General features: G+C 32.5%; 4 protein-coding genes across 8 annotated transcripts; 2 read left to right on the plus strand and 2 right to left on the minus strand.

Moving 5' to 3' along the window:
- The first annotated feature begins 13,585 nt into the window (after positions 1–13,585).
- LOC123224675 (ETHYLENE INSENSITIVE 3-like 3 protein) lies at positions 13,586–16,447 on the plus strand. The gene is made up of 3 exons (XM_044648345.1): positions 13,586–13,910; positions 14,308–16,110; positions 16,191–16,447. The coding sequence occupies exons 1-2, from the start codon at positions 13,876–13,878 to the stop codon at positions 16,076–16,078; spliced, it is 1,806 nt and encodes a 601-aa protein (XP_044504280.1). The 5' UTR covers positions 13,586–13,875; the 3' UTR covers positions 16,079–16,110; positions 16,191–16,447.
- Positions 16,448–39,023: 22,576 nt separating this feature from the next.
- Positions 39,024–43,830, plus strand: LOC123225021 (lysine-specific demethylase JMJ30-like). 5 transcript variants are annotated; one of them, XR_006504093.1, is made up of 8 exons: positions 39,024–39,540; positions 40,107–40,316; positions 40,494–40,628; positions 40,724–40,867; positions 42,088–42,180; positions 42,434–42,514; positions 42,639–42,718; positions 42,929–43,069. XR_006504093.1 is itself a non-coding variant. In XM_044648861.1 (6 exons), the coding sequence occupies exons 1-6, from the start codon at positions 39,082–39,084 to the stop codon at positions 43,732–43,734; spliced, it is 1,077 nt and encodes a 358-aa protein (XP_044504796.1). In that variant the 5' UTR covers positions 39,024–39,081; the 3' UTR covers positions 43,735–43,830. The 5 variants fall into 5 exon arrangements, 3 of the variants coding, with proteins under 3 accessions (XP_044504796.1, XP_044504795.1, XP_044504794.1); XR_006504092.1 differs by lacking the exon at positions 42,639–42,718 and having other exon boundaries at positions 42,929–43,065; XM_044648861.1 differs by lacking the exons at positions 42,434–42,514; positions 42,639–42,718; positions 42,929–43,069 and adding an exon at positions 43,699–43,830.
- Positions 43,831–43,959: 129 nt separating this feature from the next.
- On the minus strand, positions 43,960–46,015 carry LOC123225020 (UDP-glycosyltransferase 92A1-like). The gene has a single exon (XM_044648858.1). The coding sequence runs from the start codon at positions 45,936–45,938 to the stop codon at positions 44,277–44,279; it is 1,662 nt and encodes a 553-aa protein (XP_044504793.1). The 5' UTR covers positions 45,939–46,015; the 3' UTR covers positions 43,960–44,276.
- Positions 46,016–52,480: 6,465 nt separating this feature from the next.
- On the minus strand, positions 52,481–54,167 carry LOC123226220 (UDP-glycosyltransferase 92A1-like). The gene has a single exon (XM_044650755.1). It carries the CDS (start codon positions 54,128–54,130, stop codon positions 52,646–52,648), a length of 1,485 nt encoding a protein of 494 aa, XP_044506690.1. The 5' UTR covers positions 54,131–54,167; the 3' UTR covers positions 52,481–52,645.
- Between the last annotated feature and the right edge of the window lie 6,781 nt (positions 54,168–60,948).

A 60,948-nucleotide genomic window follows, 5' to 3' on the forward strand; every position in this document is an offset into this window, starting at 1 on the left:
TTTAGGAAATTCAATAAAAGTGTTTTTACATCAACTCAATATAACAGTGCATCACTAACATAATAATAAAATAAAATAAAATAAAATGATGAAATCTAAGAACACAATAGTGACTCTGTTAGGACTAATGTTTATGTCTCTCTTAGGGAAAGAAAAAAAAAAAGAGGGGAGGGCAGTTGGCAGCAAACAGGAAGAGAGGAGGGTCTCAACTATACTAACAAATCAACAATAAGAGAAAGAGATACGTGACATGTCATTAGAGGAAGAGAAGAAGAGATTAGTTGAGGAAAGAAAGAAAAAAGGAGTAGGTGGAAATACAAAGGCAGAAGGAAAAATTTCAGGAATGTGGGTGGGAGAGAGCCAGCCTCTCGGAAGCTGAGCAAGAAAAAAGTTGGTGCACTGCATTTTGTGTTTTTGTGGATTTTGGGGAATCAAGTCTATTTGTTCTAAGCTGGTTTTATTGAGTGTAATCTATTTTGGTATTGTATTTTGATAACTATCTATGTATTAGCTGAGAAATAATCTTTGCATTGATGAGAGAATATTGTAATTAAATTAAAAAATCAATCAATACAATTAGTATTTTCTGCATCCATTTACAAATACAAGTTCTGTTTCGGGCTGTAAGTGTTTGCTTCTACGTTACTTCTATATTGGTGATTGAGTTGTGAGGTGTGGTTCTACTTGGAATTACTCTGGTTCTGAAGCATTGCTCAGGTATGCATCAATTGGTATCGAAGCGTCAATTCTGAGGATGGAAAATGTGGACATCGTAAAAAATGGTGGTCGATGGTGGATGGTCCGACAACTAACTTAGTGGGAAATCTGACAACTGACAGCGAACAGAACTTGTCCTCGCTGTGAAGGCAAAGAGGACCTGAACCATGATTGTAAGCACAAATCATGGGCCATTCTTGTGGTGGAAGAAGGTGATCTGGATGATGAAAGCGTCCTAATTGTATTTGACAGTGAAAAAAAGAGGAAAGAAGCTGAGATTGAGAATTTTGGCGAGAAAATAGTCGATTTGGGTGACTAGGAGAAGAAATCGACAATATACAATGAAAAAGTGGACGATGCCAACGAGATCCAGTTGTCGAAGTTCACTCTCTCACTTGTTTGTAGTGTTCCTGAGATGAAGATGGTGAATTTTGGAGAAGGAGGCGTCCATGAAGAAAGAAATTGAGGAGGAAGAAGGGTTTATAACCCTACCTAGCCCAATAACCCGTTTACCCAACCCAAACCCAACTCATTAAACCAAAATCCATCACTATTAAACCTAGCCCAATACCTAATCACACCCACACTAATTGATTCCGGCCCAAAATATTTTTTACTCAACTCAAAATCAAGTCTAACTACTAAGCCCAATCCAAAACCAAACTGGAATAACCTAAGAGCTCACAACCCAAACCCATTACAATTAAAACCAAATCCATTACAACCCAATTCTCAAACACTCAATCCAACCCTAACTCAACTCAACCTATACATTATATATTATAGCCCAAAAACCCTTACACCAATAAATTCAAACCACCATACTCAGTTAATAATACCTAATAAAAATCCAAACCTAAGACCAGACCCGAAACCCAATTGGCCCACACCAAACATAAGCCCATTTTTACCTTAACCCAAACTCAGTTTTTTAACCCATTTAACCAAAACTAAAATTAGTCTACTTGCACAATCCAACCACACAAATTCAAATTTAGATAATGCTTCTTCTTTTGCTTCATCTGGCAATGCATCCACTCAAACCGATCGTGTGCCTGGCATACCAACTACTCCATCATCAATTGCTGAAGCATAGGTTTTTGAGTCAATGGATAAAGGTTACTATGTTGCTCATCAAACTGATAAGAACTTGTCACAAGTTTCTTCCCAATTTTGTGATGTCTTGAGACTAGAGAGCATTGAACAGAATAGTTCCAAGGGGCAACATGATGTGAATTTAATTGATAATGGACTACACAAGAAAGTTGTAAAAGCAAAAGAGCAAAGTTATGCAATAAGTGCTCTCACCTTAAGGGCAAAGTGCCTTTTGAAGGGGGGGGGGGGGGGGGGGGAATGTTAGGAGTAATGTTTATGTCGCTCTTAGGGAAAGAAAAAAATAAAGAGGGGAGGGCAATTGGCAGCAAACAGGAAGAGATGAGGGTCTAAACTATACTAACAAATCAGCAACAGGAGAAAGAGATACATGGCATGTCATTAGAGGAAGAGAAGAAGAGATTAGTTGAGGAAAGGAAGAAAAAGGGAGCAGGTGGAAATGTAGAGGCAGAAGGAAAAATTTCAAGAATGTGGGTGGGAGAGAGCCAGCCTCTCGAAAGCTGAGCAAGAAAGAAGCCGGTGTACTGTATTTTGTGTTTCTGTGGATTTTGGGGAATCAAGTCTGTTTGTTCTAAGCTGGTGTTATTGAGTGTAATCTGTTTCGGTGCTGTATTTTGATAACTATCTCTGTATTAGCTGGGAAATAGTCTTTGTATTGATGAGAGAATATTGTAATTAAATTAAAAATTTAATCAATACAATTAGTATTTTTTGCATCCATTTACAACTACATGTTCTGTTTCAGGCTGTAAGTGCTTGCTTCTGCATTACTTCCATATTGGTGATTGAGTTGTGAGGTGTGGTTCTGCCTGGAATTGCTCAAGTACGCATCAGACTCTTCTTACAGCTTTCCAAAGACTGGAGCTCTCTTTCCTTTAATCTTTCCCAAATTTCCTTACTACTTCTTTCTCCCCTTCTTCCTTTTCATCTTTTTCCTTCCTATAACCATTCCTCCACTCTTGGTTTGCCACATTAATAGAGGATCTCTTTGTGGTACTTCTATTTTGTTGCTTGTCTAGAATGTGGTGTTACATACCCGTTGCATACTCTTTTTTGGATGTATGATATGTGTAGCTCCTATAATCTTACCACCTGTGCTCAAGTCACATTTCCTTCTCCCCTTTTTCACATATACACAACTTCTAACATTACCCTGCCCATCAAAAGGCACCTTGCCCTCAAGGGGCAATTGTGGAAAGAGTTGTCAAAGATTTTTATATAGCTTATAGGAATTGTCATAATCTGATAGTCTTTTCCACTTTGTGAGTAGCTCCAATTCACCTTGAGGAGAATATCTATAGTTTAATATTTTTTCTTGTTGCATCTCCAACTCCATTTCCTTACTTAGGCAATCTAATAGTGGTTGGCTCGATTTCTCAGGCCCAATTCATTTCTTTAATTGTGAAACATGAAAAACTGGGTGTATCCTTGCTTATTTGAGTAATTTCAACTACTATCTTATACAAGCCATAGAAATGGAGGCTTAATCTTTCATTTGGATAGAATGCCAAGGAACGAAAATGATATGGTTGTACCTTCATGAAGACATGATCACCCACCATTTCTTTTCTATTTTTGTTAGTTATTTTCTTCATCCTTTCTTGAGCCTTATAAAGGTTCTCTTTAACTCTATCTAAAATTAAATTTCTCTCCTTAATTATCGCATTTACCTCTTGTACTAGCCTTATCCTTCTATAGATTTCCTTAAAAGGTGTCATCCCTGCAGAGCTGTGAAAAGTAGTGTTGTACCAATATTTCACCCAAGACAACCACTTTAGCCAATTTTTTTGGCTACCTAAAACAAAAACATTTAAGGTAGGTTTTGAAGCTTCTATTCATAATCTTAGTTTTATGCATCAGTTTACAAGTGGTAAGCTAAACTAAACTTTAAAAACATACTCGTTGCTTTGAATAATTACATCCAAAAACTGCTTATGAAAACCCAATCTTTATCCATTACAACTGTTTGTGGGAACCTATGGAGCCTTACCATTTCTTTAATGAAAATTCCAACCGCCTCCTTTACTGTAAAAGGATGTCAAATCACCATGAAATGACTATATTTTGTCAGCCTATCTGCCACCACTAATATGGTATCGATCTGTTTTACTTTTGATAACCCTAACACAAATTCATGGATATATCTACCACCCTAAGTATAATCCCTAGATTAGAGATGACAATTTCGATCTAAATTTAGAGTTTCTAACCCTAATCAACCCTAATGAAAAAGGGATTTCTCAATAAAAATGAGGATAAAAAATATTCTTATAATCAAAGATAGACTGGAGACAGGGATACATGTGTCTCCTCTCTTTGTTCTTGTCATTGTCCCCACCCCTTTATAATAATATATTTGCTAAAAATATTAATATGTCATTATAATTTAGATTATTTATGTTTTTGTTATGTATAATAAGGTGGTTAATATATAATATTTGTGACAATTAAAATAATGGATTCATTTTAATTTTGGTTAATTTTGTTATTTAATATATTTATATAATGTTAATTTTGTTATTTAAAAATATTCATGCAATTGAAGACAGACCGGGGATGGAGATACATGTGTCCCCTCCCCCCATTCTTGTCATTATCCATGTCCTTTATATTAATATATTTACTTAAAATACTAACATATTATTATAGTTTAGATTATTTATATTTTTGTTGTATATAATAAAGGTGATTAATATATAATATTTGTAACAACTGAAATAGTGGATTGATTTTAATTTTAGTTAATTTTATTATTTAATATATTTATATGATAGTGAAATGATACGAGAAAAAGATTTTTTCCTATGGGAACAAGGATAAGGAGATTCTTTTTTTTCATAAAGGATGAAAATTCGTTATCATACTTGTAATGGGGATAGGGATTGAAATCCTTTACGATGACAGGGACGAGGATTGATATTCCCTTTTGGCCCTTCCTCGTTGTCATCCTTACCTTAAACCCAAACTTGAAGCATCAATATAAACCAAAGATAATATGTCACTGTATACATGTAATATAAACTGGAGATAACCTACTCCAGCTGGATCTACCTACGCTGACCTGACCTTACCTCGCAGCTACCTCGATCACTTGTACCTACAATCATGAAAGAAAAGAAAGTGAGAGATAAGAACACTCAGTAAGGGGAAATAATTAAGTAAACTATCTCCTTTCCTATTCTAACTCACTCTCGGGACTCAACCTTATTCATAACCTCCATAAGAAATCGAAGGGATAATCTAGTTCATTATTTACTATTTGGGTCATACTTTGTCCCATCTGGTGTCTATTTGATACTTTTTGGAAGCTGACTATAGGGATTTGACACCTTTCTAAGCTCGAGCTCTCTTCCTTTCTCTTACTACACCATTTTGAATCTGAATTAAACTCTACTACGAACATGTTTTACTGCGAGCAGACCTTACTAGGGGTCTATGTTCTATTACGGACGTGCCCTACTGTAGGCAGTGTAATGTAAAGTGCCCCCTCATAGTTCATAGCATGCATGCGTGCCTTATATCTTACTAATCTTGTTTTCATCTTCCATCTAAATCTATTCATAACTCACCATACCATACTCTTGGGATGACGCCTGAATCTTGAGCCTCAAATTCCTTTTCTTGCTTTTTCTTTCTTTTCTTCTTCTTTTCTTTTTCTCTCCTTTCTATCCTTTCCTTTCCTTTCTTTTATTTCTTTCTTTCTTTCTTTCCAAAAACTGCGAAATACTGTTCACAGAACAATCATTTAACAGGGCAACCTTCTTTTTCATACAATTTGACAGCCCAAATGGTTTCTAATTCATACAAGCTATATATCGTTGAAAAGAGGATTCAAAGAGCTTTCCAACAAGCTATAATAGCACTCATAATTCATTAGATAAGACAGTCAAAACGTGGGATATAATTAGTAGCAAAAACTGTCTTCATTATTTATTTGGTAAAATAGTCCTTTTGGTTCATACAATATTTAACAGTCCAAATGATCTCTAATTCATATAAAATATATATAATTTGAAATAGGATTCAAAGAGCTTTCCAACAAACTATAATGGCACTTATGATTCATCAGATAAGATAGCCAAAATGTGGGATGAAATTAGTGGCAAAAAACTGTCTTCACTGTTTATTTGGTAAAACAGTTTTTTTGTTCAAGCAATTTAATAGTCCAAACAGTCTCTAATTCATACAAGCTATATATCATTGAAAAGAGGATTAAAAGAGATTTCCAACAAGATATAATAGCACCCATGATTCATCAGATAAGGTAGTCAAAACATGAGACGAAATCAGTGATAAAACTATAAATATTATCCAATTCTCTGCCATCAACAAAATCACACACACATAGACACCCCAAATGGCAAAACAACATTTTTCAACTTCAAAATCATCATTTATAACATATATCCAAGGAACCAAAAGCCTAAAACATGCAACGTATCAAAGATGATACCCATTACCTTGTTTCAAGCCAATATTTGCAAGTTGGCTTTCTCTTCCTTGTATTGCTTCCTTTATCACCAAAATCATCTTAAATCAATACCAAAACACACTAATATATTCATATAACATGTATCAAATATATATATGCATAGGTAAAGGGAAAGGAAGAAGATCTTTTGGTTACCAAAAACTTCCAAAGTGCTTCTTTTTTTTCTCTTCTTATTTTATCTTCCAAAATCCTTTCATTTCCTTCCTTTGGCTTCACAAAACAAAAGAAAACAACATGAAGGAGGCTAGCTGCTGGAGTTTTACAGGAGAAGATGATAGAAAACACTTGAAGCTTCCTTTTATTGTTTTTGTCTTTTCTCTTTTTTATTTACACCTTTATCTCTTTTTCTTTTTGTATTTATATATCTATATAGTTATTTATAAAAACACATATATACATGTGAAAATATATATATACTTAAAATGAAAAATATCTCAAAACATAGTCAAAAGACATAATTACCCTTGAACATACATAAGGGTATTACAAAATTCTTCCAGTAAGACAACTACTTTCGAGGTCATTTCTCCGATTTCCAATTCTTTCACAATTCCTTCCTTTTCCATTTCTACCCAAAACCCTTTACCTCATTTGCAAACAAACTTCACTAATGTTATAAAGGATGACTCTAGTTGGGGTTAGAGACAAGTCTCCTCTCAACTCCACTCACTTTTTTCCCAAATAAACCGCATTGTTTGATTCTTCCAATTTGTCTTCATATCTCCAAGTTAGCTCAATCAATCAATTCAAGAATAACATCAACTCCCTCTAGCCTAAATGGAAAAAAAAAAATTATGCACCATAGTTATCCCTTGGAACATCGACTCAATTCATTTGCACTTACTGACTTCTTTTACTTTCTCATCACTCCCAAAATTATTGCGAACTTAAGGAGCCTCACAAGGATTCCTAACTTAGTAACTAATATGTCTGAAATTAAATTGTATTGTACTGCTATCAAACAATACCACCACTTTCCTCCCTTTCATATTTCCGACGAATTATGATTTTCAGAGAATTGATTCCCACCACAAAACTAGAATTCAACCTCACCTCTATCTCCTTTGCTTTAGTTGGGGTTTCTTCTTTCATTGTATCCCTCATATTTTTCTCCTCCTCTTCACAATCAATCATCACTCGGAGTCACCAAAACTACCAACTGTGCCTTGAGGTATATTTTTCATCATACCAAAAACACAACTCTTCCTCAAACAACCTCCAAAAATTTCCATCCCTTTTCATTAATTGAACAACGACAACTTTAATTGATGGCATTAGAAGTCTTATTAGTTTCTACCTAGGTGCTCTTCTTCTTATCCTTTGTCATCGGTCATTTCATTTTCATCACCCACCTCTTCTTTTTGGTTAGTGGGGGTGGAAGGGTTTCCCTTATAAGTGGAGAATATAAGGACGATGGATTATAGTCCACCAACGTCTTACCCTTCTCATTACCAGGCTTTTCTAAGTTCTTGTAGGTATCTTTTCATAGTCTCCATGTTGGTTTCTACATTTTCTATCTTATTATTCATCTCCCCCATTTTTGAGTTCATTTCTCTATTCATCTCCCCCAACTGGTTACCCATTTCCTCTAATTTTACTTTAACCGATTACCATGCCAGTCTCAATTCTATCTACCCTAGCTTCCATTCCCATTATGCTAAAAAATCAAGTTGTTATAGACCTGGAAGTCTCCTGAAAATACTTTGTTTCAAACCTAGAATAGAGTTTTTATAGTTACAAGGAATATTTGTTGTCTGAAAATTTATTGGTAGATGAAGTTATGTTTAATAATAAAAATTTGTATTGTACTCAACAACTCAATGTAATTGAAAAGAATAATTATATTTATTGGAATTCAAAAATTTTTACATTAGCTCAATAAAAAAGTACATTACTAACATAACAAAATAATAATAATAATAATAACATGGTGAAATCCAAGAACACAACAATGGCTTTTCTTCCAACTTTTGAGAGGTTGAAGGTCTCCCATTTCCCTCACTCTTTTCAAATTTTTTTGGTTGCTTTTCTCTTCCTTCCTTTTCTTCTTTTTCTTTCCCATAATCGTTCCTCCACTCTTGGCTTGCCATATCAACAAATGATCTCCTTGTGGTCCTTCCATTTGCTGCTTGTCCAGAATGTGTTGTTGCATACCTGTTGCCTACTCTTTTTCTAGATGCATGACATTTGTAGCTCATATGGTCTTGCCATGTATGCAGTTTTACTGAGATAATTTTGCAACTCTTCTTGCTTATGTACATTGTAATCAAATGTTTCAGTAAAATATAACAAATATTTTGTGAACAAGGGCATATAATAATTATTTTCAAGATGAAGTAAATAAATTTTGTTTTCCAAGTGAGTTTGCACAAATTGTTAAATTGCATTAGTATTATATAATTGAAATGCATCTAGTTTACTTTGGTGTTACTATAGATTCAAGCCACGAACTTAAGTTACAAACTTAAGCCATTAACTCGAGTTAAAAACTCGGGCTAAAAATTTGAGCCACAAACTCAAATTATAAACTCCAACTATGAAAAAAAAAAAAGGGATTAACAAAACTGATTGAATATTAAAATTTCTAGGAAAAAGTCTCGGGTTCAAGCTTTTACCACGTTTTTGAAACTCTCTAATTAAGTACTTACAAATAAAAAACTATAAACTTGATCGAAAAATTCGAGTCATAAATTCAAACTTCAAATTTTTCTCTTGAGTCAAACTCAAACCTTCCATTAGATTAGCTCAATGAACTTATGCAGAACTCGAGCCACCTTTACTTAAGTTAGCCCATATATAACTCGATTCGATTTGAATCCACCCGTATACAAAAGCTTCTAGGACATCAAAATGAGGTCTTTGATTTTATGTCAGATTGATATGATAAGGTGGTTATATAGTTAAAAGCAATACTATATGTATCTATTTTTTAGTATATGAGTACACACATGATGTATTATCATGTGATTGAGTATTGTTTAATCTTTAATTTAAAATTATCAAATCATTTAATGATATATATCAAATATGTACTAATTTATATACTTAAAATAGATATACATAGTTTTATTATATTTTAAACTTGTCCTGAACACTTTTCTAGTCTTTTTAATCTTCTGAGATACCTCTATCCAATGTCACTACTTTCAAATAATTTGATCTTCTATTTGTTGTTTTGAATCATCTTTTAAAATAAGGAGAAAATTTACTAGCTATTGTTAGGCTACAACTCAATTTGTGCCAATGTTCTTGGTAAACCAATTTGGGTTATGGTAGAAAATTATCAATTTAAACATGCTTTTTTCAAGGTATATGTTTATGACATATGATTAGACACGTCAATTGGGCCGGGTCGAATGGAGGCCTGGCTCGAAGCACGAAAAAAAGTCCGGGCACGACAAAGCCCGGCCTGGTACTGTAGTGTGTCGGGCCGGGCCTATGGGCTTATCGGTTCGGGCCTTAGGCTTTAATATTAAACCCATGGGCTGGCCCGACCCGGCCCGACACTGTTCATATATATATATATAATTTTTTTTTTAATTTTTTCTTCTGCCAAATGGTAGAAGCTAATTCTGTCTAGCAGAAGCAAGCTTCTCCCAGGGAAAAGCCCAGGCAGAACGGCTTCTGCCTTGGCAGAAGCCATTGGCTAGCTTCTGCCACAAGGCAGAGGCAGAAGCCGTTGGCAACGGGTACTGGCACCAGTAGCCGTTGCCAAACTTTGTTTTAAATTTTTTTTTAATTAATTGATTTTTTCCTATAAAAACCTATTCAATTTTTCATTTTCACTTTCAATTACAATTACAAATTTCTCAACCTCTCAAACTCCCAATCTCTCAAACTCTCAATCTCAACTATTTATTATATTTTTAATTTCATTTTATTTTAATTTTATCATTACAAAATATTACAAATGGATCCAATGTCAAATGAATTCAATCCATTTGAATATTATCATGCTGACGCTGATGATATTATTGATGATGCACAAGGTGGGATAGGTAGAGCACCAACAGGTGAAAGTGGTACGGGTACAGGTTCGCATTGTTCGACAGAGAGAAAAAGAAAACAAACGTCAATGGTATGGGAACACTTTGATAGAATAGAGGAAACAATAGAGGGGAAATTAATTCGTCGAGCAGTATGCAAACATTGCGGTTCTTGTTTAACATGTGCAAGTACAAGTGGGATGAGACATCTTCGCCGACATGTTACTGATTACTGTAAAAAAATTTCACATGAACTTAGAGGACAAAAACAAATTGCATTCACCAGATCGCGATCTGTTGGTCCAGGTGCCACTTCAACAGGAGGTCCGAGCGGTTCTGGACATATAGGAGAAATGTCAACTTTTACGTACGATCAAATGAAGGTGCGAGATTACATGGCCAGGTATGTCGTTGCTTTTGATCAACCTTTTAGTTATGCAGAAGATGAAATTTTAGAATGGATGATGCAAAATAGTATTCAACCAACATTTAGAAGAATTCATAGGTCAACTCTTAGGTCAGATATATTGAGAAATTATGAACTAATGAAAATAAAAATTATTGGAGAATTAAGTAATTTTAATGGTGTTATTTCAATAACTTCTGATTTATGGACTGCTACAAATCAACGTATAGGGTAGCTTTGTGCAACTACTCATTATATTAATTTTGATTGGCAATTATGCAAAAAAGTTATTGCATTTAGAAATTTAGAATATCCACATAATGGTCTTGCAATTTATCGTTCATTAGCAAATATTTTTGATGAATATAAAATTAATAATTCTATTTTTTCAATTACTTTAGATAATGCTAAAAATAATAATAAAGTTATTGAATATATGAATAATCATTTATCTCCTCCATTTAATGGAAAATTATTTCATGTTAGGTGTGCATGTCATATTATTAATTTAATCGCTCAAGATGGCTTGAGTTTGGCAAAAAAACATTTAGAAGTAATTAGACATGCCATTGCATATATTTCATCATCCCCATCACGGGTACAAACATATCATCAATTATGTAGATCAATGGGGTTAAGAAGAAAAAAATTAAAAATAGATATTAGCACTAGGTGGAATTCAACATATCTCATGTTGAAAGCATGCGAAGGGTATGAAGTTCCTATAACACGATACTTCAATACCCAACCAATGGATTCACAAGATCCTATTTTTTTGACAGATCAAGATTGGGAATATAGCTATGGCTTTAATGAGCTTGTTAGAGCCATTGAAAACAGCCACAGATCATTGCTCAGGTGTGTATTATCCAACAACTTGTTCTATAATATATAGTATGATAGAAATAAGTGATATTTTTAAAAAACATAGGTATCGTCACTCTCATAATGCTTTTCAAAATATATGTATACAAATGGAACAAAAATTTTAAAAATATTGGAGTGAAATTCCTTTACTTTATTCTACAGTTACTATTTTAGATCCTAGGGCAAAAACTAATGGATTACAAAATTTATTTGATGTTATTAATGAAAATTTGTCAATTAATAGCAATGTAAATTCTGTTGAATATGTTCAAGAATTTTTATTTGATATGTATAGTATTTATGAACAAAAATATGGAAAAACTTGACAAAGTTCTGTACCAGAGGTAAGTTCTGATAGTTCAGGTAAAAAAAAGTCACGCATATGGTCTTTATTGCGCAAAGGTAAACAAACTGTTAGTCAAAGTACAAATTATAGTCAATTTTACAATTATATAAATATTGACCATTATCTTGAAATTGTTCAAAGATATAATGTTGAAAAACTAGATGTTTTGGCATGATGGAAAGACAAGGCAGAAACATTTCCTGTGCTTGCAGCCATGACTCGAGATTTACTAACACCTCCGGTGTCAACTGTAGCATCGGAATCCGCTTTTAGTGCAGTGGGATGTGTGATGGATGATAGACGATCCAATTTACATCCAAATATGGTCGAAGCGATAATGTGCATGAAAGATTGGATCAAAGCTGATTTTAAATTACAGAATCGTGTGACAGAAGATGTCTTTGAAGAATTCAAAGATTTGGACGTAGAAGATGAATAGATAAATATTATATAGTAGATAAATTTTATTTATGTTTTGTAATTTATACAATATGTAAATTAATTTATTTGTATTTTATTAACAATTTATAATATTTTTTATCATGTAACCACAGTATTCCTCCGCCATAAGTGAGGGATTATAAATAAAATATGTGGGGTACTGTCCTCGATTTTAATAATTGAAAAATAATTTGTGTTTAAAAATTTTAATTAAATTTTTTTTTAAATATTTATGGAGGCCCGACCCAGCCCATTTAATAAGGCCCAGCCCAGCCCATTTAAAGCCCGTTAATATATGGGCCGGGCTTTGGACTTTTATATTTTAAAGGGCCAGCCCGGCCCGAAGGCCCATTATTGTTTGGGCCTCGGGCCTGGCCCGGCCCATTAGCCCAACGGGCCGAGCTGGAGTCGGCCTGGCCTATTGACATCTCTGCATATGATATAATTTTGTTCGCAATTTGCTAGATGTTGATTATTTCTTCGCAGGCCAAGAAACTAATGCCAAAGATTCTTTTGATTGTTCAATCATCTTTCGTTATTGTTTGGACATCAATATAATGTATTAATTAGAAATCATATATGACATTGTATCATATTGTATATTATCACTTTTGTGGATGAAGAGGTCAATAATGTGTTGTTTTAGTGTACAATTTTTTTTCTTATTTTTTATATGATAATATGATCTTTCAATATATATCATTATTTTTATTTAGTTTAATATTAATTTATGTCAAGAACATATCTGAATTAATAAAACTATATGCATAATTTTATGTACAAATAATAATGTGTTATTATATGATTAAGTGTTATTTTATCTTTTATTCTCAACTATTCAATCACATGATGTATAAAATTGTATATATAATATTAATCTATTTAAATACTATTAGGTTCCTTAGCAAGACATTTATGTAGATGCCATGGCTTCAAAATTATTATAAATTTATTCTTTTTTTTTTTAAATTATAATTTTAAGGTTTATTTCAATAAATATAGAAAGGTAATATCAAAATATTCTAAATATTAAATATTATTTATTTAACTTTAATCTAAAATACTCTCAAACAATAATTAATTAATCTCCTTTTAAGTATCACCACATTTTGTGGTGCGCACTTTGTCATAAAGGCCCACGTTAAATGGCCCAAAAAGGTTGACCATCCATGATTTATACTGGACATGCCCACACTGGATCACATCCCTTCTAAGTGGCAAAATCTCAGCTGTACTTTTCTGGCCGCCTCTCTCAGATTGCCTGTCTCTGTTTTCGTATTAAATTCACAGAATCATTTTGTATATCCAAATCGATATTTCGGCTCCGGGTTCCTTTTTCGGACCGATTTGATTCATTTCTACCCTTAACTTGACTTGCTCTATCGTTTTGTAATTTTCTGTGAAAAACCACAACCAAGTCGAAGAGAAAAGAGGGACTGAAAAGCGAAACCCCAAATTTTCTAAGGTTGAAGAGGTTCATTCTTTTGTTTTGTGGGTGGAATTCTACATGGGTGTTTATGAAGATATCGGAGCTGAGATTTGGTAAGAAACAATAGTTGATCATTTCCATATCAGTGTTATATTCAATTTTGTCATTGATTGTTGATGGGATTCTTTTTAATTAAAATTGTGCTTTTTGTTACTGTTTGAGATTGTTAATTGTATGGTTTTTTATTGAATAGCGTTAGATGTTGCTTTGTTTTGTTTGGTTTCTGAGAATATGTGGGAGAAGAGAAGGAAATTAAGTTTTGAGTTAGGTCAAGAAACTAATGTGGGGTTTTTAAATATTATATATAAGTACTATTATTTATAAGGTGTAAAACAAGGATCAGTTTCCCTACTATTATGTTAGTGTATAATAGAACATAAATAGAGAGCTGTTATTTTAATTTTAGTTTAGTGGGCATTTTCTGATGGTTGTGGACACTTTGGGTGACAGCTCGGATATTGAAGTTGATGATATAAGGTGTGAAAATATAGCAGAGAATGATGTCAGCGATGAGGAGATTGAAGCAGAAGAATTGGAACGGCGGATGTGGAAAGACCATATCAAACTTAAAAGGATGAAGGAAAAAGAAAAGCTTGCGGCAATACAAGCTGCAGAGAAGCAAAAGCCCAAGCAGACAACTGATCAGGCTCGGAGGAAGAAAATGTCTAGAGCACAGGATGGAATTCTTAAGTATATGTTGAAGTTAATGGAAGTGTGCAAAGCACGTGGATTTGTATATGGGATCATTCCTGAGAAGGGTAAGCCAGTCAGTGGTTCGTCTGATAATATTAGAGCTTGGTGGAAAGAAAAGGTAAAGTTTGATAAGAATGGTCCCGCTGCCATAGCAAAGTATGAAGCAGAATGTTTAGCCATGGGTGAGGCTGAGAATAATCAAAATGGGAACTCACAAAGCACTCTTCAAGATCTGCAAGATGCAACTCTTGGTTCTCTCTTGTCTTCATTGATGCAACATTGTGATCCTCCACAGAGGAAGTACCCATTGGAGAAGGGAGTTCCACCACCTTGGTGGCCCACTGGGAATGAAGATTGGTGGGTAAAATTAGGGCTACCCTATGGTCAGAGTCTTCCATACAAAAAGCCACATGATCTGAAAAAGATGTGGAAAGTAGGGGTTTTAACATCAGTAATAAAGCATATGTCTCCTAATATTGCAAAGATCAAGAGGCATGTTCGTCAGTCAAAGTGTTTACAGGATAAGATGACCGCAAAGGAAATTGCAATCTGGTTGGCGGTTTTGAACCGGGAAGAATCTTCCATCCGGCAACCTAGTAGTGATAATGGAACCTCTGGGATAACTGAAATGCAGGTGGGTGGCAATGGTAATAAGAAGCGACCTACCATTAGTGATGATAGTAACTATGATGTTGATGGTGTTGATGATGGTGTGGGTTCTGTGTCATCCAAAGACAACAGGGAAAATGAACCGACTGTTGTAGAGCCAGCAAATGGTCTTGGCAAATTTACACCCCATTCTGGCCAAGAAAATAAACATCCAAAAAAGCCCAGGACAGGTGGACACTATGGGAAACCAAGGCCTGCTAATCAAGTGCCCAGAACATCTCCTGATGAGTGCCAACATGATGAGCCAAAAAGAACTTTGCCTGACATAAATGATACTGATACACCCCTTATTGACTATAATACACATGATAATCGACAGGAAAACATTGCAGTGACATCATTGAGGGACCCAAACATAGGTTTTGAGGGCTCAGCACAAATGGCAACATCTGCATTTGACAATTTGCCCCATGTTCCTTCTGCCGGTCTTATTTCTATGCAGAGCATGTATATGGATGAAACATCTATGCTATATCCGATGGGGCCCAATGCTGAGTTACAAAATGGTGCTACTTACAATGTCTATAATCCATCATTTGAAGTAGGACCTGGTCATGATTTGACCCATGATCAGATGGGAATGAATGTATCACAAATTAGGCCAAGGGATGATGGAGGCTATGTACAAGCATTAGATAGAAATGAAACTGGCATTAGCACTAGTGAATTAGACCCTTATATTAAGGACACTTTTCCGAGTGAACCAAATAGGCCTGTTGATATTACATATGGAACTTCAATTGATAGCCCATTGATTGATTTTGGTAGACTCAGCAGTCCATATTATCCTGGAATTGAAGGCACAAGTATTGACGATCTCTTCTCTGATAATGACTACCTAGAGTACTTTGGGGCATAATTTGCAAATGATGATACTTCTGAGATTGTAATGTGAGTGAAGTTTCCACTGACCTTGTTAGTCTTGTTTATTGATCTTATAAAACTTCTTTTGATGTTTTCTTATTGTTCAGGGCTGGAAAAACGTGGTACTCATTGCTGACCTCATTGAAGGACCTTCCCTTATCCATTGGTTTGTAGGCACAAGTCAAGACTGTAAGTTATAAACATGATTTAATTTCTCTTATACAACTCATTGTTTTAGGAACAAATGGAGGCATTATGGCGTCTTGTAGATGAGTGTTAGACTGGCCAAATGGTAAAATTAGAATAATTTCTTATTACTCTGCACAAGTTGAATTCCTAATAAATAAGCTCATCTTGTGTTCTACCTTGTATCATGTAGGTAGATTTCTATATTCTGTTTACTTCCTTTGGTGACTATTCTACCTTCAGTAACTTATATTGAAAACTGTGATTCTTGTCTTCTTGTGCAAAATGAGGCTTCTTTGTTATTACCCTAATTCATCAATGCAGGAGTTCTGATATCATTTGTGTATCCTGTAATATCACATTAAGGCCACCCTTCATACTGCAAACACAGGCAGTTTATTAGGAAAGAGTGATAAAGGAGTTGTATACATTGATCCTAGGGAAAATGAACTATTTTAGAAGTCTGGATATTGTTCAGAAATCTGATGAAAGAGGAATTATGAATCTTGGACGGTAGAGCAAATGAAATCACAACTGGATATGCAGGTTCTTGAAGTGTATTTGCAAGTTGATTACCAGTTGTGTATGTAGGCCCTTGATTAATATTTTATCCAGAGAGTTTTTTGAGGATTTGAGCTACAATAATGAATGGTACTGAGTTGTGGGATTCTGGTGGATTGCTTACCCCTCCTGACAGCCAAAGTCCCTAAAACAAACACATTTGAGAGGTTGATATTACTAGACTGACTACTTTCTTCCTCATTTACTTTCATTTGAACTGATGACAAAGAGGAAGAATATTTTGACTCTTCTTTGATTAATTTTTATATCCAAATTGTTTCAAACATTTGAGTTTCCATTTACAGTGTTGATAAAATGTTAAAAGACCAACTTTTCTAACTAATTTCCAAAGCACTTCCAATCAACCCACGTGGCTTTTCCCTAATCATTTGGTATTCTCATACAAATTCTTAGTTAAGGCCATAATTGCTCCTTTATTTACTCCCTTGGTGGTTGCTCCGCTGCCCCAAATGCCAGCTTAATCATTTTCTTATGTTGGGATCCATGAAAAATCGAGTGGCTCTTTGCCTTAAAAGAAAATGGCAAGTCTGTATCTGAATGACTCATAATAACGAGGACTCAAATTCTCAATCGGGCGGTAGGCTTGTGAACGGAAGCGGTATGTTTGTATTTACAAAAACACCTGTCCCCCCACTGCAAAAACTACTTGCCGCCCTATGTCTGCAAACTTCTTCAGTAAAAGCACAAGAAAGATTAGCCTTAAGCTCATCCAAGCTGACATTTCGCTCTCGAATTTGCACATTAACTTCCTCATCGGAGAATTCTCTTCCACTAATCAGAGAAACGTAGTGGGTCCCTTTCATAGATGGTCAAAACGAAATCAAACTTTATGCTACCTTCGTATGATATCAACATTTAACTGAAGCTAACCATTTCAGTCATTGTTTCAGTGTACCACTACAAAAACACCTAAAATGTGTTCCCAAACTTTGATTAACCATCTCTATCTGTTCATCCATCTGAGGATGGTAAGCTAAAGTGGTGTCAGATTTAGAGAGCTTTGTCCAAAATTAGCTCACAAACACCAATCTCATATGAGACAATCGACCTCGGGTAACCATGTAGTCGCACCACCAAAACAATATTGCTACATCCTTGATTGTGTATGGTTGTTTGCGAGGCAGAAAATGTTTGTATTTTGTAAGATAGTCAACCACCATGGCATTGTATTGATATCGTAAGCCTTACGTAAACCCCCACAAAATCAAGAGAAATGTCTTTCCAAACTCGAGAAGGAATCAATATAAGCTGGGGTAGCTCAACTTGACTCATGGGTTGGCTCTTGTTTCTTTGGCATACCTCATAACTAGCTACATGGTTTATCACATTAGCTTTCATTCCTTCCAAAAACAACACAAACATCACCGGCTTTTAAGTCCTCAAAAATCCTGATCGTCCCCCAATGGGTGTTGAGTAGAATTTTTGTAAGAAACATGAGGTGCATGTAGAAATTGGGTAGAGCTATCCCGCCCTTATACCTAAGGCTTCAGTCCATAACCCGGGTGACTATTAGGATCCAAGAGCAAATCCCAAAGAATAACGTGTTAACTTGTCATCTCGACAAACTTTTTCATTTATTGTGTCTATTCCCACCATTCCAACCATGGAAATAGACTTCATTTCAGTGGTGGTGGTTGTCTGCAGTAAAGAATATTAGTTGCCTAATTCTCTCACTTTGGTTTATATTAAATCTCAAAATCAAATCCCAACAATTTCACTAACTATTTCTATTGTTCGACTCCATTTAACCTTTGATCCAGAGGAAGCAAATGTTGTTGATTTATTCGCACCTTAAAATGTCTCTCTAACAAAAAACAAAGCCACTTTTAAAAAGCTATTACAATGGTCATCAATTACCCCTCATAAACCGATTTTAGTTGCCTTTTAGTTGAAAGTGCATGATTCTTGCAGGTAATGGGTCTCCCTCTTTGTATCAACACTACATCCAACTTGGTAATCGACACATCGATCTTTACAATGAATTCTTTGCTAAAATCCGAAAGGTCAACATTGGGACCATCGTCATAGCTTCATTCAAGGTAAGGAAAGCTTTTGATACCAATGTTACAGCCAACACACAAACACAACATACTGCGGTTTTCTAAAAATTGAAATAGATATTAAACTAGGAATTGGAATAACTTTCTACTGTATTTATGTATTCACAAGAGAACCATAATATTTACATCAATTCTCATATAGCTTGCATAAAGTAAAACAACAAGATTTTAAAAATGAATTATTGATAATCCGAGAAGTCGTAGCCTCCCTTAGCCAATGGCTATGCAAAGCATTTCCACAAGGGATATTGAATTTTTCACCCAAATTTGGGTCTACTTAACTTTTATACCACATTTTTTATACTCTAAATATGTTTACTACTTTATATGTTGAAATATCTAAAGTACCATTATCTTCAACCTTGAGAAATCAGATAAGACAACACTATTCTCTTTATTCATTACATAGAAAATATGTGTAAATATTTAATATCAATATTTGAAAAAAGGTTTACATATGTGTTAGATAAAATCAAGTGAATTTAAAAATTTTTGAGTTAAAATTTTTTAGATTAAATTTAAAAACTTTTAAACTCACTTAATCTTATCTCCCTAAATTTTGGTTGGTTTTAATCTAATATTAAAGTAGCACATGGAAAATAATCCAATAAGCCACTCATGAAGGCCATGCAGTCTGAATGAGGGTTTTGGCATAAGACGTATAAAAAATATAAAATATGCAAATAAGCAAAGAAGCTAAGAAGCAAAGAGTATATTCTTTGCATAGAATACTGCAGAGAATATATTCTTAAGGAATATACAGAATACATCATGCATGCTTGTTTGCTTCCATGTGTTCATTCACATGAATGTACAAATCTACATGCTTTTGCAAAAGCATATTTGCTTGTTTTCCCATGAAGATCATATAATGTAGGGAAAAGGACTATTTCCCACCCAACTTTTAGCTCAATCTCAAACCCATACCTACAGAAGATGAAAAGCTCAAACTCTCACCTATGACCAAACTTTTGTTAATTTTTTCTGTTAAAGGGAGGGGTAAAATAGTTATTTTACTGTTCATATTAAAAGTTATAGAATTTATTACTTTTCGCTCTCCCAAAGTTTTAAAAACTAATATTTCACCTTTACCTAAAGTTTTTAAACTTTGAAAAGTAACATTTCCACCCCCAAACCTAAGGTTTCCAAAATTTTTTAAAATTTAGTCGCCCCCCCCATAACTTTCAAAAGCAGCAGTTTCAACCTCACTCTTCAATTTTATCTTTCGGCATCGTCTCTGACCTCCTCCTTCTCCTAGTGTGACGAAGAGACAAAGATCTCTTTGTCGCACGGTGGTGCGATGAAGGGATCTCTCTTCGTCGCATAACCTAGATGACGAAGAACGATGTTTTGTCATCCTTCGTAGCTCATCGCGTCATCCAAACACGACAACAAAGGACGACGAAACATCATCCTTCGTCTGTTCTTCTAGACCTGGATGACGAAGGTTCATCCTTCGTCGTCTTTTGTAGTCGGACAAGGGAGATCGGTGGAAAGCGTCGGTCGTCGGTGATGGCCAGAGAAGGAAACAAACCCTAGGGGTAAAATCTAAATTTTTTAAACTTGGAGGATGAGTTAAAGTGTTAGTTTTTAAAACCTAGAGGGGGAAAATGATAAAATTTTGAAGTTTTAAAGTTATAGGTAAAATAACGATTTTACCCCTGTCTCTAACTGTAAATTTGAATGACAGTTTGGTCATGGGTGGGAGTTTGGGTTTTTCATCTCCCGTGAGTGATTTTGAAATTGGGCTAAAATTTGGGTGGGAAATAGTCATTTTCCTTATAATATAACATAAGAGTATTAGACATATATAACATAAGAGATCATTGGATTGTTTCTTCGTGCATAAAGAAAATTCAATGAACAGCTTCATCAATCATCGATTAATAACAAAACATCTTGGATTGACAACAACAACGTAATGATATGACAACAAGTGAGGTTTCCTTATAAAAATGGAAACAAAGGGAAATGGAAGAACAGGTTGGCAGCGCCATTAACCTTTTCTGTCGCTAACTCTTTCTGCCACCCATTTTTATAAAATTATCCATTTTTTTACATCTCACCTATATCCATCTTTTTATAAAATGATACCCAAGCTAGTTAGTTGAGTCGAATTTATCTGATGTATGCTGGTGATTGAAAATTATCAAGTATAGGTGATTGAGTTTAAATTTTTTAAAATTATCAAGTATAAAATTATTCAATCTCTCATCCATCCTTGAGTTGAGAGATTGAAAATTATCAAATATACTGGTAATTAAGTTTAATTTTTTTAGATTAGCATTGGTGAAGTGGCATTTAAACTCAAATATGTTAATATAAAACTAGGGCTATAATTAATTTATCTGAAAATATTAGAAACACTTATTAGGAAGATAAATGAAGTAAATAAAGAAAAAAAGTAATCTCACATTAAATTTAACCGTTTTCATGTATAATTTATATACCATGAAAAAATTCATTTGAAAATATAACTTTAAGGTCATTATTAATTTTAAAAAACAGAAGAGTCAATTGAATTAGTTGACGCCGACCATATTTATTTAATGATAATCCAGTTTATTTAATTAATCTTTTATTAATATAATAAACAAATTAATATATTTTTCAGATATTTGTAGTTAACTACCAGGAGAGGGCGTACAAATTCATGAGACATATGGATTCTGAGTGCACATGTTTCAAACAAAGATGGACATCATGACTATAATTAGGAACAAACTAATGCTTACTCAGAGAGCTATTTTTCGAACAACTTGTTTCAGACACTTATTAGATTTTGTGGAGCCAAGGTTTAGTGTTGTTTTGATGCATGTGATGTTACTTTGTATGATTAACCGCAGATACCCAGTGAGGGAAATGTGGTTCAGATTAAATGGTCTTGAGTTTTGATTCAACCTTGTTAAGTTTGTATTAGTCACTAGTCTGATATTCGGGGAGGACACAGAGGTATCTAACTATGTTTATTGTACATGGACGTCTCGATTGAGAAAGGAATACTTTCTTAATATTAATAGGTTGTTATCTCATGAGAAGATCACGCACGTAGTTGGCAATTAAATTTGAGGAGACAAGGACGAGGACGTTATGAAATTTGCAATATTGTTTTTGCGTTTGCAGGACTATTAAGGGTGGACAACAAAACAAAAATACCCAATCATTTTTGCATTTAACAGAAAATTTAGATGCATTTAGTTGGTACCTATGAGGGACGGTGACATGAAATAGAACAATTAATTCAATGCGGAAGGATATATATAGCAAATATCAGTATTGTGTACAATACTACCTGCTCTACATGAGTCCACTCTCATTGCTTAGCTACAATGTTTTGGGATACCAAATTACTTTTCAAATAAGTATCACATAATAGATGAAGTTAACATTTATACCGACAACTGTAAATACTAACTATAAATATTGTACTTTGTATAATATTGAATTTATGAGACGATTTACAATCTATCTTCTTATATCCATCTAGAAGCAAATAATTAGATCCTCTATATGCTGAAGTGGAAGACAATTGTAATGCCGATCTGAGATGACATATTAATACTTTGGGATGCTCCTTCAGTAAATTGCTCATTGGTAGATTTATATTTTATCTTACATCTTTCATTTCATTAATTTTTATAAATTTCCTTAATGTTTCAAAAGGGGATTACAACTACATTGTGTCCAATTGAGATTAAGCGCGACTCCAAGTAGTACATATAGGTTTTGGAGTTTATGGGAGAACAAACACCACATACATCATCAGATAATGAGTCTATAGATTCAGATGATGATGATGATACACTATCAATTCGTCTTACTACCTTTCAAGTAGCCTCCAGAGAGTTTTCACAGTCCTCAACAAAAGAAGGTAAAGAATTCAATATTCCTTTCCATAATATGTCCTTCTACCTTTACTCACTTTTCCCCCCTTTTTATTCCACTATTCTAGCTAATTTTCAAAGCCTCTATTTCAAGCAAGCCATGTGGCTTTTCCACCATAATTTTGAATACTCTAAAATCTCAGTCAACCTTACAATTGTTTTTGGTTTACTCCTTTAGTAGCAACCCCACATCTCCTAGTGTACACCTTGAAAATAGGCCAAAAGCATTATTCTCAACTAAGGATTAGTGTATTTCTAAACTCTCACCTGTGAAGTTTCAAAAAACCAAACACTCACCAATGCACTGTTAAAGTTAACAAATTTTACTAGTTCTATAGGTAGAATTGTCATTTAACTAGTGATATTTAAAAAAATAAAAATTTATCTCATTTCCTCCTTAAACTTTAAAAACGAAAAAATTTCCCCCCAAACTTAAGTTCTAAAAAGTTATATTTTCTCCTTTAGGGTTTCAACTTTTCAGTGAAATTTTTTGTGATGGCAACCTTCTTTGGTGCTTTCCCAATGATGTCTATCCCTTTTCAACATTGTCTTTTCTTCTCAGTCAACTCTCTTAGTCTCACATCATTTGACTAGATGATGAATCATTCATTTGGAAACCATTGCTTATGCTCATTTTACGATGGTGTAGTAGAAGAACAATTTCTAGATGAATGATTTCTAGAAAAAAGATTTTGACTACATACACTTTCTAAACAAACGATTTTCTGATCATCTCCACTACTTATAGTTTCCAAACAAACAATGTGTTGCCAGGAGAAATGACCAGGAAAGAGAGACATTGTTGGAGAGAGAGAGAGAGAGAAATTATTAGAAGAGTGTTACAAAAGGCTGTCGTCGTCTAAAATTTGTCATTGAAAAATTGAAATCTTGGGGTAAAATGTAATTTTTTAAAACTTAAGCTTGGAGGAAATAATTAGTTTTTAAGGTTTAGGGAGGAAAATGAGATAAATTTTTATTTGTTTATATCACTAGTTAAATGACAATTGTATCCTCAGAATTAACAGATTTTATTAATTTTAATAGTCTATGATTAAGTATTTGAGTTTTTGAAGCTTCGCAGATGGAAGTTTGGAAATACACTAAACCTTGGGTGTGAATAAGTCTTTTGGCCTTGAAAATATAAGTTGTGACAATGTTCAAAAGAGTTTATACACATTCTTGGTTGCTCAAGAACCAAACCCAACTTAAGAACAAATGCAATTTTTCTTGGGATTGTCTTTTTTTTTCTCAAGTTTTGCTCAAATTGAAGCAGTCTTTATATTTTGAAATTATAGCTAAATGAGTAAATTACATTTTCTCCTTTAAGATTTGAATTAAAAAGATATTTTTACCCTTAAATGATATAAATAACAATTTTTTACGTAAAATCAAACTTTGTTATTTGAAAAAAAATATTATCTGTGATAGAAAGTAAAATTATCACTCTATCCCTACTATTTTATTTTTGAAAATTATCATAAAACTCTAAATTAACCAAAAAAAAAAACATTTAAATATCCAAATTACATTAGACACCAACTATTTTTTTCTTTCTTCTCATCCTTACCCCCTTCTTCCTTTCTTCTCGATTTCGATTGTCAATTGCACCCTCTTCCTTTTATTTCTTTATTCCTTTGTTTAATTTTCTTTCACCTAATCATCTTCTTTCTTGATTTGACAATTTCATGTTATTTTCAACTGTTGCCTTCAATTGATCATGTCATTGATGACTAGATCGAGTAAAGGTTGTCATTGACTAAAACTCTCATTCATGATGGAAGAGATGGTGGTAGAGGTTGACAAGAGACTGATTTGTTAGTTTTCAAACCTTTTTTAAACATAAATTGTCATATTTAAAACATGTAGGTCTAAGAGTTATTTTTTATTTTTTTCAAAATTAATAGATAATAAAATTATTGTTTTACCCTTACATTATTCATTTTTTAAAAACAAAGTTTGTTTGATGTTTTTCTAAATTCTCTCCCTTTAACTATAAAAAACCCAAAGACCCACCAATTAAAGTTTAATTTTAACCTTTCCTATTAGTGAAAAGGGCATTTGGTAAAATCTTTTCTCTTTAAAATGTTTATAAATGAATTTGTTTTAAAACATTTAAAGGAATAAAGAATTTGTATTTTGAAAACCAAAATTAAATGCGGGAGGCAAAGAGTGAAGGAAATTTTACACAATTTATTTATCTTTTCAACACGTGGCAAACACGATTCACAAACTAAATTTTTTGGACGCACTTTGTTGATTCATTTAGCGAGCTATTCCAAATTGTTGGCACGGAATGACGTAATGTGGTCATGTGTAGGATATTTGAAAAAGCGAATGATTTAAATGAAAATTAGCGGCTGCGCTTTTCCATTTCAAACGTAGATATCTTAGGCATATTAAATGCACCATCATTACTATTGATCAATAGTCGAGAAACTTTTATTCAAATCAATGGCTATGGATTAGTTGATATAGTTTTAGTCGCTCCATTATCGCCTCAAACATTCTCCTTATTTCAAGACCTTTCATTCTCATTCTTTTATCTCTTTTTTTTTTTTTTTGTTTCATCAACAATCGAGCTATTGCAGGATATGAACCTTTTTGTGCTTTTTCTTGTTTAAATTCTCTTGCTTGTTTGGTTTTGAACGGTAACAAAGAAGAAGTTTTAGTTGAGTTTTTTGATGTTCTCTTGCTTGTTTGGTTTAGAGCTATTATAATGACAATAATAATAAAAGAATCTTTGATAGATTTGTTTGTTTTTGTTTTTAACGAAGAAAAATAAACTTGATTGGATTTATTTGATTTTGAGTTGAATGAATGATGAAGCTTTGTTGGAATTGTTTGGTTTTCAGCTATAACAAAGAAAAAGCTTTGGTTGGATCTGTTTAAGATCTCTTGCTTGTTTGGTTTTGAACGGTAACAAATAAGAGACTTAATTGGATTTTTTTTTTTTTGTTACCGACCAAGTGCTAACAATACAATTGTGAATTAACAATTCTCAAGAAAAATAAAACACTTTGTTAAAGTCAACTAATCAAATGATGTTTTGGTCATTTCTTTATAGAGAGAGAAAAACACTTATTTCAATTATAGACTAACAAAAAATGTTAAAATTAACTTTGTTAAGTGAGTTTTTGTGTTTCTAATAATTAAAGGATGAGAATTTGGGAAAACATTAAAACTTAGGTGAGAATAAGTCACCTCAGCTTTATACTATCAACTACTGTCATTTTTACTATGGCTTAAAAAAATTCATATATATAAAAGATTATAAAAGTAAAAGGTCTCTGTATGGAATATGAATAATAATAATATAATATATATATATATATATATATATATATATAATATTATCCAATAAAAATTGAAGTTTAGGCTAGAAAAATAATTCAAAGAAAAAAATATATTTCTCCCTGACATGGGATTTTTAATTTTATATACATCAACCTTTTCTTAAATTATCGACTCAAATTTCTAATGTTGATTTTTTTTCATTTATTATTTCATTTTAATCTAAAGGGTGAAATTGAAAAATAAAAAACCCACAATATAAGTTGACAGTTGGCCATTCGGTTATTTAAAAAGATGGATTTTAAATTATTTCGAAAAATCAAAAAATAAATTTAGAATTCCTGTTAAACAAATAAAAATTAATTCTTAAAAGCATTTGAAAAACATTAATGTGAAAAATGCCCTTTTTCGAGTGGTATTCCCATCAGAAAACATAAACTTTAATTCAAAAATTAATTTTTCATTTTAATTTCCATAAATATTATTAACGGAAATTGATTGATCAGGCGGGCCCCGCGGGAAATGATTGACCTAACAGCACTTTTACAACGTTGTACACAGTCTTTCCAATCATATTCACCACGTGTCATCTGATGATCCGTCAGTCTCCGTACGAGGATTTCCGTGCTGAACGTGTCGGTGCTGAGAAAGAAATTAGTTACCAGCTGAAAGACAACTTTACCCTTCCGGTAATTTCAATTCCCGGAAAATATACCCTAACTTTTGAGGGTAGAAATGTAATTTAAGAAAAGGTTGTTATTGTTTCTGTTAGCCTCTTGACTAAGCGTGCTATATATATATATATCTTTTTTGGCGCTAAGCAGCCAAGAAGCTCCTATTGAAAGCTAAATCATATGGTTTGATTCAATGTCCCCATAAAACAACACCATGAATTTGCATATTTTAAAGTTATGAAACATGAATGATTCATAGCATCGAATAGATAACTTGGATGGTAAAAAAGATAAAATCTCTTAGAGTGAGCTTTGATTTGAGACTCATAGTGTTATAGAAAAATTAGAGCTTTGACTACTTAGTGCATTAACTGTTAGTCCAATAATTGAACTTGGGGTTAAATGGTAAAGCATGTGAAATTCCTGAGGGAGAGTTTGAGTTTAAAACTCGTTGAATTTATACCAAGATTAGAGTATTGATTTATTCGATATAGTAATTATAAAGTCAATCACTGAATTTAAAGTAGCTTAAATAATAAATATTGTGAAATCCCCATAAGAGAGAGTTTGAATTCAAGACTCACTGGATTTATATTAAGATTAAACATTTGACTTATTTGGTGTAATGATTATAGAATCAGTTACTGAACTTAGGGTTTATCTGCTTAGTATAATTAGTTTGGTTTCGAAGAGATAGCTAATTCGAACGGGAGGGTGTTTCGTCAGCCAAAAAAAGAAAAAGAATGAATCATCAGGTTGAAGATTAGTCCTTAATAATGATTTCTATGGTTACAATATTAATTAATTTTATGCGTATATGATTAAATTAAACTTGCTAGAGAGGCTTATACAAATTTGACCAACATGCTAGAAGTCCTACAAATATAACTATTACAATAGAGTTATATAAACTTGTTAGAGAGTTTTTCTCAAAAGTTGGACCATATTCAGTATGACATTCTAATGACAACAAAAATATTCTGGTAAAAAATCACAATTATCTAAATTAAAATTTGATCTCAATGGGTTCAAACCTTGGTATATAGAGTTAATTAGTTTTATTTTAGAGGTTCCTTTTTTTTTTTTTTTTTTTTGGTGATTTTTAAATGTTTATGGTTTGAGGCTGTGCTTTTCGTTTGAGATATGCGTTTAGAAATTTTTGTTAATAAATATTTTCTTTTCAATACAGAAGAATCCAAGAATGGATTTCTTCCTCTGTCTTATAGTGCATATCTTTTTAAAAATATATATCCTCAAACACCAAAAAAGAGAGATAAGGTGGATTGTGTTCCATATACGTCTACTATTAAATTAATGATATACGTCATATTATATACTTGGATTGATATCATATAAGCTTCGAGTGTTTACAATAAATATATCAATTGAATCTAAATGTGTCACTAGATAATTGTCGAGAATATATTAAAATATCTAATAAGTATTAAAGATATTTTTTTGGTTTATGAAAGAGAACATAAGTTCACTGAAAGAGGATACAATTATGTGAGTTTTCAAATAGAAAAATATAATTTTAAATCATAGACATTTGTCATCAAGTTACAAGTCACTTTCCCTAATTCAATCTTGTGCACATATAAATGCCTCAATAGTCAAAAGCAACCAGAGATATGGGAATGGCCAAAAAAATCTCCTGTCATCATTGCAAGATCGAGGTACTTTGAACACTTAACCTTCTACCATATTAAAATGTCAAAATTATCCATGTCACCATCATTATTATTTGCATTACTACAGAGTTTTCTCTCGCAAAATGTACCAAACTGCTTTTTACTTTAAGAAGTTGTTTAAACTTATTAAAACTTTAAAAATCTTTTCAAATCTTTGGTTTTCGGATCAACAAAGAAGTGGAAGAGGACACCTCATTTGATTTTCTTTGAAGAGAACTCAAGTATGTACTTACGAAAGCTTATAATTTTTTCAAATATTAACGAAATAATTTATAAGTTGTTATATATGGTGAATTATCCACCACGTATGCAAAGTTTGAAAATTTGGTAGAAATGTAAGAAGAAGATAAACAGGAAATTTGGCCAATAAAGGGGGGCAGTGAGTTTTCTATATAGAGACCCCTCACCTCCATTTGTGGACACACTCTTTTCATTTTATTTCAAAGCATTTGCACCCTTTCCTTTCATAATTTATAAATCTAAATAGTCTTTCTTCAATTCCATATTTTACCTTTAATATTTCAATCATATTTGATTTGATTTTATTATATTTTCAACATAAGTAGAATTCCAATGTGTGAAACCATTTTAAAACGGGCATCTTTGTTTTAGGATTATATTCTTGGTTGGCATACGTATTATCGAAACTCTATTTTCCGCTTGGAGGGGGCTTTTATGTACTTAAAAATGTTTTGAACTCTTGCAATTAGGGTTGCAATTAGGCTCGAATCCAGCCCTGTTTGCAATAGAGTCTTTAATCTCCACTAATCCATCTTGTATAATTAAATTCAAAATATGTGCTCGACAATGAACTTGTAGAAGGTCACCGAAAAGAATTAATGATGCGGGCTTGCCGTTTTATAATTCTACAAAACTCTTCACAATGTATCATAATTAGGCGAGTGGCTATCTACTGTGACTGTACAAATTTTTTTGATAGCCCATGAATCGAGACAAACAACAAGTGGATCCACAAGGTTTTCATCACTTGCTTTGGGAGGCTTTATGAAGCCTCCACTCATCATCAATGGTGGCTTGTAACTACTGCAAAAGGAATATCATTTTGTGAAGTACAACTATCCATTATTATAGGTATTCTTATACAAAACGCTTCAAATAGATAATTTAAATGATAAAAGAAAAAATTTTATATATAAGAGAGTATGAGTTTAATTATTTTTTAATGATATTTTAAAATTAAACTCTTGATTTGCATAATTTAATGGTTATAGAGTCGGCTATTGGAGCTAGATTCTAGTTAATAAATATGGGAATAGAAAAAAAATAATACGAGAATTATACAAATATGATATAACAAATAGTAAAAAATCTATTTATAAAAAAATGTCATAAAATTCAAATATAAAAAAAAAACATAGCATACATATACAAGTTTAATATAACATATCATCAAAAATACGTTTCATAACAAAAAAATCAATCATAATTTTAGCACTTTTTCATGGATTTTCTGGTTAAATTAATATAACAATTCATATATAAAATATTTAATTAACTATTAAAACCAATAAAGCATAAAACATCATATTCAAGCATTGAACTACCAGGTGAATATGTAACAAAATTAATGAATTATCGGTATCTCAAATCAATTCATGTATCAAAAATTAAAAGAAATTACAGATATAACAAAGTTACAAATAAACAAACGAAAAGACAATAACAATTTTCCTTTTTAAGAATAACAAAGATAAATAGTTGAAGTTGATTAAAAAAAACCCCAATCTAATGTAAAAAAAAAAATTATGTGAAATATTTTTTTCTAATATTATAAATATGAACTTGATGTGATAGATGAAAGGGTTAGAAATTTGAAAAAAAAAAGTGTTTTTTGTCAACATCTAGGTAATAATTAAAGGGACACCATTGTATTAGACTTACACATTGAAATGATATCATTTTAAATTTTTTAAAAATTTAAAAAAATAAATAAAACTATTATTTAATACACGTTCAGTACAAAAAACATATAAAATATATATTTAATATATTTTAGGTTCAAAAATTCAAAACATCGTGTTTAATTAATGAGTAATATTGTGTGTATAACTTTATACACAAATAATGATATATTATTATATGATTAAATAATTTTAAATTATTTATATTATCATGTGATTGAATATTTATGAACTTAAATGAGGGGATAATGTTCTTCACAAATTTTGGAAACTTCAGATCTTCCACCAAATTAAATGGTAATTCCCTCCAACTCATAAGCTCACAAAGATCTCTCCTACTTTTTCTTGGTAAAACTTCCAATTAACTACGTTAACACCCCTTGTACTTAAGGTTTGAAAGCTTAATAGAGATTGTGTAACTCATGTATATATTTTTGAGTATATAATTGATGTATTATCATATAATTAAATATTACATTATTTTTAATTTAAAATCAACAAATCAACAAATCATATAACAATATATCAAATGTGTACTCAAAAAATTATATATATAGTTTTATTATATCAGTAGTACTACGCAATGCAGTCAAATTATAATTAATAACATCTAAAATACAATTAGAGAAATACCTCTTAAATCCCCGTTTGTTTGAAATTTGTCGTTCTCAAATATGCTACAAAAATAAGATAAACAATAACATAATCGGGTTTAAGAGATGATTATTAACACCTGAAATAAATAAATAAGATAAATTTAATATTGATTAGAGCAAGTCTATGCCCCCTTGAAAAGCCTAGGACATTATTTTTCACAACTCCTGCTCGAGAAAAATTTATTTCAAGTGAAGAAATAAAAAGGATATATGTAGCTATACTTGATTGATATTTCGAACTATTTTATTTTATAATAAAGTTATGTGTGACCACTGTGAGTAAATAAATGAGTATACACTTAATATTTATTATTATTTGATTAAATAATTTTAAATTAAAGATAAAATAATACGCAATTACATAATAAATATGTATATCTATTTGTATTCTCAAAATAGATAAACATAGTATTACTCTTTGTTTTATTTTTTTCTGTTCTATCTACAACTGAAATATTCTCAAAAGAGTGCTGGAAAAGTTGACAGCATCTATAAATCAAGATTCCAACTATAAAACTGTGTTGGTTATGAAGAATGACAGAACACAGAGTCTTGACAAACATTATTCTTTGCTCAGCCATCAAAAATGATCTTATAACATAGAAATAGAAAAGAAATTGAGTTGAGTGCTGAGATTTTCACAGAAAATTTCAAGGGTTCGACTGCGTTGAGAACAGAGAAGTGAGAAGAAAATGAGAAGTGTAGGATGTCAGATTTGAGTGAGGCGGAGAAAAGGAGAAGGGAAAACTATCAATTGAGAATAAATTGAGACGTATTTGAGTGCCAGAATTGAGTGCGACAAAGAAGCGAGAAGGGAGAAGCGAGACCTAAGAAAAAAATGAATGTGCCCTACCGGATTTCCCCCCTATAATAGTGTGAACTGCCCTCAAGGGGACATTATTTTCACTTCTATTAATTAAACTTTTTTTGGACTTTATCGAGCCCCATATTTGGATAGCTTCTATTCAATTTGAGTCTGGAAATTTAATAAATATTTTTTTACCCATATCTAGTTAAACCTCAAATTTTGTTTGACTTAAAACTGATTTTTTTTTTGGCTAAACATCGAGCATCGGGTTTATCTGACCTAATTTAAAAGCTTAAAATACATAATTATGTTAGCCCTTGTGGAGGTTCATTGTCCCCCATACACAACTATAAGTACAACTTGTGTCATCTTATTATAGTTGATAATTTTCAACATGACTTACTAATTGACATGATACGATACAAAAAAATTATGTTAGAATTAAGTATTTTTTACAAAAAATTTATTTCAGGTTAATCTGATATAATTCAAAATTAAATCAGATAGTATTAGAATTTATACAAAAGTAACCCAATACGATATGAATTGACTTAAATATTTTAGAGAAATGTTACTTTAATAGAATTTGTTAGAGATAAATTATAAACAATACTATATGTGCACATTTTTTATATACAATTTGGATATACAGATGATATATTATCATATGATTGGGTGTTACTTTATCTTTAATTCAAAATCATTCAATTACATGATGACACATCATTTGTATACTTAAATTATATACCAAAAATGTATACACATAATTTATTGATAAATTACATAAATATTAAAAAAATAATATCAACAACAGTTGAAATCTTTGTGGAGTGTGTATAATTGAATCTTTATATAATTATAATTACTTATATTAATTTTTATTTTTATTCGAATATTTTATTTAATTATTAAGAAGTAACAATGTGATTTGATTAGTTAGATTATTGATGTGTTTTAAAGGTTTTAGTATCTAATTTTTAGAGCATTTGTAAACAAGATAAAATATTATATTGTGTGTTTTATTAACAATAAGTCGGGGTTATTTGGTGAATAAATTAAAACGGTAAAAACATTTTGGAGAGTGAAAATAATTAATAATTTTTTGTCAACTTAAATCAGATTGGGTCAATTCAAATATTAAAGGATTGAGTTAGAATTAAAAATTGACACAATTCTAATTTGAATTAGGTTAGAGTTGAAGGTCTCTAACACAAAACCTAAACTAACATAATATAAATATAATTCGATGATATGAATTGTTAGGTCTACATCTTATTCATTCCTAAAAGGGTAAAATAAAGAGCTAAATATGTAAGCCTTTCCAAAGAATATAAACTAAAATATTCAAATGGCCAAAGGACTATGTCCCATGCAAAGTATACTGTTTTCTCAAGTTTCTCCTATTAACTTTAAAAATCTCATTTATTCACCTATAGATGGTTAAAATTAACTGAGCCCGTTAGTTATATTATTTCTCTCCTTAAACCCTAAAAACTAATTATTTCCCCCTAACCTAAGTTTTCAAAAACAACATTTTCTCCCTGAGGGTTTTCAAGTTTTCAGATTCAATTTTCTAATGACATTTCTTCCTCTCTGACGACCTCCAAGTAACGTCTCTTTCTCTCATGTATGGCCTCTTTCTGCGTCTTTATCGATGACGACACTGAGAAGAACCGTTGGAAGGAGGCCGCACAAGAGAACGATGATTTTGCCCTTGAAACCGTTAATTTTAACCGTCTATAAATGGGTAAATGAGATTTTCAAAGTTAATAGAGAGAAACTTGAAAAAGCAATATACTTTGGGTGGGAAATAGTCTTTTGGCCTATTCAAATTTCTAAATTTCTAATGAATTTATTTCACTCTGTCATGAAAGATGTCACAGCCGCTCATCCATAAAAAATATCATATGAGCTCTATTATGCATAATATTTATAACCCACTAATATGTAAAATATTATAACACCCCTAATATCATATAATGGAAAGAAAATTACGTTTTAGTTTAGTAGGTCACCTATCGGAGCAAATCATTTCTATTATTCATAGCAGTTGAATTATGTATCCTATTCTATATTGAAAGTCTAATTTTTTTTATTGTGTATCATATGATACACTTTTTAAAATAAAATAATAATAAAAAATTCTAAAAATTAAATTTAGCCTTTTTTATATTTTTTATTTTGTTTTCCACTTTCAATTTAATGTCACCAATGTTTTTAAAACATAAATGAAAAACTAAAATCATCTTATCAAATTATTACTAGTTTAGTCGAGAAATATTATATACTAAGAATTATAATTAAATTTCGTCATACAAAATAAGTAATGTAATAAAAAAAAGGCCAAAGGACTATTTCCCACCCAAAGAATGCTACAATCTTAAGTTTTCACCATTTATCTTCGATAATATTAAATATCAACCATGAGCAGTTAAAATTAACGGTAGTAAAGGTAAAATCGTCATTTTCTCTATAATATTAAAAATAAACTAAAATATAATCTCTTTTTACCCCCCTAAACTTTAAAAACTAAAAGTTTTCCCCAGCCTAAATTTTAAAAAATGGCAGTTTCACCCTAGGTCCGACATCATCTCTGGCTCCATTGTCGGTGGCCTCTCCCTCCTAAGCATCCTCCCCCTCTGGTGGTCTCTTTCCTCCCATTTGAACACCTAATCAGCGTCGAATGAGCGGTAGAAGACGAAGAGCTTTATTGGGGAAGACGAAGCTCTTCGTCTAGGAAAATGGTTGTCTTCCCAGAGGTCTTCTTCTGAGAAGACGATCGTCTTCCCAGACGAAGACAACAACTTCGTCTTTGTTTGGGAGGTTCGTCTTCCACTGCTCTTTCGACGCTGATTGGGTGTTCAAATAGGAGGAGAGAGATTGTCGGAGGGAGAGGTTGTCGACAATTGAGCCGGAGATGACATCGAAGATTTCAAAATGAAACCCTAGGGTGAAACTGTCATTTTTTAAAACTTAGGTTAGGAAAAACTTTTAGTTTTTAAAGTTTAAGGGGGTAAAAAGAGATGAAATTTCAAAGAGTCAGGGTTCTGTTAATTTTAACTGTTTATGGGTAGGTATTTGATATTATCAAAGATGAATGATGAAAACTTGATAGTGCAGCATATCTTGGGTGGGAAATAGTCCTTTGGCCTAAAAAAAATGTATTGAGATGTATAATTATATATTAAATATTCAATTACAATAAGAAAATCATTTTTCATTTACAAAAGAAAATAGACCTCGTTGAGTAGACTTATTATTATTTTAGATATTTGATTATATCAATATAACTTTTCAAAGTGTTAATAAAAATCATGTAAACTCGTTAAGTAAAATTAATTTAATTATATCCTAATTTTATTCCCTTTATTTCAAAATAAATCTTCCTATGCTACGCAAACAAAATCAGAAAAAAAATCGTATGTCTCTGGATCGAAATAAGGAATATCAAATGCTGATTTAGCATTTTTGAAAAGAAACAAAATAATCGGCATTTCATGTATTTTTAGATTGATTCACCATAAACTTACACATCAAGGAAAAATATCATAAAGTTTCTGAGGCTAAATTAAATAAGCAAATAAAAAAGGGTTAACTGGTAATATGTACTTCTTTTAGGGGTTCGATGATATTTCCACCGAACAAAATCGGCTACAAAACGGAGCTTTCCAAATGGCTTTTCATGCATTTTAGCCCTTACCTTTCTGTACAGAAGGTGGCTACTTTGCACACAAGGCTTACAAAAACTGAGATAACAATGGCGTTCAAGCAAAATGTCAGCCGGGTTTCTATCTCTCTGCTCATTATCATGGTGATAACGGCCCCATTTGTCCACTCTTCTCGTAAGCTCCACTTTCTCTTGAAAATTTTTTTGCTTAAACCAAAAAAAAAAAGGCGCCTTTTTTCTCCATCTTTTAACAATCTTTCCATGTCCGCAGGCTCTTATGGTGGAATAGAACCTGCAAGAGACACCTCCATGCCCACACAGGTAATGAACCAAAACAAAAAAACAAAAAAAGCTTCTTTTTCCCATTTTAGTCCTTCTCTTGAAGATAAATTCTCATTACTGAAGCCTTGTTTTGTGCTTTTGGTTTGTTGGTTTGAGTTAAGGTGATATTTGTGAAAAGTTTGGGGATTAATGGCGATAATCAACAGTCAGCTAGGCAAGTGCCAACAGGACCAGACCCTCTACACCACAATGGCAGCCCAGCCAGGCCTTGAAGATGACGATGGATGATAAAGTTTTGTGGCGGGTGGGTGGTGTTGTCCATCATTGTTGACCATTTTTTAACTTATTTCATGAAAGCTACTTTTTATTAATTCCCTTTGTCCTTTGTTTTTGCTTTCTTCCTGTAAAAACCAGAACCATTGTTCATCAAATTTTAGCTTTTGTGAAGCATGTTTCTTACTTTTTCGCTTCCATTTTCTGTATATATTTCTGTGATTCATTGAATCATACTTTAACGTTTATGTCATCCTTATCTTTCATTGGTCTGAAAAATTAGGGTTTATTTTTCTTCATCTGTTTTCATTTATTTTATATATAGATACCCTTTTTGGAAAATAAAAACGACTGCATATTTAGATTTTTGATGACTTTATATCAATAATTGGTTATTAATTTTTTTTTAATCCTTTTAAAAAACGGCAAATTCTGTGATATTCAGAAAAAGGTACAGAACAATTTTCCCTGTTTCTGGGTATCAGAGAATGCTTTCGCTTATATTTATTTTCTGATTTTAATTTCATTATTGCTTTGAATTTGACAGCAAATGAATGGGAAATTGTAGATTTTCAAGAAAAGGATTTCTGGTTGAACTAATGAAGATATATCACTATTTGTCAGTTGACGACTTCAAAAAAAACAAATTATTTTTTAATTCCAGTATTATGGTTATATTAATTAAAGTTTTAATTTTTGATCGTGTAGATTAATTTTAATATCATAGTATTTTTCTATTGGAAATTAAATTATTTTTTTAACAATAATTTGAATAGATAAAGCTAGTTTCTCATAGAAATTTTTGGTTAGTACCCAAAGTAAACACAATTGGGAGAGCTTTTATTATCACTATTCGATAACATGAGTCGATAATCACCTTTGTTTGATAAAAATAAAGTTAAATGACTTAGACCTTAAGGTAGATTTGGTTGAGATAATTTTTCATTTAAAAAAGAAAGATTAATTTGTTTGATTAATAGTAATAAAAAAATATTAAGATATAATTTTATTTAAGTACTTGTAAATGTGTTAAATTAAAATAAAGGTGTAGAGACAATAGGAAACTATAACAAATTAAAGTGGGGCTGCATGAGAAATGGTAAGGGAAATCATAGGTAAATCGAAGAGTTTGACGATGGATGAGTGCTCACATAAGTTGTAGTGGGGTGCATTGTTTAAGTGTTCAAGGCAACCATTGAAAGGTCCATATGATGCGAGTTTGGTGGCCAAAACCTATTAACCTTTTTCTCAGCTCCATTTAACATAGCAACCGGTTGAAATATTGTAGAATTACTGGAGACGGTAGATTTGATAGCATAGATTATCAGAAGACATGTCTGTTAGTGGTGATGCAAACAATGATGGTGGTGTCAACAAGTGGTCGATGGATGGTGGTGGTAAGGTGGGTGGTGTGATTTTTGTCCATGGTAGTAGTGTAATGGTGGTGTTAGGCTAGGTGTTGTATGTAGAGTTGAATTTTGTTGAGTTAAGCCGAGCTCAAACTTGCTTAAGTGGAGTCAAACTTAAAATCGAGTTCGCTTCAAAGATGTTCAAACTTAGCTCGTTTAAGAGGAATCGAGCCTGAGCTTAAACTCAAATCAAGCTTTTAGTTCAGATCAACACTAAAATAATATTATTTTAATGTGTATTGATCAAAATAACATTATTTTAGTTTATTCGTATTGAATTTGCTAAGCGTGCAAGATTTACAAGTTGAATACCCTTAAAACTTGAGCTCGAGTTTGAAAATATTAAACTCTCATACTCAAGCTTGAGCTTGTTTTGGGCTTATTTAAACCGAACTCAAGCACAAATTTAAATAAACTCGGTTCAAAACCAACCCTAGTTACATATTGTTTGGTCATGGTATAGATGGTGGAAGGGTAATTTTAATTTAAAATAAAGTCACTTTTGTCTTAAAAATTAGTTGAGTCAATATAAAATCATTAAAATAAAGTTAACTCATAGATGAGTATTTGAGTTTTTCATCTACCATAGATATGTTTTTGAAATTAGATTAAACTTGGGTGGGAAATAGTCCTTTGGCCTAATAAAAATTCTCTAAAAGTTTTTGAAATAACAAAATTATTATACTGTTATTGGATTGCCAAAATTAATTCTCTTATACAATAATAAGAGAAATATTATATATACACAATTTCGGTATATAATTTAGATATATAAATAATGCGTTATCAAGTGATTGAGTGTTACTTTATCTTTAATTAAAAATTGTCCAATCGCATAATAGTATATCATATATGTATTCAAATTATGTATAAAAAAAATACACGTATAGTTTTATTATATTTCTAAAATCTTATTTTTTAAATAATTTAAGTATGTATACATGTATCTGTTAATAATAGAAAATTTTCAGTAATATTAGAATCATATTTATGATTGCTATAGTTTGCCAACCATATCATTTCCTATGCTACTTAAGTGGGTCATCACATTGAAAGAAGATTTTTGTCAGGTCAGGCCAAACAAATGAATTTCCCACCCCAACTTTGATAAAATTGTCATTTTTCATCCTTAAAGTATAAAAAGTCTACATGCTAATCCATCATCTGGTTCTCTTAACAAAATTGTTAACATTAATTAATTATAAAATTAATGAAATGATAAAAATATCCTTTAAGTGTTTCGACCATCCATACTAGACATGGTGACATCAAGAATTAAATGAAATTGAACTATGAAAAAATAAATAAACTTTTCAAATTTTCATTTAAAAAAAAAATCTGGTTGAAAAATAATAGTTTGACTTTCTGGGGAAAGTGGAGTCCAAAAAAACAAACAAAAATATCTAACTTGGCAATCACCCTCAAAATATCTCACGTCACATTATGATTCATTTTGTAACTACTTTTTTTTAATTTCCTCCGATCATTGCCCAAACTGCCCCTCTTCCTTGTTGTTATACAAATAAATATCTTCCTCCTAATATCTTACGCTTCATCAGTCTCTGACTCGCTCTCGCGTCTCCTTCCCAAAAACGCACCGTTTCACTTACTCCATGGAGACTTACTTTCCCACGCCGATTCTCGACGAGGAATCGTCGGGCCTTCTGAAGATGATTTCGGAGCACGGCGGCTACGCCTACGTCAGCATGCTGGCACAGGCGGCGGCTGGAGACACACGCGCTGCCGAGGCGGCGCGTGAGATGGCCTGGGAGCAGCTACACTCCGGGCCGTGGCACTCTGTGCTGCCGGTGTGGAGGGATGCATTCTCGATGGCGTGCCTTCATGTGGCGAGGCATCATTGCCGGGACGGGGAGTTCAAGGAGGCGCTTAGGGTTTTGGATATGGGAGTGATCATGGGAGGGCCTCTTTTGAGGAAGGATTTGGACTCTGCTATCGAAACGGTGTCGTTTAGAGCTAGAATAAGAGAAGGTGAAAAAAATGGTGAGCCCGCTGGAGCGTCGTCGGAGAATGGAAGGAGATTAGTCTCCGAGGAGGAGTTTGATAAAGCTGAGGTGAGGTTCGTTTTTAAAATTTTGTTTCTTCGCGGCAACGTACCACCATACTGGTCGGTAACTGTAGGACTAGTGGTAACAATGCAACTTATATTTAATTAATATCTTATATTTTTGTTGCATGTACTATATTTTTATTTGTTTTATGAACTTTTATATAAAATAATTAGAAAAGAAAGTAATAATTGAGAAATTTCGTATGGAAATATTGAGAATATTAATATGAGAAAAATTACAGTGCTGGGTCTGTTAACAAAATCTCTGGTCCCTTAATGTTACCGGACTGGTATTGCAATATTTTGGATGTTATATCACAATTTAGTAATCGGTTAAAAAAAGTTAATTTTTACCATTATGGGTTATTAAAATAGTTAATTTTTTAAGAATGTCATTTTTGGGTTGTCCATATATTTTATATTCAGCATTTTTTTTTCTTTTCTCAAGACTATGGTTTTTAGTTGACTGATTTTTGTTCACTTTTGTATTGCTATTTTAGTTTTATATGCTGCAGTTGAAAGATCTAAGAACTTGTTTTACCAGTGATGGAATTGCTTTTGATCATGCAGCTTCTTCGAATTTTGCCAAATAGGTCCCTATCTTGTAAGATTGTGGTGAAAAGGTCAGGTTTATCTCTGGAGGGATTTCTGCGCGAATACTTCCTCTCAGGTTCTCCAGTTATAATAACTGATTGTATGGCACATTGGCCAGCCAGGACTAAGTGGAATGATATTGATTACTTGAAAAGAGTTGCTGGTGACCGCACAGTTCCAGTTGAGGTAATTAAATTTACTTTTATGGTGTTAAAATCTAAGTGCAGTTAGCATGAGTGCTTGGGTTACAAACTTTAAATGATAAAAGCAATGTCCTTCCTGGTTTAAGAGTTTTTCTTGAATTACTTCTTTACTGAAGTTTTGTTTATTATTGAGAACTGGTAAAGTCTAAATGCATTGCAGGTTGGAAAAAACTATTTATGCCCAGAGTGGAAGCAAGAACTTATCCCATTTTCCCAGTTTCTTGAGAGGATTCGATTGACTGGCAATTCTTCCGATGTCCTTACATATCTTGCTCAGCATCCATTATTTGATCAGGCATGTGTCTCTCCTAGGTCTGATGATGTTGAATAGCGCAATCCTGAAATGCATATTGAAACCTTTAGCTTATTGATGATATACTGGAATAGCAGATTAATGAACTACGCAAAGACATTTGTATTCCTGATTACTGTTTTGCTGGTGGAGGGGAGCTGAGGTCTCTTAATGCTTGGTTCGGTCCAGTGGGGACAGTAACACCCCTGCATCATGATCCACATCATAATATACTTGCTCAGGTATATTTTGGCTTCATATTATGCATAATTACAGCATGGAGCTTCCTTCTGGATTTATTTTTCTTCATCAAACTTGTGTTTGTGTTTTCTTCCTACTTTTTCTCCTAATGCTCTATATATATATATATATATATATATATATATATATATATATATATATATATATATATATATATATATATTGTTTTGGTGCACGTTGAAGTAAAATGAAGTATTACTTAAAAGTTGCTCGCATCTGGGTCAGTGCTTCAATATTGTTGAAAAGACATGTAATTGTCCTCCAAAATGTGAAAAGGGCAGTTTTGACTGTATTGTGTAGGATTTCCGTAATATTCTTTCAGAATTGTGGCTCCTTCTGTTGCTAATTTGTCTAACTCATCATTATACTTCCTTGATAAAGTCTCTGAAGTTCTTGGGATTATGGGAGTTGCCTTCCATCTGACTATTCATTACCAGCCTAAGCTGTTTTAATGTATAATAATAAGTGAGGCAGTTATACAAATGACCAGGTTGGTCTACAATTTCTTTGTTTTTTTTCTTGGGGACGGAATTGTGAATAGATGTACATATCCAAGTAACTCCCACTTAATAAAATTGTTGAATTGGGACTGCTCTATTAGAGCGACAGAATGTTAATGGTAAGTAGTAGTTGGGTGGTGTTGTATATTTATTTAATTTTTGGTTTAAGAGTGAAAGTTTGATGACAAGGGGTTGCATATGCCCATATTCTGGAACCTGAATGATCTAGTTAGATATTGCTTGTTCACAATGCATTGACTGGTTACAAATTTGGAGGTTACACATGATCGATGGCTTTATTGGTAGTTGGATTAATCCCTGGCCCCACCCTTATCCCCATAAATGTTTGTGGAGAAGATGCCATTCGGCCAGATGCCTGCAACCACCTTTTTATATCATTATCTACTAAACTCCTTTTGTGTTTAGAAATATGGCTATATATTCATTTCTTGTATTAGGCAAGCTGCTGCTCTGGTTCTCATACATAGAAAAAAGAAAAGTTGATAATGATTTTATATTTACCTAGATGCACTAATTCCACAGACTCCTAATACAGTTTTGTTGATGATTGCTAGTCACTTGATTAGCATGCATATATTTAAGTGCAAGTGTGGATATTCTGCTATGTTATTAATATAAATAGATTGAAATGGTGGCCTAAACAGTCCTCAGCTTCTTTTTTTTTTTAATTTTTTTTGCAGGTTGTTGGTAAAAAATATATAAGGCTTTACCCTGCTTCATTGTTGGAGGAACTTTACCCATACACAGAAACCATGCTTTGCAATTCCAGCCAGGTAGCTCACTAACTTGAACTCTTCTTAAATCTGCAGGAATATTTTATGCAGTAACCCTTCCCTCTGTTTATTCAGATGAGTAATATGGAACTAATAAGCTGGTTTAGGTTTGCCTTAACTTGGTTGATTTTGTTGTGAAAGAATTGCCTTTTAATTTTTGCCTTTTAATTTTAGATTTTATTAATATAAATCACATTCACATACCCAACTTATGGGCATCAGCTTGCTTTGTAATTTTACATCTTATTCTCAGAGGTTTCGTTAGAAGCATTACTAGGAGAGATGATTTGAGGTGAAGAATTTGATGACCTTGGAAAAGTTGCAGCAAATATTGGTACATTAGTCTTTTTTGCTTTTTAATTATAAATCGAGTTAGTCACTTTAATGATCAATTAGGGTTAAGAAACAAATATTAAACTTAAAATCTAAGTTTCTGAACTTATCATGATTACCTTTAGGAAGCAGTGCCATGTGAATTTTTCCAGTTCATTTAGCAGCTTCTGTAAACGGGTCATGTTTAATACCTGCAAAGCAAAAGGTAAACTAGTTCCAGAGAAAGAATCATTTTAAAAATCCCTCACTTTTTGTGTTTTTCATTTCTCATAAAATAAATTTGCCATTTCCGTCTTTTAGGCATTTTAAGTGTCGTCCATCCTATTTTTACAAGAGCCCCATTCTTAGAACAATGAATTTTGCGCTTCTTGCTATGGCACTCTGACAACTTCAATGTTGATGTTCTTGTTTGAAGGTTGATTTAGACCACATTGATGACTCACAATTCCCAAAGGTGAGTGACCTAGACTTTTTTGACTGCATTCTAAACGAAGGTGAAATGATATACATCCCACCAAAATGGTGGCACTATGTGCGCTCTCTTTCGATAAGTTTGTCTGTCAGCTTTTGGTGGGGCAGTGACGCTGGAGGTTCAACCTCGTCCTGACACAATAGTTCATCATAGATTTAGAGTTGGGATAAATTTTATCTGATATATATCTTGTTACAGTGATGGTGTTATATATAGTGACATTGTTGTTGGTTGATTATATAACCAACCGCAGAATGTTTTCAGAATAGAACCTTTAAACATTTTTTTAGTATAATTTTGGTCTTCTGGACTTGAATTCTGACCATTTTTAGTAATATTAGTAACAGTGTGGAAGTAAAAGAGTCTTGATTGTTGGTCAAATAAAATCTCATCATGTGTATTTGTTATAGAATTATGGATTATTTGTAGATTGAATTACTAGTTTGGTTATTACATCAAAAAAATAAAAATCTTTCTGTTACACAGAAAATGATAAAAATTTTCTTATCAATAAATTTTAGGTGATAAAACAAACGATGGAATAGCAATTTGTGAACATATGCTAACAGTTTAGTTTGGTTAATTTTACAGAATGGTTAATGATTTGACTGTGATTCAACCATATCAAACTACGATAATGGTAAATCTTACACTCTCATGCTCACCGAATCTCCTTTGATTGTTTGATTTTACTTTGAACTTGATCTTGGTGGAAACTGAGTTCTCCATCAGCACCTAAAGGAGGCTAAGTGAAGAGTAGACGAAGCTTTAGGAAGTTGTCTACTTCCTTCTTTACAATTGATACCTACCAATCTAGTAGTTGGTCAGGAGTTTGGGAACTAATGAATCTCCTTCCATATGAGGTTGGAATTAAAACTCTTTCATTTGAGAATTAGAAAAATCTTGCTAGATGAATCTCTGTCTGTTTAGGTGTGATATCGCTTACATGGTGAATGGTAAAAAGATGAGCCGACATAGACTCTGGTTTTGGCTGCCAAGGTACCATTACCAACATCGAGTCTTTTAGATTGTGGTCTTCAATTTGTTTCATGCTTGCTGCAATTACATCCTTATTTGCTCTTTATTGGTGTTTAATCTGACTGAATAAGTTGCTTGTGCCTATTGAGTTTGAATTAAACATTTCTTCACTTCACCCCAACCCAATCTGCAAACATTTCTTCGGTTCAAAGGCCACACCGTATCATTTCTTTTCTTCAATTTTTGGAAAAAAAAAAAAAGGAAAAATCACAACACAAATGTGCTAATCTTATTTTTCTGACAGACTCAAACCTCATTGTTGAATTTCCCTTTTGCTTTCTCCCCTGAGCTTCATATTCAATGCCGCTTTTAAAAATTGATCCATGGCTTCCATAGAAACCCCTTTAGAATTTTCCTCGTCTTTGATAGCATTGTTGATTATCTCCTTAACTTGCAGTGTTTTCTCTCTCATTTCCTTTCCTTTCTCACTTTCATTCATCACCAACTTAATTTTTGCCACTATATCTTCATGAAAAACCTCACAACTCTTCCCTCTAGCAACCTCCACACAAACTCCAATCATGTCTTCCAACAATTTTACATTATAAAACTGCTCTGCTGCCATCGGCCACCCAATCATCGGCACACCATGGCTCAGTGATTCAAGCACAGAGTTCCATCCACAATGACTCAAAAATACTGATACAGATTTATGACATAAAATCTCCACCTGGGGTGCCCATTTTTGCACTAAGAGCCCACGTCCTAAGCCTCTGATTCTTTCTTCGAATCCTTCAGGCAACCACTCATTTGCTCTAAATTCAGAGTTTATGTCAAACCCTAACGGTGGCCTAACAACCCATATGAAATTCTTCCCACTAGCCTCTAAAGCCATTGCCAGTTGCATCATTTGTGATGGAGAAATTGTGTTGTTCTGTGAACCAAATGAAACATAGAGAACTGAACACTCAGGTTTCTTGTCAAGCCAATTTTTACACTCCTCTTCGGAGATTCCAAAATCTCTTTTGCTTTGGGCTTGGCTTCCAGGAGTCAAAAGGAGGGGGCCAACTGACCAAACCTGTCGACCAAACTTTCTCCTAAAATACGTAAGTCCAAGCCTGTCAATCCCCTCTACTGTGTTGAACAATATTCCATCAGCTTTACTCCATTGAGAAAGTGCCTTTCTTGTAAAGCTTGAATGTGAATCACTACCATCCGCATATCTTAAAACATCCATCATTTGTGTAACATGAAATCTAGGAGCTTCAGGAAAATCAGGCAATGCAAACTCTTCCGAATCCGTATTCCGATGAGGTAAGTTTAGCCACAGGGAGTAGAAACAAGCATAGCCAAAACCACCACCAGTAATAAATATAGCATGAAAGACACCAAACTCTTGTGCTATCTCTTCACACCATCCTAAGAACATGTCTGAGATGATACAAACTGGTATTTGTCCATTTTGCTGATGGATAATATTCGAGATAAGTTTCCTGAAATCGGGTTTCAATGACAAAGAAGCCTGAAAGAGATTAAGAATAAGATGAGAAGGAACAGAATTCATGTTTTCGGAATTAGGAGGAAGGCCATAATCTGAGCTATTAAAAGGGAGTTCAAGGAGAAGAATGGAGGAGTTAGAAGGGATAGATGATCTGAGTTCTTTGATATTTAGAGGTGTGTTAACAAAAGCTACGGTGTATTTGTTTGTTTTCTCTATCCGAAGGGCTAAAGCTAGGAAAGGGTTTATATGGCCCTGTGCCATGAAAGGAAACATTACCATCATCTCTTTTGTTTGCGACATAGTTGAGTTGAAGATCAAAGAGGATAAACTGATGGATGAGAGGAGTATAATAAGCTTAATGAACAACTGTGAAGCCCGAGCAGAGGATAAAGTGGCACTTTTGGTGGGTTGCGTTGTTGGAAAAGACCTCCATACTAGGTAGTCAAACTCCAAATTATTGGTTTTGCCGCTCATACTATTACTCTCTGATCAGAGGTTGCAGTGTTCAAGTCGGGCCAATCTTGATGTGGCCAACTGGGCTCACATATCATATCGGGTTAAAGATTTTTTATCATGCTAAGGTGACAAATATTCAAAATTTGGGGCATGACTTGGGTCCCCAAGTCGTGCCACTATAGACCGTTGGTAGACGAACTTGTTAAAATAATTAAAATATTAAAAAATAAATTTAAGAAAAACAAAGAAAAAGGTATGGAGTTGTCATCCAACGGCTTCCTCCAGTGAGTTGGGTGCGAGTACAAGGACTAGTTAAGCTATAAACCACCCGCCCTCCCTAAATTAATTTAAATTTTACGAATTTTTTCAATTGTCTCAATCTCAATTTTGATTTCAATTCTCAATTGTTTGTAATCAATTGTTGATTTTCTAATTTTTAGAATATTATCTATTATTATTTCTATTTCATTCATATATAAAATAATCTAAAATCAAATAAATTTGATCCATCCGATCATTTTGACTAAACACCTTTGTCTTTATAAATGGATAAAAAATTTAAGAGGCAATAGCAAGCAAGTATAGAACCCTCAATGTTAAAAATAGAAAACAAAAATCAATGCTATGAAATCACGTTGATCACACTGAAGAAACAATAATGAAAAATTGATTCAAAGGGTATTGTGCAAACATTGCAATAGACATTTGATTTGTGCGAGTTCAAGAGCTACAAACATCTTCGTCGGCATATAATAGAGCACTATAAACAAATTCCTCAAAATTTGAGAGAGTAACAATAAATTGCTTTTAATAGATCAATATCAGTGTGCGCATCTTCTTCAAGTAATCTAGCTACACCCGATTCTATCATGAGAAAAATATCCAATTTCACGTACAATCATTAGGTTATGTGCGAATCACTTCTAAACAATCATTTTCTTATGCAAAAAATACAATATTGGAATGGATGATGTAAAACAACGTTCAATTTACTTTTAAAAAAATAATGTTATATATATATATACTTTTGAATACACGAATGGGAACACATAATTTGGGTTATTACGTGATTAGTTATTATTTTATCTTTAATTAAAAAATTATTTAATTATATGTGATATATTATTTATGTACCCATTTGTATGCTTAAAAGTGTATATATATAATTTTATTGTTTAGAAAAATACCTATGTCTACATTAAGGTCCAATATAGTTAAAAATTATGAATTAATGAAAATAAAAAATATAAACAAATTTAATAAATTTAATGTTATTATTTTTGTAACTTTTAATTTACGGACAACTAGTAATAAAAGATTATGAAATTTTTGTGCAACTGTGACATTTGTACAAAAAAATAATTGCATTTAGGACGTTAAAATTTTCTCATTCTGGCATCACAATTTATTAAGAATTAGCGAACATATTTAATGAATATAAAATTAATAAATTTATTTTTATAATAGCTTTTAATAATGCTAAATCTAATGATAAACTAGTATAATTGATGTTAAAATATTTAAATTTATCATTTGATGAAAAATTATTTCATAGTATATTCATGTCATATTATGAATTTAATAGCACAAGATGACATAAGTTTAGCTAAAAATCATATAAGAGTGATTAGGCATGTCGTTACTTATATTTTATCATCTCCATCAAATTTACTAGTTTATCATCAAATGTATAAATAAATAAGGTTAAAAAGAAAAAAAATTCAAAAACAGATATTAAAACTAGATAGAATTTAACATATCTAATGTTAAAATCATGTGAGGGTTATGAAAATGCGATAACTCAATTTTTTAATACCCATGTTAGGGTAATGTCCTAAAACCAATCAGTTTCTATTTGTGAATATTGTAATTAACTCATTTATTAATAAAAAGTTTCTATTATTTATTCATATTAATGTGTATTTAATTTATTGGTAAAAAATATATATATGTTTTTAAAATGGTAAAACTATGATAAAGCAATCAGAAGATTAATTATAGAAATCCTATAAACATATTATGTGGCTATTTTGAAAATACCCATAAAGCTGATATTAATTTGACTAAAAATACAAATAAAGGGGATGATATTATCATAATATTGAATAATTTTATTAAAAGATTTGATAATTCTTATCTATTAAAACTGTTAGTCGATAGTTTAGTATAATATATAGGTGCATATTGTAAGCTTGTTCTCCGGCCCAACTTATACGCATCAATTTGCTTTGTAATTTACATCTGATTCTCAGAGGTTTCGTTAGAAGCATTATCAGGAGAGATGATTTGAGGTGAAGGAATTGATGACCTTGGAAAAGTTGCGGCAATTATTGGTACAAGTCTTCTTTTACTTTTCAATGAAAATCAAGTTAGTCACTTTAATGATCAACTAGGGTTAACATTCAATTCTAAGTTTTCGAACTTATCATGACTACCTTAGGGAAGCATTGCCATGTTAACTTTTCCAATTCATCAAGCAATTTCTGTAAACGGGTCATGTTTAATACCTGCAAAGCAAAAGGTAAACTACTTCCAGAGAAAAGAGCCATTTCAACATCCCTCATTTTTTGTGTTTTACATCTCTCATAAAATAAATTTGCCATTTCCATCTTTTAGGTATTTAAATGTCGTCCATCTTATCTTTATAAGAACCTAATTCCTAAAAGGTCGAGAGACTTATTCTGACCTAAGGTATTTTGAAATCTCACACACAAACCTGTTAATTTTTAAAAACTCAAATATCTACTTATCACTTTACTTTCGTTATAATTTTTTGTTATGGTTAAGAGTAAAATCATTATTTTATCAGTAATATTAAAAAATATATTTTTTTTTTTTATTTTTTTCTAAATTTTGAAAACTGACAATTTTACTTTATTTTCAAAACCTTTTCAATTTTGAAAATTAACTTTATATTTGTTTCATACAAACATAACAACAACATAATTAGTATTAAGTTATACCTAAATTGATCTTACTGATAACATATTTTGAATATAATTAAATAAAAATGAAAGATAATTGAAGTGAAAGGAAAAGTTGAAAGAAAAATTATATTATTGAAATAAAGAATTGAGAGATGAGTAAGAGTTGATGTAAAACGGATTATCAAATTACAAAAGGAGAGGGTATTTATAAGCATTATTTACCACCCTATAAGCCCAAAAATTTGACTCTTTTATAAATGCATTCACACTTGAAGTCATAAAATGATGCTTAACTAATAAATAAGATGCCCAATTTTCTTTCATTTTAACAGGTGGAAAGATATTATTTCATAATAGGTACCTTTTTATCGGACTAATTAATTATTTTCTTGTTCGCCTTTTGGCATTTTCTAAATATACTCTCTTAATTATTAAAAAAAAATTACTTGTGACTATTGAGTGTAAGTTAAACATATCTTCAATTCACCCCAACCCAAAACTTCTAAAAGATGTATCTATCAAATAATAAAATTATGTGTATCTACTTTTTTTAAATAATTAGATATATATTTTATATGTGTTATCATATGATTAAATAATTTTGAATTAAAAATAAAATAACATTCAATCATGTGATAATACATATAAATATATATTTATTTATATATTTAAAATTAATACCATAATATTGCTCATTATCACATACCACAGTGTATTATTTCCTTTAGGCCAAAGGACTATTTCCCACCCAAAGTATGCGCATTTTTTAAGCTTCCCCCCGTTAACTTTGAAAATCTCATTTAACCATGCGCTATTAAAATTAACTGGGTCCGTTAATTATATCATTTTCTCTTCCTAAACCCTAAAAACTAATAATTTCACTCCTAAGAGAGTCGTAGGAAGGAGACCGCGTCAGAGAGGAAAAGGCATCCCTTGCAGGTCATCGGAGAGGAAGAAACGACGTCGGAAAATTGAATCTAAAAAATTGAAAACCTTAGGGGGGAAAATGTTGTTTTCTAAAACTTGGGTTGGGGAAAATTATTAGTTTTTAGGGTTTAGGGAGGAAAATTGTAATGCCCTTAGGTATGTTCCAGGGGTATTTATGTCTTTTGACTTTATTTAGAGATATTTCTCATTTTAAGTACATATATTTGTTTTACATGTATATGTGTGTTTATATATGTATATATATATGTATATGTATATATATATGTATATATATATATATATATATATATATATATATATATATATATACCTAAAGAAAAAGAAAAAAAAAAAAAAAAGGAAAAAGACAAAGAGAAAAAGAGAAAGAGATAAGGCTTTATAGAGAAGACTTTTCATCATTTTCGTCCATATTCCAGCAGCCTCCAGCAGCCACCATTCTTCATGTTTTCCTTTGCTTTCTTGAAGAAAAAGGAAGGATTTGAAGGAGTTGGAAGATAAGAAAAGAAAAAAAAAAAAAAAAAGCACCTTGGAAGCTTTGGTAACCAAAGATCTCCTTCCTTTCCCTTTCATCTATGTTTATATGCATGTTATGTAAATGTGTTAGTGTGTTTTGGTATTAATTTAAAGTGATCTTGGTGATAAAGAAAACAAAACAAGGAGAAGGAAGCCAACTTACAAAGATTTGGCTTAAAACAAGGTAAGAGAATCATCTTTGATATGTTGCATGTTTTAGGCTTTTGATTCCTTAGATCTATGTTATAAATGATGATTTTGAAGTTGAGAGATGTGGTTTTGTCATTTGGGATGTCTATGTGTATGATCTTGTGCATGGCAGAAAGTTGCATAATATTTACAGTTTTTGCCACTGAGTTCGTCCCATGTTTTGGCTGCCTTATATATGGAATTATGAGTGCTATTATATCTTGTTGGAAAGCTCTTTGAATCCTCTTTCCAATGATATATATCTTGTATGAATTAGAGATCATTTGGATTGTTAAAGATTGTATAAACCGAAAGGACTGTTTTACTAAATAAACAGAGGAGGCAGTTTTGTCACTGAGTTTATCTCACGTTTTGACTGCCTTATATATGGAATTATGAGTGCTATTATATCTTGTTGGAAAGCTCTTTGAATCCTCTTTCCAATGATATATAGCTTGTATGAATTAGAGATCATTTGGATTGTTAAAGATTGTATAAACCGAAAGGACTGTTTTACTAAATAAACAGAGGAGACAGTTTTGTCACTGAGTTTATCTCACGTTTTGACTGTCTTATCTATAGAATTATGAGTGCTATTATATCTTGTTGGAAAGATTTTTTAATTATCTTTTCAGTGATATATAGCTTGTATGAATTGGGGATCATGTGAATTGTTAAATATTGCATGAAACACAAGGACTGCTTTATCAAATAAACAGGGGAGGCAGTTTTTGCCACTGAATTTATCTGTTGTTTTGACTGCCTGCTTGAATGAATTATGAGTGCTATTATAGCTTGTTAGAAAGCTATTTGAATCCTATTTTCAACGATATATAGCTTGTATGAATTAGGAACCGTTTGGACTGTGAAATTGTATGAAAAAGAAGGCTGCCCTGTCAAATGAACAGGGCTGTAAACAGTATTTCACAGTTTGGAAAGGAAAAAAAGAAAGAAAAGAAAGAAAAGAAAGAAAAGAAAGGAAAGGAAAAGAAAAGAAAGGAAAGGAAAAAAAAAAGAAAAGAAAAAAAAGTAAGAAAAGGTTGGGACTCAAGATTCAAGGGTCGTCTTAAGAGTAATATCTGGTGAGTTATGAATAAATTTAGATGGAAGCGAAATTAGTAAGATATAAGACTCGCATGCATGCTATAAACTATGAGGGGGCACTTTACACTACACCGCCCGTAGTAGGGCACGTCCGCAGTAGGACACGTCCGTAGTAAGACATAGACCCCTAGTAGGGTCCGCTCGCAGCAGAGCTCAATTCAGATTCAGAAATAGTGTAGTGAAAGAAAAAAGAGCTTGAGCTTAGAAAAGTGCCAAATCCCTATAGTTAGCTTCCAGAAAGTATTAAATAGACACCAGATGGGACAAAGTATGACCCAAATAGTAAAGAGTGAATTAAATTACCCTCTCAATCTCTTATAGAGGTTAGGATGTGAGGTTGAGTCTCAAAAGTGAGTTAGAACAGGAAAAAAAGGATAGTTTACTTAATTTTTCCCCTTACTGAGTGTTTTTATCACTCACTCCCTTTTCTTTCCTGATTGCAGGTACAGGTGATCGAGGTAGCTACGAGGCAGGGCCAGGTCAGCGTAGGTAGATCCGGCTGGGGCAGGTTATCTCTGGTTCCTATTACATGCATACAGTGGCATGTTCTTATCGACTTTTGACGTTTTGATATTATGGTACGGTTACATATGATTACTCCCTGTTTTCAGATACTTTATATGAGTATATACATCTTTTGTTCGCTTCTAGATTTTCAGTTTTCTTGAAATACTTCCTAAACACTTTTAAAGATGCGTTTATTTTAAAGTATTTTAAAAAAAGAAAAAAAAATAGACGCTATGAATATTAATTCGTAACATTTCTCCTTCGATGGGTAGTACTTCTAGGGAGGGATGTTACAAAAATTAAATCAAATTTAAGCTTATTTTTAATATTACAGACAATATGATGATTTTACCCTTGAAACTATTAGTTTTAACCATCCATAGGTGGGATTTTCAAAATTAACGGGGGGAATTTTATGAAAATAGCATACCTTGGGTGGGAAATAGTCCTTTGGCCTTTCCTTTATTCAATTTTTTAAAAAATATCACAACACAAATTACTAAAATTATGAATCTAATTTTTCAACAGACTCAAACCTCATTGTTGAATTTCCCCTTTGCTTTTACCCCTGAGCTTCAAATCCAATGCAGCATTTAAGAACTGATCCATGGCTTCAATAGCAGACCCTTTAGAATTTTCCTCATCTTTGATTGCATTGTTGATTATCTCCTTAACTTCCAGTGTTTTCTCTCTCATTTCCGTTCCTTTCTCACTTTCATTCATCACCAACTCAATTTTTGCCACTATATCTTCATGAAAAACCTCACAACTCTTCCCTCTAGCAACCTCCACACAAACTCCAATCATGTCTTCCAACAATTTTACATTATAAAACTGCTCTGCTGCCATCGGCCACCCAATCATCGGCACACCATGGCTCAGTGATTCAAGCACAGAGTTCCATCCACAATGACTCAAAAATGCTGATACAGATTTATGACATAAAATCTCCACCTGGGGTGCCCATTTTTGCACTAAGAGCCCACGTCCTGAGCCTCTGATTCTTTCTTCGAATCCTTCAGGCAACCACTCATTTGCTCTAAATTCAGAGTTTATGTCAAACCCTAATGGTGGCCTAACAGCCCATATGAAATTCTTCCCACTAGCCTCTAAAGCCATTGCCAATTGCATCATTTGTGATGGAGCAATTGTGTTCTGTGAACCAAATGAAACATAGAGAACTGAGCACTCAGGTTTCTTATCAAGCCAATTTTTACACTCCTCTTCGGAGATTCCAAAATCTCTTTTGCTTTGGGCTTGGCTTCCAGGAGTCAAAAGGAGGGGGCCAACTGACCAAACCTGTCGACCAAACTTTCTCCTAAAATACGTAAGTCCAAGCTTGTCAATCCCCTCTACCGTGTTGAACAATATTCCATCAGCTTTACTCCATTGAGAAAGCGCCTTTCTCATAAAGCTTGAAAGTGAATCACTACCATCCGCATATCTCAAAACATCTGTCATTTGAGTAACATGAAATCTAGGAGCTTCAGGAAAATCCGGCAATACAAACTCTTCAGAATCTGTATTCCGATGAGGTAAGTTTAGCCACAGGGAGTAGTAACAAGCATAGCCAAAACCACCACCGGAAATAAATATAGCATGAAAGACACCAAACTCTTGTGCTATCTCTTCACACCATCCTAAGAACAAGTCTGAGATGATACAAACTGGTATTTGTCCATTTTGCTGATGGATAATATTAGAGATAAGTTTCCTGAAATCGGGTTTCAATGACAAAGAAGCCTGAAAGAAATTAAGAATTAGATGATAAGGAAGAGAATTCATGTTTTCGGAATTAGGAGGGAGGCCATAATCTGAGCTATTAAAAGGGAGTTCGAGGAGATGAATGGAGGAGTTAGAAGGGATGGATGATCTGAGTTTTTTGATATTTAAAGGTGTGTTAACAAAAGCTATGGTGTATTTGTTTGTTTTCTCTATCCGAAGGGCTAAAGCTAGGAAAGGGTTTATATGGCCCTGTGCCATGAAAGGAAACATTACTATCATCTCTTTTGTTTGCGACATAGTTGAGTTGAAGATCAAAGTGGATAAACTGATGGATGAGAGGCGTATAATAAGCTTAATGAACGACTGTGAAGCCCGAGCAGAGGATAAAGTGGCGCTTTTGGTGGGCTGTGCTTAAAATCTAAATTATTGGTTTTCACATAATGGTCCGGCTCGCTCAAATTGTTCTAGTCGGGCCGATCTTGATGTGGCCAGCTGGGCTTACATATCATATCGGGTTAAGGATTTTTACCATGCTAACCTGACAACAATTCAAAATTTGGGGCATGACAACAATTTTTTCAATTGTCTCAATCTCAATTGTTCGTAATCAATTTTTGATTTTCTAATTTTTAGAATATTATCTATTATTATTTCTATTTCATTCATATATAAAATGAATATAAAATTAAACGAATTTGATCCATTCGGTCATTTTGATTAAACACCTTTGTCTTTGTTTGTAGATGAAAAATTTGAGAGTTAATAGTAAACAAGTATAGAACCCTCAACGTTAAAAAAAGAAAACAAAAATCAATAATATGAAATCATGTTGATCAGACTGAAGAAACAATAGTGATAAATTAGTTCGAAGGGTATTGTGCAAGCACTGTAATAGACATTTGACTTGTGCAAGTTCGAGAGCTACCAAACATCTTTGTCGACATATAATAGAGCATTATAAAAAAATTCCTCAAAACTTAAGAGAGCAACAACAAATTGTCTTCAATAGATCAATATCAATGTGTATATCTTCTTCAAGTAATCTAGTTGCACCCGATTTTGTCACGAGAGAAATGCCTAATTTCACATACAATCATTAGGTTATGTGCAACTACATAGTAAGATACTTTATCACTTCTAACCAACATTTTTTTTAGGGAAATTATAATAAAAGGCCAAAATTAAAGGGGTTTAAGCGAAATTGTCTAAAACAATCAGGTTAAAAGAAAAATGTCCAACTTTTGTGAAATGACCAAACTGTCCCTATATATAAACAAGGAAAATTTTCATATTTCCCACGGTAAACTTCCATGGTTCACTGTGCAAATCCAAAGAAAAATCGTGCTCTTTCCACTATCCCACGGTCAAACAGATTTTCGACGATTTTCGTGTTTTTCGACGACCGAAAATGGTAAAGAAGGTTAGTATATCTTTCATAATCTTGTTTGAATCAAGTTATTATTCATATTATTGAGATTTGAGTGAGATTTTGCAGTTTGAAACTTTAGGGTTTCGATTTTGAACAATGCTTAAAATGTTTTGATTCTTGGTTGTTTTCGTTGAATTTGTTGAGGGGTTTTTTTGTTATAGCCTATGTAGATTTGATTTGTGTTGAAATTGAAGGCCGAAATGACGAATTTTTGGCCGAAAAATGCGTCCGAAGTAATCGGCAGTCCGACCATGGGAACAGTGTACCCCACAGTCATGACGAATACTCCCATGGCCAGGAGACATTGACCGTAGGTTAAGGGGTTACGTAGTTTTTTTAAAACATTAGGGAGCTAGCCGTCAGAGATTAGTCCACGACTGGCGTTTCTGAAATTTGCCATGTGACAGTCGGCTACTGTCGTGAATACCTTGGGTTAGGGGAAAAATTTACTTTTTTGAAACTGTAGGAGCGCTAATAGATTCGAAAATTACTGAGAAGGCAAGGGATAAATATTAGACTTGTTTGCAATAAAAATTTTCTTAATGGCTAAATTGATATTTTTCACATCCAGGGTTTCTCAACGTATAGTTTTCGAATTTTATATCCATTTTTTCTGTTTTAGGGTATTTTAATATGTAATTTTTTAATTTGAAATTCGATTTTTCTATTTTTGTGTCTTTTGGATACATTTTACGTTGTAATGACGTAATTTCACTAAATATTTCAGTTTTCTCGTTTATAGGATATATCGACTCGTGTTTTTGAATTCAGTTTCGTTTTTCTAAATTTCGCCGTTTTATGATATATCGACTCGTATTTTTCAGATTTTCGAACTATTTTTTTAAATTACTGACATTCTTACGTATTTCAACTGATAGAGTTCGAATTTCAATTATGTTTTTTATGGGATTTCAATGTATAGAATTCGAATTTCATTTTCGTTTTTTCAAATTTCGCCGTTTTATGATATATCGATTCGTATTTTCTAAATTTCTAAACGATTTTTCGATTGTTGTTATTCTAGGGTATTTCAACGTTTAGAATTCGAATTTCAATTCTGTTTTTTTAAATTTCACCGTTTTAGGATATATCTACTTGTAATTTGAGGATTTTCGAATGATTTTTCGATTATTGACATTTTAAGATATTTCAAAGTATAGAATTCGAATTTCAGTTCCGTTTTTTCGATTTTTATCCTTTCAGGGTATATCGATTCATATTTTAATATTTTCGATTGATTTTTCGATTGTTAACATTCTATGGTATTTCAACGTATAGAATTCGAATTTTATTTCTATTTTTGACAGATTTCACCATTTTAGGATATATCGACTTATGCTTTCCAGATTTTCGAATGATTTTTTTATTGTTGACACTCTAGGGTATTTCAACGTTCAGAATTTGAATTTCAGTTTCATTTTTTGATATGCGCTCTTTCAGGATATATCAACTCGTATTTCTCAGATTTTCAAACGATTTTTTTATTATTGGCCTTTTAAGGTATTTCAACGTTTAGAGTTCGAATTTCAATTTTATTTTTTCGATTTGTGCTCTTTCAGGATATATCGACTCGTATTTTTCAGATTTTCAAACGATTTTTTTATAATTGATCTTTTAGGGTATTTCAACGTTTAGAGTTCAAATTTTAGTTTCGTTTTTTCGAATTTTAGCGTTTTAGGATATATCGACTCTTATTTTGAAGATTTCCGAATGATTTTTTGATTATTAACATTTTAAGGTATTTCAAAATATAGAATTCGAATTTCAGTTTCATTTTTTCAATTTTCATCCTTTTTTGATATAACATTTCATTTTTCAGATTTTCAACTGATTTTTTATTGTTAACATTCTATGGTATATCAACGTTTAGAATTCGAATTTTATTTTCGTTTTTTCGAATTTCACCATTTTAGGATATATCGATTCGTATTTTCCAGATTTTTGAATGATTTTTCGTTTATTGACATTCTAGGGTATTTCAACTTTTAGAATTCGAATTTTAGTTTCATTTTTCTGGTTTATGCTCTTTTAGAATATATTGACTCATAATTTTTAAGATTTCTGAACGATTTTTTGATTATTGACATTCTAGGGCATTTCAACGTATAAAATTTGAATTTCAGTTCCGTTTTTTTATTTTCACCTTTTTAAGATACTGAAATCTTATTTTTTAAATTTTGTCATTTCCTTTTTGATTGTTTTCTATTTTTTATCTTTCTATGTTTTTTTCCTTACTACATTTGTTTACATATTTGCTTTTTATGAATGTCTTACGAATTTTTGAAATTTTTACAGGATATTTCTCGCAAAAGAAAACATGTTGAAGGCGAGCTGCGAATCCCCGATGAGTCTAGACACTTCTTGACAGATGTGATATGTCGTGCACAGCGCACTGCATTATCTAAGATCACTTCTACACTGACCCTGGATCAGCTATGACTATTTGAGAGGACATGTTTCGGGCATCTCTTTTGTTTACCCGAAACCAAATTATCCAAGATATTGGTTCATGCATTTCTCCTATGATAGCTACATCGGCCCTCTACCAAAGACGAGTTTTGATTTAGGGTTAGCGGGGTTCATGTGAGATTTAGCCCGTTTGAGTTTGCTCTAATGACAGGCCTTTCGTTTAGTCGACGCACTGATATTTCTTCATATATTTCTTGCTCCTCCAGACATAGGATCAGGGATACGTACTTTCGAGGTTGTCCGAAGGTGTAGTATCATGATATGAGTGTGTTTTCTTGTTGAGGCCATGGGGGATGATGATATTAACGTCATCAATATGGCCTTGCTATATATTCTTCACATGGTTTTCTTAAGGAATGATCGACGAAAGAAGGTGTTTACAGAATACTTACAGTTAATTGATCATCTGGACAGGTTTAATTCCTACCCCCGGGGCGTTGTCATATGGCAGATGACGTACGAATCTATGTCACAGGCGAGTGACAGAGTGTGTTCTGGATAGATGCCTAAATGCTTAAATACGACATCTACAGATTTCCTTTCGCATTTCAGGTAAATTTTAATTTATTGATTATATATATTAATTGGCAAAAATATGAATTGATTTATTTAAATCGTAAATGATTATATTGTAGTATTGGATATATGAGACACATGACACCTTGTACGATTGGGTTGACCTTTATGATATATATACGTCCCCACGGATGTTTAGGTGATGTACGAGGGACATCCCTGGTTGGAGTCATATAGGCACTATTTACACTGGTGAATCAGTATATACTCATTAATTAATAAGTCGATTAATTCATTGAATGTTGTAATTATTTTGACTTGTATATTTTCGTCATTAGGATGATGTCACATTCTCGTTTCGTCTGTCACTGATGGAGGAGGGTTTACCATTGTATGCTGACATTCGCGAGTACACCAGTTTACCGGATACTAATTCCTCCTCATCATCTTTGGTTCCTCTCGCGACAGGAGATGGGGCTTCCCCAACCTCAGGACATTCAGATATACCCGTCGAGACTTTTGAGACACATGAGGAGCCTATTCAGCCTCCTATTATGGAGCAACCTCTATGTCCCCCTAGAGTTCAGAGCCCACTGACCACCGATCATCCTGGAGTGAAAAACCGTACTACCTATCATGTCACCGAGGAGTGTCTCCCATCCATACCCCTTAGTATTTCCATATTAGATGCTACATTGGCGTACTGGGATGCTATGATTTTGCGTGAGATTTCGAGTTTTTGCAACAATATGTCTTCACAGATGACTCGATTACGGGATGATATGGCTCGATTACAGGATCGTATGACTCGTTTGGAGGACATCGTCACTCTGATAACGCCATTAATTGTTATTATTTTGATTTCTAATTCTCTTATGTTGTGTGGAAATTTAATTTAATCTAATGGAATTACTCATCTTTTTACATTTAGGAAGCTTTGAGCATTTTTGGAGTAAGTTGGGCCAAAAAGATGAAAAATTGGAGCAGACTTGTTAATTTGAAAATTCTGTGATACTGACTAGACGTGGGCACGTGAAATGACAATAGCAGAATTCAAAAATTAAATCTGGACGTCCAGATCAACTACAAAGGTCCACAAAATATCAATATTAGCTTCCTAGAAAAGGGATAATTACTAGCTGGAAAAGAGGATTAATTGAGATAGATAAGGAAGGATATACATTAAAATATATATCTTTTCCTTTCTTTTTGGGAAGATATGTATTACTTTTACTTGGTTAGATTAGGAGAGTAGGATTGACTTTTATTTTCCAGATTTTTAGTAGTAAGATAATATATATATTTTTATTTTTATTTTTATTTTGCTAGAAGGATCGACCATTGTAATTGGAGGATTAAAGAGCAAAATATGGTTTACAGTGGCTGAATAATTTCTCTTGGCTAAAGGGATCTGAAACCATGGAACTACAATGATTGTGAGATTTATTTTTGTTCTTTAATGCATCTTTTTAATTATTTGAGTATTGATTATCTTTCTGAATTATTTTTCATGATTATGTTGATTGATTTCTAAGGTGCGCAATTAGTTTATCAATTAATATAATCTACTGCTAATTTAGGTGTTAAATCCGTAATTGTTCAATCCATCTAATCGAAGTGGCAACTAGGATTATCGTTTGTTGTGTCAGAAATTGTAAATCCTAAAAAAATAATCAATTGGATTAAATGCAACGTCATACGTTTGTGTTGTCTTGCTTCGTTGGTCTTTCTAATTCGTAATGCTATTATTTAATTAAATTTGAGATCGTATCCGAATTATTAATCAATAAGGGTTAATTAGAATACATGTTTTTGGTTAACTAATCGTAAGGAAGGACATGTAAATTTAATACCATAACAAATATTTGAATAATTAATTTGATATTTTTGGTTTCGATGATCAATCGTAGTTCCAATGGTGGATGTGACAGTAGACCAAGATTTGTTTAATTGATTAATTATTTTAAATTATTTCACTGAATTTTGATTTATTAATTTTAATTAGAATTTGCATTCAATTCAAACGCCCCCCCTTTATTTTCTTGTTTCGATTTATTTGTGACGACATACTAATCAAAGCTCTTCGAGGGAACGATCCCTACTTTCCTTTACTGCATTTTTATTGCAGGAATTTAGGATTTAATTTGGATGTCAACGATAGCATGTACCACACGCGTACATGTCCAGCCCCCGTCGTTCAGGTTGTAAAACCACTTCTAATTTATTACTTATAAAAATTGTATTTCGTTATTATTCTAACAACTATAATTATATTCGTACAGGAGAGGGATGACGATATCAGGACGACCTCTCCCATTGATACTGTAATATCATCCCATCAACCACATGAGGTTCGTATGTAATTTCAAAATTATATTTAATGTTAAATGTTGTTATTATATTATAATATTGTTATCAATAAAACTATGTATACCTATTTTTGGTACACAATTTATGTATACAGATGAGGTGTTATCATGTGATTGGATGTTTCTTTATACATGTTTTAAAATCACCTAATTACATGATGACACATCACTGTGTACATGAATTGTGTACCAAAAATAGATACACATAGCATTGCTCTATTGTTATATATGAAATGTCACTGATTAAGTTATTATTACTATTTCCTTAGGGTAGTCACTAGGAGGGGGCACCAGTTGGCCCTTTTATTGCATCACTTGTCTGAGCTGAGGTA

This window comes from Mangifera indica, chromosome 9 (assembly GCF_011075055.1).
Source record: "Mangifera indica cultivar Alphonso chromosome 9, CATAS_Mindica_2.1, whole genome shotgun sequence".
NCBI lineage: Eukaryota > Viridiplantae > Streptophyta > Magnoliopsida > Sapindales > Anacardiaceae > Mangifera > Mangifera indica.

Coding starts and splice junctions, on each gene's coding strand:
- LOC123224675 (XM_044648345.1), top strand. CDS start 13,876: ATGGGTGTTTATGAAGATATCGGAGCTGAGATTTG. Junction 13,911..14,307: donor GATATCGGAGCTGAGATTTG/GTAAGAAACAAT, acceptor TTTGGGTGACAG/CTCGGATATTGAAGTTGATG.
- LOC123225021 (XM_044648859.1), top strand. CDS start 39,082: ATGGAGACTTACTTTCCCACGCCGATTCTCGACGAGGAATCGTCGGGC. Junction 40,868..42,087: donor ATCATAATATACTTGCTCAG/GTATATTTTGGC, acceptor TTTTTTTTGCAG/GTTGTTGGTAAAAAATATAT. Junction 42,181..42,928: donor TGCTTTGCAATTCCAGCCAG/GTAGCTCACTAA, acceptor TCTTGTTTGAAG/GTTGATTTAGACCACATTGA.
- LOC123225020 (XM_044648858.1), bottom strand. CDS start 45,938: ATGAGCGGCAAAACCAATAATTTGGAGTTTGACTACCTAGTATGGAGG.
- LOC123226220 (XM_044650755.1), bottom strand. CDS start 54,130: ATGTCGCAAACAAAAGAGATGATAGTAATGTTTCCTTTCATGGCACAG.